This window comes from Dendrobates tinctorius, unplaced genomic scaffold (genome assembly GCF_039654945.1).
Source record: "Dendrobates tinctorius isolate UK_male_01 unplaced genomic scaffold, ASM3965494v1 ptg000086l, whole genome shotgun sequence".
NCBI classification, from domain to species: Eukaryota; Metazoa; Chordata; class Amphibia; order Anura; family Dendrobatidae; genus Dendrobates; species Dendrobates tinctorius.
The window spans coordinates 18,154,725-18,226,813 of NW_027361754.1; the positions used below are offsets into that span (position 1 = coordinate 18,154,725).

The following is a 72,089-nucleotide window of genomic DNA, read 5'->3' on the forward strand; positions in this document are numbered from 1 at the left end:
GTATAGCTGTGAGATTGTGGCAATATGGAATATATCTAAAGTGTCCGGTTTATGACTCCCATTAGTGTGTATATGATGCCTCACTGTTGATATTGGATGTGGGGCATCATTATGCAAATGAGTATATAAGTACACCACCTGATGCCATGTGTGTTCTCTATTTTTAACCTCTTTCTTTGGGACACAGGGCCCTCTTTAGAGCAGATTGGTCTCTGTCTAGCAGCAGAGGTTCCCTTTATTATCGGGTAGAGGTGACCACTAGTGGCTGTAGGGTATACTAGGGCCCCTAGGGATAGTCATCGTTGAGCGGGGGCGCCACAACGTTCCCCCCTAGGATGCCAACCTCCGCGGACAGGTAGACTCAAGCTCAGGATCACATCAGGGATTCCTAGGTGTCACCTTAGAGTGGTATCTGCTTGAACACTTTTCTATTTTTGTTTATTTCTTGTCACTTCGTTGGTGTTTACCACACTTGTGGTTTTTAACTAATAAAGTATCATTTTTAGGGGATATATATATATGAGATTACATTTGACCCTTTCTATTATTGTATGAGAGATCCCTGTAGATACATCCTCGAGGGTTCGATGATGCATGTACAATGGGGATTACCAGTGCAACACATTGTGTGCCCTTGTGTTACAAAGCTCCTGACTTGATTTCTGCAGATTAATAATTCTTGTGGTATAAAAAGATTTCTCCTCTGGACATTGAACTTTTTTTGTGCCGACAGAGAGGGATGCTCCATTGTCGTTTCCAGATGAGGTTGCATCAACTCTGTGTAAAGTGGTCTTTTTACGTTCCTGTCCTGTGAGTTTGTGCTTCATTTAACACACAACAATGTTCTGCTGGCTTTAGAAGCAGCTGATTGACATTGTGTGACGCTATGAAACCTGTCTACAAGCATAGCGAGATTTATCTCTACAAATGACTCTCCAATTTTACTTCCCCTAAACCAGAAGTGTCAAACTCGAGGCCTAGGGGCTGAATCCAACCCGCCATATCATTCTACGTGGTCTGCGAGGTCAAGGTCAGCACTACTCCGACTGGCTAGACGTACAGGGAAACAGATTTTGAGCTGCGGTGCACACTTCAACTTCAAAGATGGCACCTGCCCCCTGTGCTGGCGCAGCCCCATCTACTAAGTACTGGCTGCCTTCTACGTCAACATAGCCAGTGATTAGCAGAGGTGGCAGAGCCAGCACAGAGAGCAGATGCAATCTTTGTGAGTGAACAGAGAAGGCAGTGATCGCAGTCATTGTTCAGAAACGGTGAAAGAGGTTATTGCTCCCAGCACCAATAGTGAAGATTGAGAACACGGTCAGACAGCATAAACAGTGAAGATAGAGTATTCAGTCAGCCAGCCCGGCCCAAGCAGTTAATGCAGTAAGCCAGCACTTTTGAGTGGTTCCATCTTTGAATCAGAGCAGACTCAGCCAGTATATGCACAGGGACAGAAACAGTTCTCTTTGCCCTATTACCCGGGCACGGCTCTCTTGGCCCTCTCATGGCCCATAGCCAGTCCATGCATTTACGTCTGCATGAGCCCTTAAAATTTCAAGTGGCAACCATAACGCTGATGTGGCATGTGGTGAAAATGAGTTTGACACTTCTGCTCTAGACCTAGGTTTCTCCACTTTGAAACTCATCTGTTACGTGGAGGTTCAAACGTGGTTTGTCCAAATCAGCGGTAACTTATGAACATCTTCCTTAGGCTGTGCAAAGCTAAAAGCTTGGTGTCATCTGCAGAAACACAACTAATTCTGTCTTCCATATAATTTAATAAATACATGTGGACCCAGCACTGAACCTTGGGGTCACCACTTATAACCAGACACCATTCAGAGAAGTCATTCACCACCACTCTCTTTTTGTAGACCTTCATTTACCAATTTGGCATATGTGTCAAACATCTTTGCAAAGTCCGAAAACATATCCCCAGATGCACCTCAGTCTAGGTTTTTACTCTCCTCTTCATAAAAACTCAGGTTAGTTTGACAACTTCTGTCCTTAGTAAACCTGGTTTGGCAATCAATTACTATTTTCTGTCACTTGCCCCCATATATAAGGTTGTACTGATCTATAATTATCTGGGAAAGACCGAAAGTTGTCATTCTGATCTCCTGTCCTCTAAGCGCTCAGAACACCCTGCTCCATAGCAGAAAGCCTGAATTATTAATTGGGCATTTTATAGTAAATGTAGAAAAAAACATCATATTGCGTTCAGTCAGTGCAAAAGCCATATCATCTCTGCATCTGTGTGTTACATGTCTTCTTCGCCTAAGTCTGTCTGCTGCCGTTCACTGATAGAGCTTGTTAATTTTGCGCCACAAAGATCCCATGGAAGCCATAAGGAATCTGAACAGAAACTTCTGCTCGACCAATTTCTTTGAAGTTTTTGGCATCTAAAATAAGTAAAAAGGTTGTTTTGTCCTAGAAAGTAACAAGAAAAATGCAAATTGTTAAGGGTTATTTGCAGGAGCGGAGACAAAGTTTCTTAGGTTTCCGTAGGTGCCCTCTGTCCTTGATGTTCGGCACTAAAGGGACTCTGTCAGCACAAAATGACTGTTTAAACCAAACACAGGCGCTCGGTGCTTCACAGCGGGGCCAAACATTTATCAACTCCTTCCCACCTGCTTGTTTTCTCTCACTCTCCACCTAACTTTTATATGATTGATGGCTCTGGCTTCATCAGGCCAGAGAAGGGTGGAGATGGATGGAACCAAGCAGGTGGGCAGGTGTATATAAATGATTGGCCCTGCCATGAAGCACCGAGCGGAAGGACGTGGTTTGAACAATCATTCTGTGCTGACAGAGTCCCTTTAAGTACGGCTGTCAAATGTAGAATTATTTACATCTTTGCACTAAAGGGCTGGCCTAACCTTTCCCACCTTTCCCACACACCCCACCCCAGCAGCAAGCATGGCAGAGGAGTTGGTACTTTCTCCCTCTCCACTCATCTCAGCTGTAGACTTTGCCTCATTCTTCAAACAGAAGATTGATAACATCAGAGAAAGCTTTGGCCTACAACCCCCACAACCCCTATTCCTAACTACTCAGCCCTCCTCCTCCAAAACCAGCTTCTCCACCATTATAGAAGACCAACTTTCCGCCCTACTCTCGAGATCATATCTCACTACCTGTGCACTTGACCCCATCCCACTTCATCCCAAACCTCACCACAGTCATCACCCCAACTCTAACCCATCTCTTCAACCTATCAATAACAACTAGTGTTTTCCCCTCATGCTTCAATCATGCCTCAGTCACACCCATCCTCAAAAAGTCCTCTCTTGACCCATCCCCTGTATCTAGCTATCGCCCCATATGACTTCTACCCTTTGCCTCAAAACTACTGGAACCACATGTCCATTTCGAATTATCCTCCCACATCTCTTCCTGCTCCCTCTTCGACTGCTTACAAGCTGACTTTTGGCTGCATCACTCTACTGAAACTGCCCTAACTAAAGTCACCAATGACCTGCTGACTTCCAAAGCCAAGCAACACTACTCTGTCCTCCTTCTATGTGCTCCTTCTCCTGGACCTGTCCTCTGCCTTTGACACAGTGGACCACTCCCTATTACTACAGACCCTCTCATCTCTTGGCATCACAGACTTGGCCCTATTTTGGATCGCATCATACCTAAAAGACCGTACATTCAGTGTCTCCCACTCACACACCACCTCCTCACCTCGCCCCCTATCTGCCGGAGTTCCACAAAGTTCATTCCTAGGGCCCCTGCTCTTCTCCATTTACACCTTTGGACTGGGACAGCTCATAGAATCTCACAGCTTGCAGTATCACCTCTGTGCTGATGACACACAGATCAACCTCTCTGGACCTGATATCCCCTCCCTACTAACCAAAATCCCACAATGTCTGTCTGCTATTTCATCCTTCCACTGCTAGATTTCTAAAACTTAACATGGACAAAACAGAATTCATCATCTTTCCCCCATCTCACTTGACTCTCCTAGCAAACCTATCCATTAAAGTAAATGGCTGCTCACTCTCCCCAGTCCCACAAGCTCTCTGCCTTGGTGTAATCCTTGACTCTGATCTCTGCTTCAAACCACATATCCAAGCCCTTTCCACCTCCTGCCGACTTCAATTCAAAAGCATCTCCCGGATCTGTACATTCCTCAACCTAGAATCTGCAAAAACTCTAGTGCATGCCCTCATCATCTCCTATCTTGACCACTGCAACCGCCTGCTGTGTGGCCTCCCCTCTAACACTCTTGCGCCACTCCAATCTATCTTAAACTCTGCTGCCCGACTAATCCACCTATCCCCCTGCTATTCCCCGGCCTCTCCTCTCTGTCAATCCCTTCACTGGCTCCCCATTACTCAGAGACTCCATTTCAAAACCCTAACCATGGCATACATAGCCATTCACAACCTGTCCCCTCCATACATCTGTGACCTCGTCTCCCGGTACCTACCAGCAACCTCCGATCCTCACAAGATCTCCTTCTCGACTCCCCTCTTATCTCTTCTTCCCACAATCGCATACAAGATTTTTCCCGCGCATCCCCACTCCTCTGGAACGCTCTACCCCAATATATCAGACTCTCGCCTACCGTGGAAACCTTCAAAAGGAACCTGAAGACCTAGCTCTTTCGACAAGCCTACGACCTGCAATAACCACCGATCCACCAAACCGCTGCACAACTATCTCTACCCTCACCTATTGTATCCTCACCCACCCCTTGTAGATTGTGAGCCCTTGTGGGCAGGGTCCGTTCTCATCCTGTACCAGTCGTGACTTGTATTGTTTAAGATTACTGTACTTGTCTTTTAATAGGTATACCCCTCCTCACATGTAAAGCGCCATGGAATAAATGGCGCTATGATAATAAATAATAATAACCGGACCGTGGAATTACCGTTTTATCAAATTTTAGGGTACTTGCATCCAATTGGGCATACAAACAAATGTAACCATTTCCTAACATAGAAGACAATGCAATGTTCTGTTTGGTGCTCATGTATGGGGCAGACTCGGTAGCCAAAGTCTGGGGTAAACTCGGGAGCCAAGCCTGTGAGGGGGGATTCAGGAGCTCGAGCCTGAGTCAGACTGACTCGGGAGCTGACTCTGCGCCATACCATGCACACAGTGATTTCACCTATATACTGCAATACTGTGGTATTTTAAAACCTGGAGCAAATGATCAGCTGATCGCAGGTTTAAGTTCACCTGAGGGAAATAAAAAATAAAATTCCTTTAATTTTTTTCTATTTAATAGCAAAAATATATTTGGAATTGCTTTGTTCATAAGTCTGTTCTATCAAAATAAAAAAATTACTTATAATAACAGACCAATTATTTGGATCAGAATGTGGTCCGAGTGTCATCCGATTTTCTCATATCTGGAGAAATAAAAAACAAAAATATCTCTGCCTTCTCCTATCCGGCAGACTGTGAAAATCAGGCCACACTCAGATGTCATCCAAGTGCTGTTCGATATTTTCATGGACCCATAGACTTGCATTTCTTATTGTGATCTTCAGATCAAAATCCTGCATGTCTCCAATATTTTCTGCAGTACGAGGGAAAAAAAATCACACATGTAAATGTCCCGATAGAATATCACAGATATGAGTGACATCCGTGAAAAACACAGACAGCGCTCGTGCACCAAAATCAGACGTCTGAACCGAGGCCTAAATTTACGGGTCTTGGACAATGGTGACACAAAACAGTTTTTTTTCTTACAAATTTCTGAAGCATTTTTCACATATTTTAAAAATCTATATATTATTTAAGGTTGGTACCACCGTCCTCAGACTAACCTGTAGAATCACATTGCCAGGTCATTGTTGCCACACAATAAACACTGTAAAAATCAAACCTCAAAAACATTGGTAGTACTGCATCTTTTTCACCATTTCACTGCACTTGTACTGAAAAATGGGAAACAAATGCCATTATATGGTAAAAAGAATGGTATCCTTCAAAACTACAAGTAGTTCCACAAAAAAACAAGGAAAAAGTAAAAAGTTGAGACTCTTGGGAAGAGGGGAGGATAAAAAAGCACGCATGATAGGAGTGTTAGGCCACATACACATTGAGTATTTGGTGAGTTTTTACCCCAGTATTTGTAAGCCAAAACCAGGAGTGGGTGAAAAATGCAGAAGTGGTGCAAATGTTTCTATTATGCTTTTCATCTGACCGCTCCACTCCTGGTTTTGGCGTACAAATACTGGGGTAAAAAAACTAAAAAAATACTCAATGTATGCACATGGCCTTAAGGGGTTAAATACATTCCTGCATTTTGTAGGTTTTGGCTTCCAAACTTTTGCATTGAAAAGTGCTGATTTGTTTTTCAGCACAGATGAAGCAAAAGTTTCCCAACTTGTACTGAGCAACCAGATGCCTGGAGGGCGCTCTAGGCGTAGGCTTACCCCTTGATAAAGGGAGTCTATGGGCACACAAGCACAGATTTTATTTACCTGCTTCATTTATTAGGGAATACATTCGAACTAGATTTGGTGCAAAATGACTCTCAGGAGCGAGCCCAGCTGCCAGGTTTGTAATCTCTACCTGCTGTGCGGGAGCACTGAGCGCTGCCTGCTACCTGCTGGTGTCTGCATGGCTGCTGGCCAGGAACCCTGAAAACTATCTCTGAAGGGAAGGTATCTGTACCTCTTCTATTGATAGGCTGGCACACAGATGCCAGCAGGTAGGAGGTAGCTCCCACACAGCAGCCATTGATCACTGGCCTTTCTGATGGACCAGAGTGGCTCTGCAAATCAGTTCAACAGCACCAATCAAGTCTGTGGGTGTGTGTAAAACATCGGACTGCACTCGATGTCATCCAAGTGTAGAGTGATTTACGCGGACACAAACCATGGAGAAGGTGGAGAAATTATGTTCTCCATCTTCTCTGCAGTTGTGAGAGAATTGGATCCCACTCAGATGACACTCTGATCTAACTTTTACAATTCGATACTCTCGAAAGAGAGAATTATTGCTCGTGTGACCTCAACCTAAGAGCACATTCTGCGTGACATGTGTATGTGCCAAATATGTATACTTGGGTCTCGTGCCTAATAAACTGAACCAGGTATGTACCTACCGGCTGCGGTGAGACTACTACAGAGAGAATCACTCCATCATCCTCGGCACATGAATGTGGGCTGGGGACAAACACCGGCTCCGAGGGGTAGAAGCCGTCTTCCTGCCAAGTCTGTAAGCCAACACCAGATCCAGATAAATTAGAAAAATGAATATTTAAGCTTCCACAATATTACATGATGATCATAAAACTTTATGAAGGGGGCAGGGTATAAAGAATGTAAGAGAATAATGGCTCCGAAGACACCTGGATAGGCTGAAGTGTGCTGTAAAGAAGTCTCCATAGTAAATTTAAGCCCTTATTCCGTTTTTCGTTAAGGAGTTTTATTGATATTTTTCACGGATACACCATGTGCCCATTATGTGCTGAGTTCACAAGTCCCGGTTTCTTTTTTTTGCAAACTGTCGTCGATACAACAATTGCAGAGGTCAAATCGCACACGCAAGTATATGGACACTGATGCCATCCATATACAATCTGTGTCCTGTCTGTTTTTAACATAAAAGAGAGGAAAAACTTTGTAATTTTTTTTCATTTTATCATATGTAGAAAATAGCTGATGGTAAACACTGACCTACTGCTAAAAATATGATCCAAAACACTGAAAATTTGGTCATCTTTTTTTTTTTTTCCATGGAGATTGAATCCCCGGACTAGTGTGAAGTACAGTATTTAGATGTATGGGACATCTTGTTCTCCAGACCTCCATTTTTATGCTTGCGACGCCATTTTGTTGTTTACGAGTTAAATTTTGTAACTTAACTAGGTGAAAGTTCGCAGCTGTTATAAATCGAGACTGTCCCAGTCCCAACAAGATATGAGATATGAAACCCTGAAGAATGTGCTATTGTTCTATTCTCTACGTCACGTAGCTAGGGACATGTTCCGATGTTCTTGCAATACTATTGGCTTATAAAGTGAATGTATTACAATGATGTTATTGGTAGCTGAGTACTTTGCATAATTAAGCAAAATACTATAAAAAGGTGACAGAATAAAGGGGGTTAGTGGTCTGCCTGGATCCTCCCATACAGAGACCCTGTCTCCATGTGGTCATTCCCAGTTGCTAGCAATGCCCTATGAACTAATTTGGAAATCACTGGATCAACCGTGAAGGGTTAATTTAGCCCTCCCTAAATAGCTCCCTCAACACTAGGAGCCGAACACCCACAGATCAGCAGCTATCTACAGTATCTATATTGTATATAGATTAAAAAGTAAAGTTACTGCTTAAGCGCTAAAGTTTGCACTTGTAATGATTATATATTTTGTATCTCTTTAAGAAGCAATGCAGATGACTTTGCCAAATGGAAATGCTTTGGTTGGAAAACTGATAATAAATGTATATTATATACTTACACATGTGCATACAGGCACCCACTGAACATGTCCATGTGTATACACACAGAGCACGCATACTGCACATACACATGTATATACACACACATAGCATATACAGTGTTGGCCAAAAGTATTGACACCCCTGCAATTCTGTCAGATAATCCTCAGTTTCTTCCTGAAAATGATTGCAAACACAAATTCTTTGGTATTATCTTCATTTAATTTGTCTTAAATGAAAAAACACAAAAAGAATTGTCCTAAAGCCAAATTGGATATAATTCCACACCAAACATAAAAAAGAGGGTGGACAAAAGTATTGGCACTGTTCGAAAAATCATGTGAGGCGTCTCTAATTTGTGTAATTAACAGCACCTGTAACTTACCTGTGCCACCTAACAGGTGTTGGCAATAACTAAATCACACTTGCAGCCAGTTGACATGGATTAAAGTTGACTCAACCTCTGTCCTGTGTCCTTGTGTGTACCACATTGAGCATGGAGAAAAGAAAGAAGACCAAAGAACTGTCTGAGGACTTGAGAAACCAAATTGTGAGGAAGCATGAGCAATCTCAAGGCTACAAGTTCATCTCCAAAGACCTGAATGTTCCTGGGTCTACGTGCGCAGTGTCATCAAGAAGTTTAAAGCCCATGGCACTGTGGCTAACCTCCCTAGATGTGAACGGAAAAGAAAAATTGACAAGAGATTTCAACCCAAGATTGTGCAGATGTTGGATAAAGAACCTCGACTAACATCCAAACAAGTTCAAGCTGCCCTGCAGTCCAAGGGTACAACAGTGTCAACCAGTACTATCCGTCGGCGTCTGAATGAAAAGGGACTGTATGGTAGGAGACCCAGGAAGACCCCACTTCTTACTCCGAGACATAAAAAAGTCAGGCTGGAGTTTGCCAAAACTTACCTGAAAAAGCCTAAAACGTTTTGGAAGAATGTTCTCTGGTCAGATGAGACAAAAGTAGAGCTTTTTGGGCAAAGGCATCAACATAGCATTTACAGGAGAAAAAAAGAGGTATTCAAAGAAAAGAACACGGTCCCTACAGTCAAACATGGTGGAGATTCCCTGATGTTTTTGGGTTGCTTTGCTGCCTCTGGCACTGGACTGCTTGACCATGTGCATGACATTATGAAGTCTGAAGACTACCAACAAATTTTGCAGCATAATGTAGGGCCCAGTGTGAGAAAGCTGGGTCTCCCTCAGAGGTCATGGGTCTTCCAGCAGGACAATGACCCAAAACACACTTCAAAAAGCACTAGAAAATGGTTTGAGAGAAAGCACTGGAGACTTCTAAGGTGGCCAGCAATGAGTCCAGACCTGAATCCTATAGAATACCTATGGAGAGATCTAAAAATGGCAGTTTGGAGAAGGCACCCTTCAAATATCAGGGACCTGGAGCAATTTGCCAAAGAAGAATGGTCTAAAATTAAAGCAGAGCATTGTAAGAAACTCATTGATGGTTACCGGAAGCGGTTGGTCGCAGTTATTTTGGCTAAGGGTTGTGCAACCAAGTATTAGGCTGAGGGTGCCAATACTTTTGTCTGGCCCATTTTTGGAGTTTTGTGTGAAATGATCAATGTTTTGCTTTTTGCTTCATTCTCTTTTGTGTTTTTTCATTTAAGACAAATTAAATGAAGATAATAATACCAAAGAATTTGTGTTTGCAATCATTTTCAGGAAGAAACTGAGCATTATCTGACAGTATTGCAGGGGTGTCAATACTTTTGGCCAACACTGTACATACACATGTGTATATATACACACTATACATAAGGTATACATACCAACCTATCTCATCTTCAGTTCTTCTAGGCTCAGTTGAAAAACCTTTGGTGAGACATCATGTCACAGGTGTGTCAGATGCCACAGGCAATCACTCTACATCTGGCTGCAGAAGGTCTCTGTGTTTGGCATTATGGATGCCTTCTTAATCCTTCTGACTCTTGGACCCAGTGCCAACCTCCCACTGGCTCTAATTGACACATCTGGACCAGGGTGTTTATAGACTCTCAGTATGCCTCAGGGAGTCGCCGGTGATATTCACATTTTCCCTTGTGAAGGCTTGGAGCTATAGCAGTCAGATTTTTTCCTCTCTGGTGCTCTTGGAGGATATTTTGTGTTACCGCTCTGGAGTCTGCTCAAGTTAAGTTTCTCCCCGCTTGTTTGTCTTTAGTCTTGCTTTAGTGTACAGTGGGGAGTGACCAGTGCTCATCCTCTCTTCCCTTTTCAGGGTCTATCTCTAGGGATATACAGGGTTTAGGTTTCCTGCTTGGCGATTGGTGTGGAACCAATATAGGGACGGGAGGGGAGGCAGGGTGCTATTAGATTTGCCTAGGAGTTTCCATTCCCACATTCCCCAGCGTTTGGGCTTCTTACCCCTCATCCCTTTGTATTGCACTTAATTTTCCCACACTGTGCGTGACACATCATGATCACAGGATACAACAAAGAGAAAAGACATGCTATAATGGTGATCAACCTGAAAAAATTATAAAATGTATAGTACAAAATGCAAATTTTATTTGGCAAAAGCAGAAAACACACAAAAAATCCATTAAAAACCAAATGCCCAGAAAAAAGGCATGGGTTTTAGCCCCACAGACCCAAGGAAAGTATCACATTCAATACAAATAACAATTTTTTGGCAGCTTTTCTAAAGACAGTAAAGTACTGAAATAATTATTTGCTAGATGTAGCAAAACCTAAATAGAAAAATACAGTGTATAATGCTAGACACAATCCCAGTCGAAAGGCATATAACAATTCAAAGAAGGTCACTAAGTGCTTTAAATAGTGCAAAGATGGACTGGCAGAGTTACAGTTGTGGCCAAAAGTATTGACACCCCTGCAATTCTGTCAGATAATATTCAGTTTCTTCCTGAAAATGATTGCAAACACAAATTCTTTGGTATTATTATCTTCATTTAATTTGTCTTAAATGAAAAAATACAAAAAGAATTGTCCTAAAGCCAAATTGGATATAATTCCACACCAAACATAAAAAAGAGGGTGGACAAAAGTATTGGCACTGTTCGAAAAATCATGTGATGCTTCTCTAATTTGTGTAATTAACAGCACCTGTAACTTACCTGTGGCACCTAACAGGTGTTGGCAATAACTAAATCACACTTGCAGCCAGTTGACATGGATTAAAGTTGACTCAACCTCTGTCCTGTGTCATTGTGTGTACCACATTGAGCATGGAGAAAAGAAAGAAGACCAAAGAACTGTCTGAGGACTTGAGAAACCAAATTGTGAGGAAGCATGAGCAATCTCAAGGCTACAAGCCCGTCTCCAAAGACCTGAATGTTCCTGTGTCTACCGTGCGCAGTGTCATCAAGAAGTTTAACCCCTTCACCCCCAAGGGTGGTTTGCACGTTCATGACCGGGCCAATTTTTACAATTCTGACCACTGTACCTTTATGATGTCATAACTCTGGAACGCTTCCATGGATCCCGGTGATTCTGACATTGTTTTCTCGTGACATATTGTACTTCATGTTAGTGGTAAAATTTCATTCAAATAACTTGCGTTTATTTGTGAAAAAAATGGAAATTTGGCAAAAATTTTGAAAATTTTGCAATTTTCCAACTTTGAATTTTTATGCCCTTAAATCACAGAGATATGGCACACAAAAAACTTGATAACTAACATTTCCCACATGTTTACTTTACATCAGCACAATTTTGGAACCAAAATTTTTTTTTGTTAGGAAGTTATAAGGGTTAAAAGTTGACCAGCGATTTCTCATTTTTACAACACCATTTTATTTTTAGGACCACATCACATTTGAAGCCACTTTGAGGGGTCTATATGATAGAAAATACCCAAAAGTGACACCATTCTAAAAACTGCACCCCTTAAGGTGCTCAAAACCACATTCAAGAAGTTTATTAACCCATTAGGTGCGTCACAGGAATTTTTTTGAATATTTAAAAAGAAATGAACATCTAACTTTTTTTCACAAAAAAAATATTTCAGGTTCAATTTTTTTTATTTTACCAAGGGTAACAGGAGAAATTGGACTGTAAAAGTTATTGTGCAATTTGTCCTGAGTACGCTGATACCTGATTTGTGGGGGGGAACGACTGTTTCGGCGCATGGCAGAGCTCAGAATGGAAGGAGCGCCGTTTGACTTTTTCAATGCAAAATTGGCTGGAATTCAGATCGGACGCCATGTCACGTTTGGAGAGTCCCTGATGTACCTAAACAGTGGAAACCCCCTACAAGTGACCCCATTTTGGAAACTAGACCCCCCAAGGAACTTATCTAGATATGTGGTGAGAACTTTGAATCCACAAGGGCTTTACAGAAGTTTATAACGTACAGCGGTACAATTAAAAAATCATATTTTTTCCACAAAAATGATCTTTTCACCCCAATTTTTATTTTCCCAAAGGTAACAGGACCCTAAAAGTTATTGTGCAATTTGTCCTGAGTATGCTGATACCCCACATGTGGGGGTAAACCACTATTTGGGCGCATGGCAGAGCTCGGAAGGGAAGCAGTGCCATTTGACGTTTTTGGCTGGAATTGAGATCGGACATCATGTCGCGATTGGAAAACCCCTGATGTACCAAAACAGTGGAAACCCCCCACAAATGACACCATTTTTTAAACTAGACCCCCTAAGGAACTTATCTAGATGTGTGGTGAGAACTTTGAACCCCCAAGGGCTTCACAGAAGTTTATAACATAAAGCCGTACAATTAAAAAATCATATTTTTTCCACAAAAATGATCTTTTCACCCTCAATTCTTATTTTTCCAAGGGTAACAGCACCCTAAAAGTTATTGTGCAATTTGTCCTGAATACGCTGATACCCCACATGTGGGGGTAAACTACTATTTGGGCGCATGGCAGAGCTCGGAAGGGAAGCAGCGCCATTTGACGTTTTTGGCTGGAATTGAGATCGGACATCATGTCGCGATTGGAAAACCCCTGATGTACCTAAACAGTGGAAACCCCCCACAAATGACACCATTTTGGAAACTAGACCCCCTAAGGAACTTATCTAGATGTGTGGTGAGAACTTTGAACCCCCAAGGGCTTCACAGAAGTTTATAACATAAAGCCGTACAATTAAAAAACCATATTTTTTCCACAAAAATGATCTTTTCACCCTCAATTCTTATTTTTCCAAGGGTAACAGCACCCTAAAAGTTATTGTGCAATTTGTCCTGAGTACGCTGATACCCCACATGTGGAGGTAAACCACTATTTGGGCGCATGGCAGAGCTCGGAAGGGAAGCAGCGCCATTTGACGTTTTTGGCTGGAATTGAGATCGGACACCATGTTGCGATTGGAAAACCCCTGATGTACCTAAACAGTGGAAACCCCCCACAAATGACACCATTTTGTAAACTAGACCCCCCAAGGAACTTATCTAGATGTGTGGTGAGCACTTTGAACCCCCCCAGTGCTTCACAGAAGTTTATAACGCCCGGGCGTGAAAATAAAAAATTCGTATTTTTTCCACAAACATGATCTTTTAGTCACCATTTTTTTTATTTTCCCAAGGGTAACAGGAGAAATTGGACCCCAAAAGTTGTTGTCCAATTTGTCCTGAGTATGCTGATACCCCATATGTGGGAGAAAACTACTGTATGGGCACACGTCGGGGCTCGGAAGGGAAGTAGTGACGTTTTGGAATGCAGACATTGATGGAATGGTCTGTGGGTGTCATGTTGCCTTTGGAGAGCCCCTAATGTACCTAAACAGTGGAAACCCCCCACAAATGACCCCATTTTGAAAACTAGACCCCTTAAGGAACTTATCTAGATGTGAGGTGAGCACTTTGAACCCCCAAGGGCTTCACAGAAGTTTATAATGCCAGGGCATGAAAATAAAAAAATCGTATTTTTTCCACAAACATGATCAATTAGTCCCCAATTTTTTCATTTTCCCAAGGGTAACAGGATAAATTGGACCCCAAAAGTTGTTGTCCAATTTGTCCTGAGTACGCTGACACCCCATATGTGGGAGAAAACTACTGTATGGACACACGTCAGGGCTCGGAAGGGAAGTAGTAACGTTTTGGAATGCAGACTTTGATGGAATGGTCTGCGGGTGTCATGTTGCCTTTGGAGAGCCCCTAATGTACCTAAACAGTGGAAACACCCCACAAATGACCCCATTTTGGAAACGAGAACCCCTAAGGAACTTATCTAGATGTGTGGTGAGCACTTTGAACCCCCAAGGGCTTCACAGAAGTTTATAATGCCCGGGCATGAAAATAAAAAAATCGTATTTTTTCCACAAACATGATCAATTAGTCCCCAATTTTTTCATTTTCCCAAGGGTAACAGGAGAAATTGGACCCCAAAAGTTGTTGTCCAATTTGTCATGAGTAAGCTGACACCCCATATGTGGGAGAAAACTACTGTATGGACACACGTCGGGGCTCGGAATGGAAGCAGTGACGTTTTGGAATGCAGACTTTGATGGAATGGTCTGCGGGTGTCATGTGCGTTTGGAGAGCCCCTGATGTACCTAAACTATTGAAACTCCCCACAAGTGACCCCATTTTGGACACTAGACCCCCCCACAGAACTTATCTAGATGTGTGGTGAGCACTTTGAACCCCCAAGTGCTTCACAGAAGTTTATAACGCTCGGACGTGAAAATAAAAAAATCATTTTTTTCCACAAAAATGATATTTTTGCCCCCAATTTTTTATTTTCCTAAGGGTAACAGGAGAAATTGGACCCCAAAAATTGTTTTGCAATTTGTCCTGAGTAGGCTGATACCCTACATGTGGGGGTAAAACACTGTTTGGGTGCATGGCAGAGCTTGGAAGGGAAGGAGCACCATATGACTTTTTCAACTCAGAATTGGCTGGAATTGAGATCAGACGCAATGTTGCATTTGGAGAGCCCCTGATGTGCCCAAACAGTGGAAACCCCCAATTCTAACTCCAACCCGAACCCCAACACACCCCTAACCCTAATCTCAGCCCTAACCCTAGCCCTAACCCTAGCCCTAACCCTAACCCTAGCCCTAACCCTAGTCTAACCCTAACCCTAATGGAGAAATGGAAATAAATACATTTTTTTATTTTATTATTTTTCCCTAACTAAGGGGGTGATAACGGGGGGTTTGATTTACTATTTATGGCGGTTTTTATGTTTGGCAGCTGTCGCACGCTAAAAGACGCTTTTTATTGTAAAAATAGTTTTTGCATCACCACATATTGAGAGCTATAATTTTTCCGTATTTTGACCCACCGAGTCATGTGAGGTCTTATTTTTTGCGGGACGAGTTGATGTTTTTATCGGTACCATTTTCGGGCATGTGACATTTTTTGATCGCTTTTTATTCCGATTTTTGGGACGCAGAATGAACAAAAACCAGCGTTTCATGAATTTCTTTTGGGGGAGTGCGTTTACACCGTTCCGCGTGCGGTAAAATTGATAAAGCGGTTTTATTCTTCGGGTCAGTACGGTTACAGCGATACCTCATTTAGGTCTTTTTTTATGTTTTGTCGGTTTTATGCAATGAAAACTATTTTATATAAAAAATAATTATTTTTGTATCGCTTTATTCTGAGAGCTATAACTTTTTTATTTTTTCGCTGATGATGCTGTGTGGTGGCTCGTTTTTTGCGGGACAAGATGACGTTTTCAGCGGTACCATGGATATTTATATGCGTCTTTTTGATCGCACGTTATTACACTTTTTGTTTGGCGGTATGATAATAAATCATTATTTTTTGCTTCGTTTTTTATTTTTATTTTTTAAGGGGTTCGCTAAAGGGGTTAACTAATGGGACAGTTTTATAGGGCGGGTCGTTACGGACGCGGCGATACCTAATATGTGTACTTTTATTGTTTTTTTTTATTTTATTTTCAAAAAATGAATTTTTTTTTACTAATTTATTTGGCGATTTTTTAAAAATTATTTTTACACTTTTTTTTAATTTTTTTTTTACTTTATTACATAGTCCCAGGTGGGACATCACTGTCCTGTGACAGATCGCTGATCTGCCACATCACAGATCACTGTGACAGATCAGCGATCTGTCACAGGCAGTGCCGAAGGCTTCCTCATGCCTGCGCTTTGCAGGCACTGAGGAAGCCAGCTTCCTGCAGGCCCCCGAAGGCCCCCGTCGCCATCGTGGATCCGGGGTCCTGTAGGGAAAGAGCCCCCCGCAGCAGCGCTGCCCATTGCGCTGCCGTGGGGGGCTCAGGGAAGCACGGAGGGAGCCCCCTCCCTGCCGATGCTTCCCTTTAACTCCCGGTACACCGCGATTATGTTTGATCGCGGTGTGCAAGGGGTTAACATGTCGGGGGCGGTCCGTGACCGCCCCTGACACATTGTGCCGGGTGTCAGCTGTGATAATCAGCTGACACCCGGCCGCGATCAGCGGCGCTCACCACGTGGGCGCTGCTGACCGCGGTAGACGTACTATCCCGTCCACGGTCATACGGGCCCGGGTTAAAGCCCATGGCACTGTGGCTAACCTCCCTAGATGTGGACGGAAAAGAAAAATTGACAAGAGATTTCAACGCAAGATTGTGCGGATGTTGGATAAAGAACCTCGACTAACATCCAAACAAGTTCAAGCTGCCCTGCAGTCCGAGGGTACAACAGTGTCAACTCATACTATCCATCGGCATCTGAATGAAAAGGGACTGTATGGTAGGAGACCCAGGAAGACCACACTTCTTACCCCGAGACATAAAAAAGTCAGGCTGGAGTTTGCCAAAACTTACCTGAAAAAGCCTAAAACGTTTTGGAAGAATGTTCTCTGGTCAGATGAGACAAAAGTAGAGCTTTTTGGGCAAAGGCATCAACATAGAGTTTACAGGAGAAAAAAAGAGGCATTCAAAGAAAAGAACACGGTCCCTACAGTCAAAAATGGCGGAGGTTCCCTGATGTTTTGGGGTTGCTTTGCTGCCTCTGGCACTGGACTGCTTGACCGTGTGCATGGCATTATGAAGTCTGAAGACTACCAACAAATTTTGCAGCATAATGTAGGGCCCAGTGTGAGAAAGCTGGGTCTCCCTCAGAGGTCATGGGTCTTCCAGCAGGACAATGACCCAAAACACACTTCAAAAAGCACTAGAAAATGGTTTGAGAGAAAGCACTGGAGACTTCTAAGGTGGCCAGCAATGAGTCCAGACCTGAATCCCATAGAACACCTGTGGAGAGATCTAAAAATGGCAGTTTGGAGAAGGCACCCTTCAAATATCAGGGACCTGGAGCAGTTTGCCAAAGAAGAATGGTCTAAAATTCCAGCAGAGCATTGTAAGAAACTCATTGATGGTTACCGGAAGCGGTTGGTCGCAGTTATTTTGGCTAAAGGTTGTGCAACCAAGTATTAGGTTGTGGGTGCCAATACTTTTGTCTGGCCCTTTTTTGGAGTTTTGTGAGAAATGATCAATGTTTTGCTTTTTGCTTCATTCTCTTTTGTGTTTTTTCATTTAAGACAAATTAAATGAAGATAATAATACCAAAGAATTTGTGTTTGCAATCATTTTCAGGAAGAAACTGAGTATTATCTGACAGAATTCCAGGGGTGTCAATACTTTTGGCCACAACTGTACAATAATTCCCTGCCAAAACAGCCCCACAATCAATTAAAGGGTGTGGCATGGCTAAGGGTTGCATAGTTGATGGGAGGTATTGGGAAGTATGTGTCTCAGAGACGACTTGTCTCTGTAATGTAAGCCCTAAGTAATATCACTATATTGCTAATGTATTGCAAGGATGTGTGATGAGGTCACAGTCACGTGACCAGTCAGCTGCTGGGTTCATGGGTGGGGCTATACCCATATAACGTAGACTGCTCCTGAAACACAGTGTGTGTTCTGGCTCCTGGACTGAGCCTAAAGGACTGAGCATTTGTTATGCATTTTGCCTGAGCTAAAGGCTATTTCTTTTGTGCTCTTTTGTTTTATGATTGTCTCCCGCTGCAACTGAGCGAGTAGAATCCCTACAATTGGAGCTAGACGTGCGGGCAGCATTTCCCAGCAGAGACTTGAGACAGTTGCTGCATGTCCTGGGTCAAGTTTTCAGCGAGGCACCTGAAATAATGGAGGACCTGCTGAAACACCTGGTCCAGTCCCAGTCACAGCAACAGGAGACCAACAGGCTGTTGTTACAGCAGAGCCAGCAAGAGCAACGGCAGCAGTTCCAGCAGAGCCAGCAGGAGCAATGGCAGCAGATGCTATTTCTGGCATCCGCCATCCAGGAGGGCAGGACGAGCGCCCCAACCCCAGGTCTGGCTGATGCCACCCACGTCGGGAAGGCGGTAAGACGCATTACAGAAAATGACCCCTGAGGATGATGTTGAGGCCTTCCTGACGGTATTTGAGAGGGTGGCTGAGAGGGAAAAACTTCAGCCAGAGCAGTGGGCAGAGGTACTGGCCCCATACTTGACGGGGGAGCCCCAGAAGGCGTACTATGACTTGACTGTACAAGACTCCAAGGAGTATCCCAAACTAAAAGCGGAAATTCTTGCAACGTTTGGGGGTGACAATGACTATCAGGGCACAGCGAGTTCACCGCTGGGCCTATCACTGGGACAAACCGCCACACTCCAAAGTGTTCGACCTGTTGCACCTGGTCCAGAAATGGCTGCAGCCAGAGTCGTCTTCCCCTGCACAGATGATAGAGCGAGTGGTGATGGATCGGTTTGTTCATTCCCTGCCGAGACCCCTACAGACTTGGGTTGCCCAGGGTGATCCCCAGAATGCCAATGAACTGGTCGAGAGATACCAGGGGATGGAAAGCTCCTTGGGGAAGCAGCCCATTTCGTATTGGGGGTTCCAACAGGGGGCAGAGTCCCAAAAAGGGGTGGAGCATCCAAGGTCCCCACTGGTGATATTTGCTGGAAGTGCCACGGGCCAGGACATATAGCTGCCTGTTGTCCCCAGACCACTGAGCAGATGGACTGCAGCATGGGACGCCTTAGTTCATACTTGCAGTGTGAACTCGCCATCTAACGAGGGGCCATAAGCGTGTCCCGTAAAGGTGAACGGTCGAGCAGTAATGGCTCTGCTAGACTCCAGGAGCTTGGTGACCTGTTATGAATCAGTCACCGTAGGAGGCAAAAACAGAAATGCTAGCTAAGTCCAGAAAACCAGAGAAGTTGGCAGCTATCGGATTGCAGACCCCTGAACCTATCAACACAACTAGCAGTAGCCGTGGGGGGTTCCTACGATGCCCTAGACCCCTCGATAACAGCCGGAGGAATATATAGCCTAAAGACAGAAAGGGAAATCTAAACTGCCCCAGAGCAGACCACAAAGCAATAGGCAGCCCCCAACATATAATGACGGTGAAGCAAGAAGAAAAAACACTAACACAGACAGAAAGATAGATTGAGCAAAGACGGGGCCCAAGCTAACTAGATAGGAAAGGACAGGAAGGCTACTGTCTGCAATCCATGAAAAACCCTATGAAAATAAGAGCCAACAAACTGACAGTGAAAAAGGCCCTGAAGACGCTAGGCTTCAAAAAGGCTATATCAGTACTCAGGAATATTCTGAAGACAGAGCAACCGGCAAAAGGAGATTCAGCTCACCCCAGTAGGGAATGGCAGAATCCAGAAAAGCAAGGCAAACAAAAACAAAACACAAAAGCTAACAGGCAAAGCAGAAAACTTAGCTTTAGAGGAGCAGGAATCAGACTGGTCTCCTAGAAGTCCACAGAGAAATCACCCGCAGGGCAGAAAGGCGTCGGCAGCCTTATATCCAGTCCGTGACTCCACTCAGCCAGTCATCATCATTAGGCTCAGGTGTCTGATAATCAGGCTCATTACCTTCCTTTACCAGAATAGGGAGTTCACCAGACCTCAGTGACGAAGGGGAAAATGAACTCACAACAGTACCTCCCCCTTGAGGAGGGGTCACCGAACCCTCAACCACGCCACCAGGGCGATCAGGGTGAGCCCGATGAAAGGCACGCACCAATCTTTTGGCATGAATATCAGAGGCAGAGACCCAGGAATTATCCTCCTGACCATAACCCTTCCACTTAACCAAATACTGGAGTCTCCGTCTAGCCAGACGGGAATACAGTATTTTCTCTACCTCATATTCCATTTTACCTTCAACCAATACAGGGTCCGGAGGTGCCACCCCAGGAACAACTGGTTCAACAAACCTCTTCAACAAGGACTTATGGAACACATTATGGATCTTAAATGTGACAGGAAGAGCCAACCGAAAAGAGACCGGATTAATAATCTCCAAAATCTTGTAAGGTCCAATAAATCTAGGCTTAAACTTAGGAGAAGCCACCTTCATAGCAATAATTTTTGATGATAACCACACCATATCACCAATCTTAAACTGGGGACCAATAGTCCTATGTCGATTGGAAAACCGCTGGGCCTTTTCCTGGGAGAGAGAGAACTTATCCACCACTTGGTCCCAGATCTGGTGCATTCTCTCCACCACAGTGTCAACACCTGGGCAGGCAGAAGGCTCCACCTGCCCTGAAGAAAATCGAGGATGAAACCCAAAGTTACAAAAAAAAGGTGACATCAAAGTGTCAGAACTAGCTCTATTATTTAAAGCAAATTCGGCCAAGGGCAAAAATGAAACCCAATCATCCTGATCAGCGGAAATAAAACATCTCAAATACGACTCCAAGGTCTGGTTTGTTCTCTCTGTCTGCCCATTGGTCTGAGGGTGAAAAACAGAGGAGAAGGACAACTGAATTCCCAGCTTGGAACAGAAAGTCCTCCAAAATCTAGACACAAACTGAACTCCTCTGTCAGATACAATGTTCTCAGGAATCCCGTGCAAGCGAACCACCTGTTGCAAAAACAGGGGCACCAACTCAGAGGAAGACGGCAACTTAGGGAGTGGTACAAGATGAACCATCTTAGAGAACCTATCACAAATCACCCAAATAACAGTCATTCTTTGAGAGACCAGCATATCAGAGATGAAATCCATTGAAATATGGGTCCATGGCCTCCTGGGGACCGGCAAAGGCATCAACAACCCACTAGAGTGAGAACAAGATTTAGACCGGGAGCAAGTCCCACAGGACTGCACAAAATTCCTGACATCATAAGACAAGGTGGGCCACCAAAAAGAGCGACTCACCAGATCTCTAGTACCAAAAATACCTGGATGACCAGCCAATGCAGAGCAATGAACTTCAGACATCACTCTCTTCTTCCACTGGTCAGGATCATACAACTTTCCACTGGGACAACGCTCAGGTTTGTCCTCCTGGAACTCTTGCAGAGCAAGTCTCAAATCGGGCGAGATGGCAGAAAGAACTACCCCTTCGCCTAAGATGGTAGCAGGCTTGGTCACCACAGGAGAATCAGCAAAGAAGCTCCTAGAAAGGGCGTCTGCCTTGACATTCTTAGTTCCAGGAAGAAAAGAGACCACAAAATCAAAACGTGTAAAAAACAAGGCCCACCTAGCCTGTCTAGGGTTCAAGCGTTTAGCCGACTCTAGGTAAATCAAATTCTTGTGGTCAGTGAGGACCACAACTTGATGTTTAGCTCCCTCCAACCAATGTCTCCACTCCTCAAATGCCCATTTCATGGCCAACAGTTCCCGATTCCCCACATCATAGTTACGTTCAGATGGAGAGAACTTTCGGGAAAAGAAAGCACAGGGATTCATTTTAGATGTTACAGGATCCTTTTGGGACAAAACAGCTCCTGCACCAATCTCAGAAGCATCCACCTCTACCTGGAACGGGAGTGAGACATCAGGTTGCCGCAAAACCGGGCGGAGGTAAATCTTCGCTTCAGCTCCTGAAAGGAAGCAACAGCCTCCGGAGACCAATTCAACACATCAGCACCCTTCTTAGTCAGATCAGTCAATGGCTTGGCAATACTAGAAAATTTTGCTATAAATTTCCGATAAAAATTAGCAAAACCCAAAAACTTCTGGAGGGCCTTCAAAGAAGTGGGCTGAACCCAATCATAAATGGCCTGTACCTTGGCCGAGTCCATTTCAATAGTTGACGGAGACAAAATAAATTCCAAAAATGAAATCCTCTGTACTCCAAAAAGGCATTTCGATCCTTTGACATACAGGGAATTCTCCCTCAAGATCCGGAACACAGTCCGAATATGTTCCACATGAGAATCCCAATCCTTGGAGAAGATCAAAATATCATCCAGATAGATAATCAAAAATTTATCGACAAAGTCTCGGAAAATATCGTTCATGAAGCACTGGAAGACAGAAGGGGCATTAGTGAGCCCAAAAGGCATCACCAGGTACTCAAAATGTCCCTCTGGAGTATTAAACGCCGTCTTCCATTCATCCCCCTGCTTAATGCGGATAAGGTTATACGCCCCCCTGAGGTCAAGCTTGGTAAACCAGCAAGCACCTCTAACTCTAGAGAATAGATCTGAAATCAGGGGTAACGGATACTGATATTTAATAGTAATTTTGTTGAGGGCACGATAATCAATACAAGGCCTTAAAGAACCATCCTTTTTGGCCACAAAAAAAAAAACGGCACCTAAGGGTGAAGAGGATGGTCTAATATGACCCTTCTCCAACGCCTCCTTAATATAGGATCGCATAGCCTCGTGCTCGGGTACAGATAAATTGAAGAGCCGACCCTTGGGAAATTTACACCCCGGGCTCAGTTCAATTGCACAGTCATAACTCCTATGAGGAGGCAAAGATGCAGACTCATTCTCACTAAATACATCATAAAAGTCCGCCAAATAGTCAGGAACATCATGCGACTGAGGAGAGGTGGAAAAAACCGGAGCCTCACTAAAGGCACACCGACAACCCCAACTCACCACAGACACAGATTTCCAATCCAAAACTGGATTATGAATTTGCAACCAGGGAAACCCCAGAACAACGGCATCATGCAGACCATGCAACACCAAAAATCTGCAATTTTCTTGATGGTCTGGGGCGACCCGCATGACCACCTGGGTCCAGAACTGAGGTTTATTTTTCGCCAAAGGGGTAGCATCAATCCCCCTCAAAGGGATAGGCGTCTGCAGAGGTGTCCTCGGAAATCCACAACGTTTAGCAAAATCCAAGTCCATTAGGTTTAGCGCTGCTCCTGAATCCACAAAAGCCTTGGCGGAAAATGTGGACAGGGAGCAGATCAGAGTAATTGCCAGAAGAAACTTAGGTTGAACACAACCAACAGAAAACGTGTGTGCAAAGTGTTTCTCTCGTTTAGGACAAACAGAAATAATATGCGAGGCATCTCCACAGAAAAAACACAGCTTATTACGCCTTCTGAACTCCTGACGTTGCGCCCTAGACAAAACTCTATCACATTGCATAGGTTCAGACGTCTGTACAACCGGTGGCAACACCTCTCGTGCAATCCTGCGTTCACGTAAACGCCGATCAACCTGAATGGCTAATGACATAGAATCGTCCAGACCAGAGGGAACAGGAAATCCCACCATAGTATCTTTTACGGCTTCTGACAAACCCTTCCGAAAGAGAGCAGCCAAGGCATTATCATTCCAGGTAGTAAGGACCGCCCACTTTCGGAACTTTTGACAGTACAACTCTGCAGAATCTCGACCCTGGTTCAATGCCAACAGGGTCTTTTCAGCCTGATCAATAGCATTAGGTTCGTCATACAACAACCCCAAGGCTTGAAAGAATGCGTTCACATTAGTCAGAATAGGATCATCTGGTTTCAAAGAAAACGCCCAATCCTGGGGATCGCCACGCAGCAAAGAGATGACAATTTTAACCTGCTGCGCGGAGCTCCCTGATGAGTTAGGCTTCAGGGCAAGAAATAATTTACAATTATTTTTGAAACTCAAAAATTTAGATCGATCCCCAAAAAATACATCAGGTGTAGGGATCTTTGGTTCAACAGCATGCGAACGAGCAAGGTAGGCGGAAATTCCCCGCACTTCCGCAGCGAGCTGCTCCACATGATCAGACAATTGCTTTATCTCCATTGAGAGAAAAAAAAATTCCCCCTACGGCCTCAGAGATATAGAGGAAAGAATATACACACTCTTTTTTTTTTTTTTAAACACAATTCTTTCCTGCTATTGAGTACCCTAGGATCTGCGGTAGGGCGGGTGATTCTGTTATGAATGAGTCACCGTAGGAGGCAAAAACAGAAATGCTAGCTAAGTCCAGAAAACCAGAGAAATTGGCAGCTATCGGATTGCAGACCCCTGAACCTATCAACACAACTAGCAGTAGCCGTGGGGGGTTCCTACGATGCCCTAGACCCCTCGATAACAGCCGGAGGACTATATAGCCTAAAGACAGAAAGGGAAATCTAAACTGCCCCAGAGCAGACCCCAAAGCAACAGGCAGCCCCCAACATATAATGACGGTGAAGCAAGATGAAAAAACACTAACACAGACAGAAAGATAGACTGAGCAAAGACGGGGCCCAAGCTAACTAGCTAGGAAAGGACAGGAAGGCTGCTGTCTGCATTCCGTGAAAAACCCTATGAAAATAAGAGCCAACAAACTCACAGTGAAAAAGGCCCTGAAGACGCTAGGCTTCAAAAAGGCTATGTCAGTACTCAGGAATATTCTGAAGACAGAGCAACCGGCAAAAGGAGATTCAGCTCACCCCAGCAGGGAATGGCAGAATCCAGAAAAGCAAGGCAAACAAAAACAAAACACAAAAGCTAACAGGCAAAGCAGAAAACTTAGCTTTCGAGGAGCAGGAATCAGACTGGTCTCCTAGAAGTCCACAGAGAAATCACCCGCAGGGCAGAAGGGCGTCGGCAGCCTTATATCCAGTCCGTGACTCCACTCAGCCAGTCATCATCATTAGGCTCAGATGCCTGATAATCAGGCTCATTACCTTCCTTTACCAGAATAGGGAGTTCACCAGACCTCAGTGACGAAGGGGAAAATGACTCACAACAGTGACCCTTGTACGGGCCAGTTTTCCTCTCAACCTACTCCCGGGTAAAAAGGTTGGCGTTCGGTGCATACATGGCGATGCAAAAGACTACCCTATGGCCAGGGTGAACATTGAAACGGCGCATGGCACCGAGTCCCATGAAGTTGGCGTCGTTCAGGACTTGTTGCATCCCATAATTATAGGCCGGGATTTCTGTCTGTTTTTGGATCTGTGGGGTAAGGGTTCTGAGATTGCTAGCAAGAGCAGAGAACCAATGAACCCTAATAAGGTATCGCCACCACCAGAGGTAGACGGGTTTCCTTTATGTGTCCTTGTTGGGGATGAGGAGGAAGGGTCCCCTGTATCTGACATTCCAGAGTTAGGGGTGGCCAGTGAGAATTTTGGGACTACCCAACATAGGGAACCAACACTAACAGAAGCCTACAACAATGTCACCGTCATTAATGGGGTTGCACAAGAGCTGGGAGTGTACACAAGGTTTCCCTATTTTATGATGAGTGGGGAGTTGTTATACAGGGTCACGAAAATAAGGGAGGAGTTGGTAGAACAGTTAATAGTACCAGGCCCCTATAGACGGAAAGTGTTGAACATGGCCCATTCACACATCTTGGGGGGACACCTGGGGGTGGAAAAAACGCAGGAACGGGTTGTGCAGAGGTTCTATTGGCCTGGATGTCACCGGGAGATACGAAACTATTGCAGGTCCTGCCCGACATGTCAGTTAACTGCCCCCACATCTCACTTCCGGAACCCCTTTGTGCCATTGCCCATTATTGAGGTGTCATTTGAGAGAATTGCCATGGACTTGGTTGGTCCCTTAGTTAAATCAGCCTGGGGCCATTAGTATATATTAGTCATCCTGGACTATGCCACACGCTATCCTGAGACAATTCCCCTGAGAAGCTCCTCCGCAAAGAGTATAACCCGCGAGCTGGTCCATGTGTTTTCCCGGACTGGTTTGCCGAAGGAGATCCTGACCGACCAGGGAACACCATTCATGAGCAAGGTGATGAGGGAGTTGTGCAAGGTTCTGCAGATCTCCCAGTTGAGGACTTCAGTGTACCATCCACAGTCAGATGGCCTTGTTGAGAGATTTAACAAAACACTGAAGAGCATGCTAAGAAAAGCCATAGAGAAAGATGGTAGAGACTGGGATTGTCTCTTGTCTCTTACCGTATCTGCTATTTTCTATCCGTGAAGTTCCCCAGGCTTCCACGGGGTTCTCGCCCTTCGAGCTTTTGTATGGCCGACATTCGCGAGGTCTCCTAGATATAGCCAAGGAAACCTGGGAAGCCGAAGTCACGCCCCACAGAAGCGTCATTGAGCGTGTGGCACTGTTGCAGCAGAGGATTGCGAAGGTGATGCCCATTGTTAAAGAACATCTCCACCAGGCACAAGAGGCTCAGGCCAGGGTCTACAACCGGTCAGCAAGAGAGAGGCAGTTCAGTCCGGGAGACCGAGTTCTTGTGCTAATTCTGACAGTGGAGAGTAAGTTCTTGGCGAAGGGGCAAGGGCCATATGAGGTGGTGGAGAAGCTTGGTGAGGTAAATTATAAAATTCACCAACCCGGAAGACGGAAACCATACCAGGCTTACCATGTCAACCTCCTCAAGCCGTGGCAAGATAGAGAGCCAGTGGTAACTCTGTGTTTACTGGGCAACCTAGAAGGTGAGGTTGGAGCGGTTACCATAGCGGAAATGCTATCGAAGGCCCAGAAACAGCAGTGCCGGGAGTTACTCCAGAGAAACCGGGACCTGTTTTCAGAATTGCCAGAATGCATGAAGGTCGTCGAGCACGAAGTTCTGACCGAGCCACATGTGCAGGTGAAAGTGAAGCCTTATCGAATGCCTGAGGCCCGTAGAAGTAATCTTCAAGGAGGTGCAGCGTATGTTGAAGCTCGGGGTCATTGAGGAATCCAAGAGCGGCTGGTCGAGCCCGATTGTCCTGGTCCCAAAACCTGATGGTGAATGGAGGTTCTGCAACGATTCCCAGAAGCTGAATGAGGTCTCCAAGTTCGACACATATCCCATGCCACGCGTTGATGAGCTCATCGAGAGACTTGGACCTGCCAGGTACATATCCACCTTGGATTTGACAAAGGGATATCTTCTCCATGGCACAGGAAGCCAAGGAGAAGACTGCATTTTCTACACCAGACGGGTGCTTCCAGTATGTCCGGATGCCGTTTGGCCTGCAGGGTGCTCCGGCGACCTTCGAGAGGGCTATGGATAGAATTCTTGCGCCTCATAAGCTATACGCTGCCGCGTACCTGTATGATATTGTCATCTTTACCCCGGACTGGGAGACTCACCTGGAAAAGGTCCAAGCAGTGTATGATGCTCTAAGTGAGGCGGGGTTTATGATAAACCCAAAGAAGTGTGCCTTGGGCAAAGAGGAAACCAAGTACCTGGGATATGTAGTGGGGCGTGGCGAGATCAAACCCCAAATCAATAAAGTGAAGGCAATTCAAACATGGCCGAGACCTCTGTCCAAAAAGCAAGATAAATCCTTCCTGGGGATCGTGGGATATTGCAGAAGGTTCATCCCAAACTTCGCCATGATGGCAGCGCCTCTAACTGATCTTCTAAAGGGGACGAAGTCAGTAATTGTCAGATGGTCCGAAGAGGCAGAGTCAGCCTTCCAAGAGGTGAAAGGGGCTCTGTGTAAGCAACCCGTTCTGGTGGCCCCGGACTTTAAACATGAATTTATCCTTCAGACAGATGCCTCAGATGTCGGGGTAGGTGCAGTCCTTTCCCAGGAGATACGTGGGGAGGAGCATCCTGTTCTTTACCTGAGTAGCAAGTTGTCTTCTTGTGAAAGAAATTACTCAGTTGTAGAGAAGGAGTGTTTGGCCATAAAATGGCCAGTGGATACCTTACGGTACTACCTGGTGAAACGGAAGTTTAGGTTAATATCCGAACATGCCCCACTCAGATGGACGAGGGAAACAAAGGGTAAGAATGCTAGGGTTACCCACTGGTTCTTAGCCCTACAAGACTTCAACTTCCATGTAGAGCATAGAGCCGGGAAGCTACATGGTAATGCCGATACCCTCTCAAAAATCCCTTGTCTAGTAGGTGAAAGTGCCAAGCCCCACGGCTATAGGCAGAGGGCAGAGGGGGGAGGTATGTGGCATGGCTAAGGGTTGCATAGTTGACGGGAGGTATGTGTCTCAGAGACGACTTGTCTCTGTAATGTAAGCCCTAAGTAATATCACTATATTGCTAATGTATTGCAAGGACGTGTGGTGAGGTCAGAGTCACGTGACCAGTCAGCTGCTGGGTTCGTGGGTGTGGCTATACCCATATAACGTAGACTGCTCCTGAAACAGGTTGTTGTATGTGGGAAGGGGAAGTCTCCCGTTTGTGTTTTGGCTCTAGGACTGAGCCTAAAGGACTGGGCATTTGTTATGCATTTTGCCTGAGCTAAAGGCAATTTCTTTTGTGCTCTTTTGTTTTATGGGTTTATGATGCAATAAACACCATGAACTTTAAAGGAACCTGCTTCCTGATTGTCTCCCGCTGCAGCTGAGCAAGTAGAATCCCTACAGGGGGTACATATGAAGAGACGCACAGTCATGATGTCACCAAAGGTCTTTATGTAGTTTTAGCCTTAGAATAGAAACGTTAGGGGTTCAAAACCCCCCCAACGCCGGCTCTGATTGTAACTAGGGTTTAATTTTGGAGTAGGGTTTTTATTTCATACTCCAAAAATCCTGTATAATCATGCTTGGGCTTATTTTTGGGGAAACATGGTATTTGGGCTTTGCAACTGCTCTGATCTCACTGAATACTGGACATCGCTGTAATTGTACTTACCGTACACTGCTTGGTGTTAACATCCACTTTCACAAGGCAGCTTCCTATGATATGCTGGAACCCAAGGCCATAGAAATAGCGATACTTCTTAGTGTTGTACTGGGAATAATTAATGGCAGGAAAGTCTAGGCTTCCGATGTCCTCAAATGTGCGATCATACAGCTGTTCAGGTGAGCACCACAGCTAGAAAACACAGCACACAGGTAAGGTGTACAGCAGACGGGAGACGGAGACTCAGACATATCGCCAGCAGCAGATAACACCCGAGCGTGCTCAGATAGCACCTTATGTGAGCACGCTCACTCATCACAAATGACTACACACCGCTGCAGTCAATCTCTGGTCTCTGTGATAATAGTAGTACTTTCTGTAGCTGACTAGTGATTGGTTGCAGCTGTTATGTGCGTGCGGTCAGCATGTCATGAGTACAAGATGGGACCACTGAAAAGTTGAGTCATTTACCAGAAGAATAGAACTTATTTTGGTATTTAACTTTCCTGCTTTAATGCAATTATTCCAAAACCTTCCCCTTTAAGGGTATGTGCACACGTTGCGGATTCCTGTGTGGATTTTTCCGCGCGGAATCTGCAGGTAAAATGACCTGTGTTATAACTGCGGATTTCTAGTGGATTTATTGCGGATTTCGCCTGCGTTTTTACACCTGCGGATTCCTAGAATGGAATAGGTGTAAAAACGCTGTGGAATCTGCACAAAAAATTTACATGCTGCGGAAAATAAACTGCTGTGTTTCCGCGCGGATTTTTCCGCAGCATGTGCACAACGTTTTTTGTTTACCATAGGATAACATGATACTGTACATCGCATGGAAAACTGCTGTGGATCCGCAGACAAAGCCACAACGTGTGCACATACCCTTACTGTAGATGGCACAAGACGCTGCACTCAGTGATTGGCTGCAGCGCTGCTGATGTGACATTAGCGTTGCAGACAGTAATAGACACTGGTAACCGAAATGGTGACTAGCTTCAATACCATCCACAATCTGTGGTCAAAGGAGGTGCTGTTTTTTTATTTATTTTATTTTTTAACAAATAATGTTGTAAACTACAAAAAAAACTTTATAAAAAAAATGCATCAAAGTAAAAAGTAGAACTTACCTTGCCATCAGCTCTTTTCTCAGCAGTGGCCGTGCTATAGCTGAGGGGATTGATGTTTGTATCATGTGGCGTCTTCGTATTCAGAGGAAGCACAAACCGGAGAGGTAAAGACTTTGGAACTGAATTGTAGACCTGATGAAGTAAAGAAAAGCGAGAACAAAGGATGTAGCTGCAGAGATGTGAAGTGAATGTCTACCCCTGGTCATAAAACGTATCCCATCAGTGAGACTTTCTTTATGTGGAAACTTATAATATTAGTTGTGAGACTTCATAATTGTGCATATTTTTGTCTAAAAATAATCCTTGCAATTGGGTTTAATTTAAAAAATTGCATCGTTTGCCTTCTGTAGCTTCTGAGTTGCACTTGTCATTTGCTGAATGCTGAATGAGTTGACTATCTGTCACTGAGCTCGTTTTGATGGGGAGTTTATCAATCTTTTATCTGAACAGGGTTGTGATTTATGACCACAGACTATATCCTACTTGAGCCAAACTTTAGATGCTTTCATTACTTTGATGAGAGGCGCTCAAAAAAACAACACACAAGAATTGAGAATGAGCTCATCGACCGAATCTCAGTTAACAATTTCTGCAGCCAGAAATGTAGGATAAAAAAGGGCTTGTAAAAGCCAAACTGTGATAAAACTTTTTAATGAAATGGATTAATTTTGGAAATTGTTTCTCTTAAATACACGCAGTTAGGATAAGAAAAAAAATGTTCTGAAGATGTCCACTTAATAGGAAGAGAATAATATTGGTCCCGTCGAGGCATATGTCCGAACCCCACAAAACGGGATTTGGGTGTGTGCACCAACTGGGTCATTGACTATAATGGTGCCGACAGAGTGAACGTGCGCACAGTCGTGCATCATTATCGGGAGTTTACACCTTCTGCAGGTGGACACTTAGGCTTGAGTATAATATGTCTGAGCATCCGTCTCCTATAGGAGTACACACCCGAAAATGATGAATGGCTGAGCACACGTTTACTCTGTCCGCACTTATACATCCGGATGCCATTTTGCGGGGTTCAGACGTAAGCCCTGACGGGACCAGCGAACATGGGACAAAATACCATGTGAAAGCACCCTAAGGCAGTAGTCTGTTATAAACCGTTTACATATTTGGATATATAAGATTTTTTATATATGCACATAGTTTAGATATGTATACATATTAGATATCTATATATAGTTTGTGTGTGCTACATTACTGATAGACGATGTTTAATGATGTGAGATTGCAAGGTCCCTCGCTCACTAATACAATACCTCGTTCAGAGCTTCCCCAGATTTGTGTAGATTTTGCAGCTTGAATATCTTCATAGCCGCTCCATCATCCTGACAGCAGAGATCGAGCACAATGCAGCCTTCATCTTCATATGCATTGATTTGATGAAACACGGCAAATGCCTGAGTGTGAAATTTCACAGAGTGCAGCTAGATGAAAAGGAAACAAAAGAACGAGTCTCATAAGTACATACATGACTATATCAGAAAGCTGTAGTTACTACTAGTGCAGGGTGACAGACATGAACTAAATGTAGAAGACCATGAGCTGATAGTGACACAAATCCTTTTAGTGCATCTACTTTATTATATCCTATCGATCGCACCCAATGAACGCCTTCACAAGTAGAGTTGAACGAATATGTTCGGAATCAGTCTCCGACTCTGAATTTGCCATATTGTTACCTTATTCGTTCCGAATTTGTGTTTGATGATCGGTTCCAAATATATTAGTTCATTTCTACTCCCATTGACTCCAATGATGTCTGGCTTTGTTCGGTGAATATTACAAAAATAATATTCGCCGCCGATCATAATCGGAACCGAATTTTGAAATATTCGCTCAACTCAACTCACTATATCCCATGTGCTGGATACACAGCAGATAAAAGTTGCCCCAAAGGCCCGACCATCTAATGTGTATGGGGCTCTTTCCTGACAGATGATGTTGGCTGAGAAGGATCCACTTGTCTAGAAATTCAGGAATTTGGAAACTGACCGTAAGGTTTAAAAAAAACATATTCTGGTTATAAGAAGTTTCCACCTCTCCACAGTAGAAGGCATGGTATAAACATTGATGCAATGCAATCTTACTACTGAGACCCCCACCAATCATCAGAGTGGGGTATATTTGTATGCCATTAATCCTCTATGGAACCGCCTGATGTAACCGGACACAGCACTTCACTTTCTCCAAAAGTCACACAGAGAATTAGGGCATAACGATCAAGCATATGGAATTTCTCTCCATTATGACAGAGAACAAAAATGGCCACCCATAAGTCAGACCCCAACCCATCTAGAAGTTATCTTGTATCCTGATCAGGGTTGCCACTAGGAATTTTGGGGCCCCATACTGGCAAAATTTTTGGGGTCCCCCTTGAGACTCCGCCCAGGCTCTACCCCAGCCCCGCCTCCACCTTTTGAACTGTCCACAGTCCCACTGCTCTCTCTTGGAAAAACTCCACTTCTCACCAATCACACATTAACAGTTCCCATCACCAGATCACACACATAGCCAGCAGCTCTTGTTCTGGCCAAAAGATTTTTTAAATCCACCACCACAAGGTAGACTCTTTTGGCAGGGCCCTACTCTTCTCTACTCTAACCTATTAAACATTTGTTACTATATCCAATACAATTTATGTATATTTTTATTTATTTTTCAATTTTTAAAATGACCAATAATATCACATCCAAAAGGTACAAACACCACCGCACCATGCCCAGACCACATATTACTACCACATACTGACCTATAATACCACATACAAGGAACAAATGCCGCCACACCATGTCCACACCACATATTACCGCCACATGGTGACTGAATACTATAATACTGATCATTAATAAAAAAAACACAATACTATCACCATTAGTGCCATTATACACATGAGATCTGTACTTAGCATGCAGTGTCTGTGTACAGGAAATACAGTGATCACTGATGACATTATACACAGGAGCTCTGTATATAGTGTCAGTGCACAGGTAATACAGTGATCACCAGTGACATACACAGGTGCTCTGTATATAGTGCCAGTGCACATGTAATACAGTGATCACAAGTGACATTGTAAACAGGAGCTCTGTATACAGTGTATAGTGTCAGTGTACAGGGAACACACTGTCTCACCAATGACGTCTCTAGGTGAAGTCCTTTATCTTCGCTTTTCATCTTTCATCCAGCACAGAACGCCATCTTCCAGCCAGTGTTCGTCTCTGCAGGAAATAACAGTTATCTAGAGCTTTGCTTGCAGAACACATTACTTAATTTTTTCCCAACTTCTACACTACACCAAGATGAAGAAAAAAAAGGCGATAGTGTCGCTCTGCACATTAACAGGACCATCCCCTATTTAAAACAGCATCCTCAAAAAAATAAAATAAATATATCATTGCAGTAATAATATACCTTAATTACCCCCTATGGTAATAATATCCCCATCCTGGCCCCGTGTATCTCATTTCTGGCTCCAGCCATATGTTCTCCCGTCCTGCTCTCATGAGTATCCATTATGCCCCATATGATCTCCCGATCCTGCCCCATCTGTCCCATGATTCTGCCGCTCCATCTGTCTCCATTCTGCCCCATGATCCTGCACCATGTGTCTCCCATCCTGCCCCCTCCTGTGTCACACATTCTGCCCCCGTGTCTCCAATCCTGCCCCCTATGTCCATTCTGCCCCATCTCCATTCTAACTCCGTGCCTCCATTTTGCCCCTTTATCCATTTTGTTCTCCTGTGTCCATTCTGCCCTCCTGTGTCCATTCTGCCCTCCTGTGTCCATTTTGCCCCCCTGTGTCCATTTTGCCCTCCTGTGTCCATTCTGCCCCTGTGCCTCCATTTTGCCTCCTGCATCGTCCATTCTGCCCCCTTGCCTACATTCTGCCCCCCTGTGTCCATTCTGCCCTCCTGTGTCCATTTTCCCCCCTGTGTCCATTCTGTCCTCCTGTGGCCCCCGTGCCTCCATTTTGCCCCCTGTGTCATCCATTCTGCCCCCCGTGTCCATTCTGCCCCCCGGCATGCAGCTTTCAATAGAAAAAAAAACACTTTCTCCATACCTGGCCATGGTCCTGCGGCGAAGGCCCATCAACTCCGTTGTAGCACGCGCACTGCCGGCGACTGACCATGACGTTAGACGCCGTCAAATGCACACTGACGTCAGCTGCCGGCCTCTGTTCAGTAACTGAGCCTGCGTCTCGAACACAGGTTCAGTTATTTGATGGGCAGTGGGGCCTGATCGACAAAAGTGACGGGGCCCGATGTGGGCCCCATACGCCAGTCAGGGCAGTAATGCCCTGATGGCGGCACTGATCCTGTTTATAGATGATAATGTTTGGTTACCACAATTCCCTTTTAAACTGTTTATTTCATTGTAACTCATTATATGTTTAATCAAACTTATATTACAATTCTAAGTTTTTACTGTATTTTTCAATCTATTGTAATATTGTTGGTGTGATTGGTCAGTGTCCCAGTCCTTTAGTAGAGAATGTAAAGCCTTCACCTATCACTAGAGGACATTAAAAAATCATCCAATTTTTTTTATTATAAACGTTCTTCCATTTGGACTCTGAGTCTTCATAGCATAACTTAGCATGTGTCATCAGGTGTCGTATATCTGGGCTCCATCAACTTTAGATTTACCACAGCATCTTGGTGTTTAAAATGCAGTATCCAGCAAACACTCCTTAGCTATATGAACGATAATGAGGACTACATTGGGGTACATACCCCACAGCATTGCACACATTAAGCCTTATGCAATGTGTCTATCGTATAATTTCAAGGAGTTGTCTAAACTCAAGATTGAAGCAATGAAATTTCAAATTTTAATAAATCTGTGATCACGCTCCATTCATGGTCTCTGAACCTGCCGCAGATCTGAGTACTGAGTAACTTAATTTAAAGGTGTTGTTCCAACTCAACAAGGAGTCTGAAATGCCCTGTTGGAAAGGAGCAGTGGCCATGTATGCGTACAGCCACTCTATTCACAGTGTATTTGTTTGCTGTAGACAGCTGCACTTCCTCTCCCTGACAAAAAGGATTGGGGGTTTGGACTGTGCCCATTGTGGTCACTTATCCATTTCCTTAATTACTTCTATGCAGAAATAGCATACATCTTCTATAGGAAAGCTTCATAAAACTGTATTTTTCCATGTAGCCTATGCCTGAAAATTCTGCTATAAGTAGTCTAACTTGTTGCAAGACCACATTCAGGACACTTATCAGATTGTCTGGGGCCTGCACAAGTGAGTCCTTTATAGCTGGCTGGACATGGCTAGCTTCAGTCTCCCTTCGCTTCTCCGATTCTGCCATAGATTGCAGAGTTGGAGATCACACAGTGTGAATAAGAGGCACAACAATTCTGCTAGTTCATGTTGTCATTCAGTGCGCAGCCATAACCATGATGCTCCTCCACCATAATGCTACTTTTGCTATGAAACTTCCCGAAGCAGGCAAGGAGCTGGCAGGTAGGGTGCAGTGCGCTCCTGAAAAATGAATATTTGACAACCAATTTACTGTTGCCACCAAATGTAAGTGACATACACAATGAACTAAGGGAAGCTGGCGTATTGGGCAATGATATTTAGCGTTTAATAGCCATAATTTGTTCCATACCAGTGTGCCAAATGTAGAACTGATTTCAGTTCTAGCAACACTATCACTTTTCTTCAAAGTGGTCTGATTTGTGGAGGATTAATCTTCCTATCCAGAAAATACGTGCAGTAGGCGTAGTAATAAGTGGCTCAGTGATCGTACTCAAAGAGTGGTAATAAAGAGTTTTCACATCAAATTCGAAAAGTGTTTCAAGTGGGGTACCACAAGGCTCTGTTCTGGCCTCAGTGTTGTTCAACATTTTATAAATTATCTAGATAAGGGAACTGAAGGTAAAGTAATCAAATTTGCAGACGATGCAAAGCTATAAGGGATAGCTAAAGCCCCCTTCTCACATAGCGAGATCGCTGGCGATATCGCTAAAGGGTCACCGATTTTGTGACACAACAGCGAGATCACTAGCGATCTCACTACATGTGACATGTTCCTGCAACCGGCCCCCCCGCTGGATATCGTTGATCGCGCTTGAATGTCCTGGGCCATTTTTTCCTTGTTGGCGTCCCGCTGGCGCCGACTAGCAACGCATGGACGCAGGAGGAAGTCGTCATCATCGTTGCGGTGTGACAGGTAAGAGTGACCGCCGACGGGCTGCTGCGTCACTGGTGAGATCTGCCTGTTTGCAGCTCACTAGCGACCATTTAGAGATGCACCAGCGATCCTGACTGGGTCGTATCATTGTCGGGATCGCTGGTACATCGCTAAATGTAATGGGACCCTAAGGGTACCGTTAGACATAACGATGTCCCAGCGATCCCACCCACGATCCGACGTGGATGGGATCGCTGGGACATTGTTAGCTGATCGCTGGTGAGCTGTCACATAGACAGCCCCTTCAGCGATCAGGACCAGCGAGCACGCTGGTTACCAACGTAAACATCAAGTTTCTAAGGGCTGCGGGGCCCTTAGAAACACGATGTTTACCCTAGATACCAGCGTGCACTGCAGGCAGGGTGGAAGGTGGAGGCAGAGCGGCGCACAGACAGACCGGCGTAGCTCTGCTATCTGCTACTCTGGTCTGTGCGCCGCTCTGCCTCCACCTCCCGCCCTGCCTGCAGTGCACGCTGGTATCTAGGGTAAACATCGGGTTTCTAAGGGCCCCGCAGCACTTAGAATCCTGATGTTTACATTGGTAACCAGCGTGCAGCATCGCTCATCGCTGGCTCCCGCTGCCACACGCAGCGATGCGAGCTGGCCAGCGGGAGACCAGCAATGAAAAAATGGCCCAGGACAATCCAGCACGATCAGCGATACCCAGCAGGGGGGCCGATCGCTGCTGGATGTCACACACAGCAATCTTGCTGGAGAGATCGCTGATGTGTCACAAAATCAGCAAACTCGCCAGCGAGATCGCTGTGTGTAACGGGCCCTTAACACTAGAGAAGATAAAGTATTTAGAAAGATCTAGATAAGCTTGAACAATGGGCAGTGACTAATACTGTAGAATAGTATTTAACAGGGAGAAATGCAAGGTTCTACATTTGGGCAAGAAAAATGAAGATTACATCTACAGAATGGGAGAAATAGAATGAAGCAACAGCACATGTGAAAAAGGTGGGTATACTAATAGATCACAGACTTCACATGAGTTAACAGTGTGATGCAGCAGCAAAAAAGGCAAACACAGTTCTAGGATGTATCAAGAGACTATAGAGTCTAGATTATATGAAGTAATTATCCCCCTCTACTTCTCCTTGGTCAGACCTCATCTAAGCACCACATTTTAAAAAAGTCATCAAAAAACTGGAGCAAGATCAGAGAAGAGCTACCATGATGGTGAGCGGACTGCAATCTATGTCCTATGAGAAACAGTTAAAGGATCTGAGAATGTTTAGCTTTCAAGAAAGAAGGCTAAGAGACTTAACAGCGGTCTACAAATATCTGAAGGGCTGTCCCAATGTAGAGGAATCATTCTTATTCTCCTTTGCACATGGAAACACAAGAAGCAATGGAATGAAACTGAAATGGAGAAGACACAGATTAGATATTAGAAAAAAAACTTTTGACAGTTTAGGTGATCAAAGAGTTGAACGGGCTGCCATGAGACGTGGAGAGTTCTCCTTTAATGCAAGTCTTCAAACGGAGTCTGGACAGACATCTGTCTAAGATGGTTTAGTGAATCCTGCATTGAGGTCCCATCCAACTCCAACATTCTAGGATTCTATAGTTTTTTGCAGGACCGCCATCAGAGCATTACTACCCTTACTGGTGTATGGGGCCCAGTGAGCAGAAGCAAAGAAGGTGGCCTGGACTCAGTTCGAGCCCCCCTCTTTTGCTTCTGCTCATCCGGCCCTAGGGACAGGGGTGGGTTGCCGCGCACATGTCAACGGCAAAGGAAACTTTCCTGGAGCTGCATGGTTTTCAACAGAATGGCAGCACATGCAGTTTGGAGCTCCTTCTGCCTCTTCTGTGACATCATTGCGTCGGCACAAGTAAAAGCTGGACACCAGAATTGGAGCTGCAGGGGACTGTATGAGAGGTAAGTATGAAAAAGTTTTCTTTTTTAATAAAATGAATTAAATGTGGGGGGAGCAAATAATTATGAATTGAGAATTGGACATAGGAAACAGAAAATCATTATGAATTGAGCCTGGGGGTGGGATAAAGCAAGTGATGATGACTTGAGGGTGGGGTGAGAGGGAGATCGAATGATTATCAGTTGAGGGTGGGGGTTAGCAAATGACGAATTGAGGGGGGTCCTTTTACTTTCAGGGTGGCACTATGTCACTTTTTTTCTTCATCTGGTGTAGTGGAGAATTTTGGGTAAAATTGGGGAATGTGCTCTGGAAGTGGAGCTCTAGATAACTTATTCTCTGCAGAGAAGCCCTGGCTGGAAGAAGCTGCGCTGGATGAAGAAAAGTAAAGATGAAGGACTTCAACTAGAAATGTAACTGGTGAGTCAGTGTGCTACCTGTACATTGACATCATATACTATATACTTTATACAGAGCTCCTTTGGATAACAACACTGGTGATCACAGTATTACCTGCACACTATACACAGAGCTCCTGTGTATAATGTCACCGGTGATCACTGTATTACCTGTATACTGACACTATACACTGCTTACTATGTACAGTGCTTCTGTATATAATGGCACTTATGTTAATACTAGCTGAAGAGCCCGGCGCTGCCCGGGCATAGTAACTAACTGTTAATAATTATAATTATCCTCCATCCCACAGTCCCGTGCCCATATACCCATCATACATATCCTCCATCCCATAGTCGAGTGCCCATATACCCATCGCACATCCTCCATCCCATAGTCCCATGCCCATATACCCATCATACCAATTCTCCATCCCATAGTCCCATGCCCATATACCCATCATACATATTCGCCATCCCATAGTCGAGTGCCCATATACCCATCGCACATCCTTCATCTCATAGTCCCATGCCCATATACCCATCACACATATTCTCCATCCCATAGTCCCGTGCCCATATACCCATCATACATATCCGCCATCCCATAGTACCGTGCCCATATACCCGTCATACATATCCTCTATCCCATAGTCTAGTGCCCATATACCCATCACACATCCTCCATCCCATAGTCCAGTGCCCAAATACCCATCACACATCCTCCATCCCATAGTCAACCATTATGACATCATAATGAGCGGCGGGGCTTGCAACCTATGATGACATCAGCGTTGCCATGGCAACCATTATGACATCATAATGAGGGGCGGGGCTTGATACACACACACTTTTTCCCCAATATATAGATAGGGGCAAAATTGTTTGGTGAATTGTAACATGCAGGGTTAAAATTTCGCCTCACAACATAGCTTAGGACACTCTCGGGGTCCTGACGTGTGACTGTGCCAAATTTTGTGGCTGTAGCTGCGACGGTGCGGATGCCTATCCTGGACATACACACACATACATACATACACACCACCCACATTGAGCTTTATATATTAGACTAGCTGTAGAGCCCGGCGCTGCCCGGGCATAGTAACTAACTGTGGTTAGTTATAGCAAATTATAATTATCCTCCATCCCATAGTCCCATGACCATATACCCATCATACATATTCGCCATCCCATAGTCAAGTGCCCATATACCCATCACACATCCTTCATCTCATTGTCCCATGCCCATATACCCGTCATACATATCCTCCATCCCATAGTCCAGTGCCCATATACCCATCACACATCCTCCATCCCATAGTCAACCATTATGACATCATAATGAGTGGCGGGGCTTGCAACCTATGATGACATCAGCGTCGAATGAGGGGCAGAGCTTGATACACACACACTTTTTCCCCCACTATGTAGATAGGGGCAAAATTGTTTGGTGAATTGAAACGCGCGGGGTTAAAATTTTGCCTCACAACATAGCTTAGGACGCTCTTGGGGTCCAGACGTGTGACTGTGTCAAATTTTGTGACTGTAGCTGCGACGGTGCGGATGCCAATCCCGGACACACACACACACACACACACACACACATACATACATACACACATTGAGCTTTATATATTAGATTAGCATTATGGTTTTTAGTAATGAACAGTATTGTAGTATTCGGTCACTATGTGCTGGTAGTATGTGATATTGTCATGCTGTGGTGATATTTCTCCCTTGTTTGTGGTATTATTCGGTAACTATATGGTGGTAATATGTGGTCCGGCCATGCTGTGGCGGTATTTGTGCATTGTATGTGGCATTATTCAGTCACTATGTGATGATAATATAAGCTCTGGTCATGGTGTGACAGTATTTGTTCCTTGTATGTGGATATTATTGATCATTTTAAAAAATGTTTGCGACTCATTCCCGTAAAGAAAAGTAAATAAAATTATACATAAAAAGAGTATTGGGTATTTTAACAAATTTTTAGTAGACTAGACTAGAATAGGGCCTCGCCAGAAGAGTCTGCTTTGTCGTGGTGGCGCTTAAAAAATCTTTTGACCAAATCAAAAGCTGCTGGTTATGTATGTGATATGGTGTTAGATGGGAACTGATAATATCTGATTGGTGAGGACGTGGTACAGAAGTTGATTTTTTTCCAAGAGTGGACGGTGGGACAGTGGGAGGTTCCAGAGGTTGAGGTGGAGCTTGGGTGGAGCCTAGCCAGAGTTTCAAGGGGGCCTGAACATGGTACCAGTATGAGGCCCTTAAATTCTTGGTGGCAGCCCTAGTCTTACCTTGCCTGTGTGTTTATTTGCCACATGAAAAATGGTGTCATATCTGGGATCCCAACTAAAGCAGTCAATTATAGATGATCCGGTCATGTTGCTCATCCATATTTTCAGCACATTGATCTTGACCGATTGTTCTATGAACACAATGTAGTTTTCTGTCATTCCTGGGCGAAAACAGGAAATAAAAAAGGAAATTCTTTGCTTGTGTGTACTTGGTGTACTTTGTTTACTTACATTTCTTGACAATCACTTCTCTTTCTGTCTGGATATCCACCATTGATGACATGTTGCTACTTGCACTACAATAGTCACAGATCACTCTCTAGGACATACCTTCTATATGCTCAATGTTCTAGGAAGCAGAACCAGACCTGACAACAATTTAATCACGGTGAAGTTTGCCAAATGCCAATATCTGTCTGCTTCATTTACATCAATCTTTGTACTTTCCTATACTCACCAAAGCTGTGGTAGTAGGAGGGATGGAAATTGTCACTTGCTGGTATAGAACAAATAATCTGTGCTCCATGCAGTGCATCTTCATTCTCTGATTCCTGAGCAGGCACCTTAATAATGTTATAGAACGTTCCTGCAAGTCATAAACGAATCAAAAATCATGCAATCTATCATATGGATTTCATGCAAAAGGGATTAACTTTACAATGGTAAACTACTCTTAGAATTTTAGTACAAATGTTTACTCTTTGGGCGTTTTTTTGCCTCTAATTTCATGAGCATCATTCGAGGAGTGGGTCCTAAGACCACAAATGATTCAAAACCTAGGTATAGCCTCTGTGTGCATGGCTAGGGGTGTTTTGAGTGATCAGTGGGCGTCTTGGGACCCGGACTAGTTTAGCCACACATCTATTCCGTTAGTGGCCTTTTAGGTCTACACTGTTTCCTGTAGCCCATGTATGACTCGTCACTTTAGAATTTCTTTAGCTACAGTGTGCAATGAAGAAGTGGACTTAAACTGTACAGCCAACTATTGGGAGTAGCAATCCAAATAGTCAGCAACGAGCCTTTCCATATGACAGGATAAAAAAAAGTCTATTTGCAGATACAGTTTGGGGGTTTTTGACACTCATCAGTGCAAAGCAGGAGGTTCGATTTGGCGGGAAGAGCTCTGACAGGTGGTTAAAGAGAGAACATTTCTCCTTGTGGAGACTTATAGACCATGCAATGCTTGCCACTCTCCACAAGGAAAAATATTCTCCCTTATAGATCCCTGTCAGATGCCTCTTACCCAGTCAAACTTGACACTAATGATTGTTAAACACTCCAAAACATGTGTCTGGTTAGCTTTCTTTAACCTTAAGTCATGCAACAAGGCTCATTAAAGGGTTGATATTGACTTTTACGACAGCTACATTCAAAAGGTGGCACTAGACATCCAGTCCGCCTCCTCTCTATAGAGGATATTTGCATATTAAATTTCCAGAGGAGCATTGCATGGCCTACAAGTCTCCTTACATAGGCTGAGCACTCTCCATAAGGAGAAATGTTCCCTCTTAGACCCTCCAGATATAGTAGGTAATTATGAAGGTTGAAAAATATAAGTATAGCTATAACAGTAATCTTTTCAAAGTTGTTGAAGAGAAAAGCAACACCATGGCCAATAATGACAATAGAAAAAGGCAGTGGACAACGGCGACCACTGAATTAATAAGATTATTCTAACATAGGCCACTTTAGGACAATGAATGTATGTAATTGAAGATTAAAGACAGCTCGGGGTCTCTACCGTGGCATGGAAATGTAAAACTTACAGGATGATAAAAACGTTGTCAGTTATAAGGGAATTATGGAAATGCCTAAATGTACTCATACATGGCAGATAGTTTTGCAACGGTTCCATAATTTGTTCTATTATTTTAACATTTACCCTGCTTGCCATAAGAATTGCCCATGTTGTATGCAGTCCCATCAGGGTCATAATGAGGATGAGCTGTTGCCCCATTCACAGCAATATATTTACTCCAGTCAATCTGCAAGGAGATGTTATCCAGTTAGTGAAGTGCTTTTCTTCTTCCAAAAACTCGAAAGGGAAGATGACAAGTTAGGCTCCCGGCTTCTGAACTTTAGATAACTTTTATGCAATGTATATCTCATGAAAAGTATTAAATCTCTTGTTGCATAAGAGCATATTGCATAAATCCTTCCAACCGCCACGTATTACAGTATTCTAAGTCCCTACTTTTTTATTTCATGTAAAGGGGATTTACGCTCTTAAGTAGACGCTAGATCCATAAAGCTTCTCTGTGTAAACAGGAAAGATTATTATAGTTCATACAATTTCAGCAGAATGGAAAACAATGGCTTTTCTTTCAAGTAAGAGGCAAACAAAACTGAAAATGAACAGTCCAAATAATAGCACGGGCTCACCCGTTTAAATACCAGTCCTGCACTAACAGCCTCTGGCAAAGGCATATACAAAGTCTTTCCACCTCTACACACAGACCCTGAATAAGGCAGGTGAACTACCTTAAATAGGCCGTTCAAAGGCCTGGAACTAGAGGTATGAAACATACAGGCCCACCCAGCTCTTCTGATCATTTCCAAAATCAGGACCCATTTAAAAAAAAAAAAACCTTAGCACTATTCATTCTGGAGCCTGCTTCTCTGGGTCCTGCATCACCGAGGCTAGTCACATCCGTGATACATACCCCCCTGTCCAGGACTTGTCTGGCTGCAACCTTACAGTAGAGAGAAACATAAAAAGTTATGCCCCATTAAACTGGATGCCATAATTTCCTCTCAAAGTATTCTTGCACAGAATATCTTCATTATTGGACATGAACTTTTAGGCTGTGTGCCCACATAGCATTAATTAAGCGTTTCCGCGGCGTTTTTAAACGCGCGATTCTGCCGCGGAAATGTTTAAGAAAAGCATTCCATTCAATCATATTTGAAAATGCACATGTTGTGCCAATGGTGCGTTTTTTTTACCGCTGTGGAAACGCAGCATGTTCATTAATTTTGCGGAATCGCCCGCGATTCCGCATACCATCAATTGTATTGGCAAAAACACTTAGGAAAACGCATGCTAAAACGCTTGACAAATGCTTAAAAAAGCGCATCAAAAACCGCATGCGTTTTCCCGGGAGCAGGGTGTGCGATTCTGCTCAGGAATATTCTGCTTCAGAATCGCTACGTGGGCACATATCCTTACTCTCAATCAAAATAACGGGCACTGCAATATTGGATATGTCATAAATACATTGACAACTGTAGTTTTTGAATCGCTGATAAAGGGGTTTTATGTGACTAAAAAAATGTTGATTTTTCCATGTATATTATTACAACTGTCTATGGGTTGTGTCTGGTATTGCAGCTCAGTTTTCCTTGCTTTTATAAAAGAATTTATAAAAGTAAAAAACTAAAATCAGTCATATCCTTAGAATCTGCCTTTTACTCCTGCACTGCCGCCCCAATGTTTTTTGACAGACCAAAAGTAATGATGTCACTACCCCATGATACGTCTTCTGAGGACATGGACTTACTGTAGGGTCTGGTTACTGATGGCCGGGATGTCATCACCTCCAGTCCAGTAGAGACTAGTGGTGAGCGAGTATACTCGCTACTCGAGATTTCCAGAGCATTCTCGGGTGATCACCGATTTGGATGTGCTCGGAGATTTAGTTTCTGTCCTCGTAGCTGCATGATTTGTGGCTGCTAGACAGCCTGAATACATGTGGGGATTACCTGTTTGTTAGGAAATCCACACATGTATTCAGGCTGTGTAGCAGCTGCAAATCATGCAGCTACGGCAACAGAAACTAAATCTCCGAGCACATCCAAATACTTGGAGATCACCCGAGCATGCTCTGGAAATTTCGAGTAACAAGTATACTCGCTCATCACTAGTAGAATGGGCTTTTTTCTTCTTCCATATAAGCATGGCCAAGATCTGCAGAAAAACCCTTTAAGCGTGACTCATGATATTATACTGGCAACATGAAATGTTGGAAAGAAAAATCACCTTTCCTGCAGTTTCCAGCGTTGCTAGATCCACCTTATAGAATATGTTGGTTTCTGTGCTGACACAATAATCTTTCTTGTATTTCATAAAGTTCACGCTCCCGTTGTCGGTCGGTTCTAAGGACAGTAAATAAAGATAATACATGATACAAAAAAATGCACATTTCCAAACATAAAGCCAACCAGCCAAACAATCGAGGGTTAATTTTTTTTTTTCTTAATTAAGTTTTTGTATTTGTCAATCTTCTTTATTCTTTGTCATTATGACTTTGTGTAGCTGAATGGTTAGATTGGGCTTCCATGACACTCCGTAAAATGGTTGTCCACTGCCAGAAACAGTTTGACCCCACTTAAAAGATAGGGGATAATTTGCAGATCCCTTGAAATCCAACTTCTGGGATCGAGATCATGGGATCCAAGAACAGCTCTGCAGAAGGTGGGGAGAAGGTGCGTATGCTTGGTGCTTGGCTTCCACCCATCTCTTTGGCAGTTCCATAGACAATCGGGATAGCAAAAGCTGAGCATAAGCACCTCTGCAGTTAGGAAGAGGCTTTTGTCATGATCATGGGGGTTCCCTTCACTAAGACCCCCAGCAATCAGTAAGTTGTCTTCTATCCTGTTTGCAGGGTATAACATTATGGGGGGGGCTAATAATTGAAATAAAATTTATTTTTATAGGGGCAGGTAAAATCGCTTACGAATAAAAATCGCTTACGTTCCTCCAATGTTGGCACTGTGTCACTCAGGGTTCACATGACATTGTCACATCACCGCTGCAGTCAATCAACGGCCACAGGTTGGCTGCAGCCTTCGCTATATTATCAATCTTAGATGTCCAGAAAACCCTTTTTGAGAGTTGAACCAAAGGAAATGGATGTAGCCTAAGGAAATGGGGCTGTTTCTTTTTTTTGAGGGGGGAAGGGAAATTTATTGTTGAAACTGGATGTAACTAAAGACAAACTTAGGTTCCTTTCTCTTTCATGTGTGAAACAGGATCAGATGGATAATTTGTGCAATAAATAGTTATTTAATATCTATGGGAACAGTCCCAAAAGGTTGGTGTAATAATCAGAAGTGGCAAAACTTCTGAAAACAAAAACCCGAGGGCATTTATTCTCGATGTTTACCTGCGGTGCCATGTTTGCTACATTCGGCTTCATGTTTTGTTATGCACATTTTTATACTTATTGTATGTTTCCCTTTTCTACAGCTTGAAAAGTGCGGCATTAGTAGTTTAATAGTTTGAGGGGAATTTTTTCTATACAGTTTATGAACAGGTATTTTTTTATATTATTTTATTAGGTCAAATAACACCATTTTTTTCACAAAGTTAAACACAAACGTTGATCCAAAAGCAAGGAAAAACGTAAAGTATAGGCCTCCATACATGTTAGATAAAAGATGTCCAAGACAGTCCATTTTGGCAGGATCATCCGACCATCTAGTGTGTATGGGGGGGCCTACTAACCCTTCCCCTGAAAGTTGATGTCAATGGGAGAGAAACTCTCTTTCTCTACAATACAGGGGATGGAGCCAAAGCTCACAAACTTTTGCAACTTGTGATATCAAGAAATTAGTGCAGAGGGACGATAATTTCTATGCACAGTGTTTGCCTGAATTTTTTATTTATTTATTTTTTAAATTTTGGGCTTCAAATGATGTGAATAATTGCCTGATGGGGAAGGAACTGTTGTGCGTGACTGAGAAGGAACTGTTGTGCCTGGCGGAGAAGGATCTGTTGTGCCTGGCGGAGAAGGGACTGTTTTGCTTGACTGTGAAGGGGCTGTTTTGCCTGGCGGGGAAGGGATTGGTTTGCCTGGCAGAGAAGGGACTTTTTTGCCTGACCGGGAAGGGACTGTTGTGTCTCAAGAGAGGAGGTGGTTAATGTTGTGTCTAATTTTGTTTAAGTGGTTACTGTTGTGCTTTACCGAACTGTTGTGCCTTGTGGGGAAGGGACTGTTGGGTTTGCGATGACTATTGGTTTGGTTTGGTGGTTGGTTACCACTAAGGATGGTTAGCATTGTATCTAGGTAGTTACTGTTGTAGTCGTCAGAGTGACTATCGTGTATGCGGTTAGTATTTAAGGTACTTACTTGGCATTTCAAACATAGCTACAAAGCGCTGAAACATGCTCTTGCAGGGGTCCGGCATGGCCACAGTGCCAAGTTCAGAAACCACAATCCTGTTTTCACTTTTGTTTGCCTTGTAGGACTCGCTTTGAAGAAACTTACTCATGTAAGTTACATTTCCCTTCTCAATTGTGAATTTGTGCATAAGAGCCATCCCATCGAACCAGAGGTTAAATCTGCCAAAAAAAGTGATCATCAAATCTACACCAAATACAATATTAATAATCTGTACAATGTTATTGTAGTTCAGACTTAAAGAATTCTCACTATTAACATTGGGCAAGAATTATTAACAGCGTTGTGAAGTTAGACTTTTTTTAATCCAATGCAGTTTAGAGCCATGAGTGTCGCCTAAAACGAGATCGGACATGCAGAAACGGCTTCAACTTTCTATAGGCTCTGTTTCAGAGATGCGTTATGTGGGTTCCGCATCTCTCTGCGGTTATGCCATAAATGTACAGGATGCTCAGCCCCTTCACCTCATTTACCAGGGAGTAAATCAAATTCCATGTGATAACAAAAATGATTGATCCACTCAACCAATAATTATCACAGTAAAGCTGGGAAGATACTAACGCAATAAACTACCATATTTCTGGGCCATTGGCCCATTTTGATTGATGAAGGCTCTCGGACAAGCACTGGATTTATTGAGTGGCAGTCAATTAGTTTGAATTCAATTAATTTTTAGCTAAACTAACAGCCTCATGGAAATATACGAAACTGTTACTTTGAGTCAGAAGACCAACGATTGACAAAGCATGGTGGTGAGAGCATGGACCGTGTAAGGTCAGTTTTTCTGGTATGTTTGTGATCAGGTATTTAGGTGGAGAGATCATATATACACACGTGGTCAAAATTGTTGGTACCCCTCATTTAATGACAGAAAAGCCCACAATGGTGACAGAAATAACTTGAATCTGACAAAAGTAAAAATAAATAAAAAATCTATAAAACTTAACAAATGAAAGTCAGACTTTGCTTTTCAACCTTGTTTCCACAGATTTTTTTTTTAAATAAAACTCATGAAATAGGCCTGGACAAAAATGATGGTACCCTTAACTTAATATTTTTGTTGCAAGACCTTTTGAGGCATTCACTGCAATCAAACGATTCCTGTAACTGTCAATGAGACTTCTGAGTTTTCTCGTGTTTGAAGGTTGCCTTTTCCAGATGGCATGTTTCAGCTCTTTCCAAAGATGCTCAATAGGATTTAGGTTAGGGCTCATAGAAGGCCATTTCAGAATAGTCCAATGTGAAGCAGGCCCATCTGGCGACCAACTATCCTAGGTGTAGTTCCCTGACAGTGTCCTCCTTGGTCGTCACCCATGAAGTCAACTTTGGCTCATACAACGACGGATGGTGCGATCTGACACTGATGTTTCTTGAGCTTGAAGTTCACCTTTATTCTGTTTATAAGTTTTTCTGGGCTCTTTTGTTATCATTCATATTATCCATCTCTTTGAATTAGGACAAAAGCCAAATCGGACACTATTTGCAGATAAGGGTTGAAGGCGGAAACTCGTTTGGGGGGTTGTACTTGTAGATTCTGTGCTAGTATTAGCACAGAGTTAGGCAGAACGAGGAGAAGACAGCACAGATATATTGTGAGCTATAACTTCACACTGCTAAATATGTAGACCATTGGTACTGGCATCACTGCTGAGGAAGCTGCAGGGTGGATGACATTGCAATGACAGCCAGCAGCTGCTGTAAGTCAGGTAAGGGTTTGCAGGACTGGATTGGGGCCACTGGGTATCCCACGTTGAAGCGTCTATGAACCGGCACTAACTTGAACAACTGGTCTGCGAAATTGGTTGGTGCCTTCCCCGGCCTAGCCCTAACTCCAGAAGCAAGCATAAAATCATTGCTGGATGTTACAGAGAGTAGGGCTGGATTTTGTTTCTCGAACTCAGGGTGTACCCACTGAGGCTGCCAAGAACACAGCCTGTACCCCCTTAGGCAGTCAAGTGTACCGCAGGTTGAGAAAGCCTGGCTGAGAACATGGAGTTCAGCTAATCCCAAGAAACAAGTGAGGAAATATGTAAATTTACACATGATGTGGGAAAGAGAAAGCTCAGAAAATATGAAGGCTAACCACAATATTCCAGGTGGCATAGCCACTGTCTAGTAGGGGATTGTGAACTTTTTCATAACGACAGATGAGTCTTATCAGGAAGGGAGTGAATAATCCTGAGACTTCAGGAGTTATTAAAAAGGGCAATTTGTGCTGAATTTGGAAAATACTTGTTATATTCGTTGTATTGAGCCATTTACATTGTTCTTTGGTTTCATTGCAAACAGCAGAAAGTTTCAAAATTTTGCAAAGAAACCAAATTTTCTGTAGATATGAGGTGGGTAGAGGGATAATTAATGGCTTCTTTAGGCATCTGGTTAATCGTTATTACTCTCACTTGTCATTTCCAAACTCATATTGGCCCGGTCCATTGCGAAGCAGACTGCCAGTGATCCAGCCTGGGACCGTCCCGGTAATCCTGGTGGGGACGGGCTGCGGCGTCTCTTCCACGGTCTGGAATAATGGTGCGATACTTTCCTTCTGTTCTCCTGTGAAAGCACACAACTGATCTGTCTCTTTATTAAAGAAATAATTGAGACCTATTGACGAGAAAAGGAAACATTTATTAGGTTTATCACCCGGTACCTGATGTAGGATCAGGAGAGGGAGCGAAAGTCGCATGTTTACACCACGGTATTACAACTATATCCTGCCGATATCTGCACGGCCCATACTGTAATGGTTTCCACTAAGGGCAGAAGCAATCCTATATTTAAAGTGAAAGCAGCTTGTGTAATATCATGATATTTTCTGATGACAACTTGAAATTTGCATCCACAGACAAATTTTACTTCTTGTGTTTCCTGCATTCATTTTCCATACTCCTTACATCTTACGAAACCTGTTGGACATTTGTATCTGGCCTCAATTTCCTTTCCTATCTATCGGCCTCCCTTGTGCATCCTCTTTAATATCAAATCAACAAAAACAAAAGTCGCCATTACTGGGATCTGGAATCTCCTGTATTGGGTGCCTCTAGGGCACACATTTCAAATGCTGGCCTTCAGGGTGAGTATATTTGTCTCACGACACTATTCCCCCCACCTGGCATTGCACTTTCAACTGTATCGTCATCATGGATGGCCCCCTCAGTAGCCCCCACACTGTTTCATGGCTCCTAAGTAGCCCTCACTCTATATAATGGCACCTTAAGTAGCCACCACACAGCCATGGCCCCCTGAGTAGCCCTCTCTGTATTATGGCCCCCTCAGTAGCCCCCACTCTGTATCATAGGCCAGTCAGTAGCCCTCACCCTGTATCATAGCCCCCTCAGTAGCCCTCATTCTATATAATGGCCCCTTCAGTAGCCCTCGCTCTGTATCATGGCCCCTTCAGTAGTCTTCCTGCTCTGTAGCAAAGTTTAACTGTATCAGCGCTCAGCGGACACTGATACAGTTAAAAGTAGCATAGCTTCAGGTGGGCCCCTCAGAGTGGCTATGCTACTGGATGATAAGGAAAACATCATGAATCGTAGACATTTTTTTAATAAATATCATGGTTGGCTGCAACTTTGTCCAAGCTTTTAATCTAGGGCAAAAAAAATATCCATTTCCTCATCGTTCTATTTCGCATTAGTGATGAATTATGATCCTGTTTGTTTAATCCCTTTATGACACCTTGAATGTACAGGTACGTCCAAGGTCATGTCCCAGCATTTGCTGCGGGCTCTGGTGCTGAGCCCGCATCTTTGCCTGCACATGAGAGTTGATTTGATCAACCCACAGCTATTAACAAGTTAAATGCCACTATCAATCTCTTAAGAGCGGCATTTAACACCCGCTAACTGGAAGCGTGTCACAACCACCCGTTATGTGCTCATGGGTTGTCGATGGGGTGTCAGCTGGGGGTTTGCAGAAGACCCCAGTGCCTGTCATGGTGACCTTCCTATGAACCTCGCCCATGGCTGGCCTTCATAGATCATGATTTATGCTACACATAGGGCTGAAGCACAGTTACGTATAGCCCAGACGATCGGAGCTTCAAGTCTCTTAAGCAAGTAAAAAAAAATAATGCTTTAAAAAATATTTAAAAAATTTAAAAATAATAAAAGTTCAAATCAACCCATTCAAAATAAAACAATTAAAACATACGCATATTTGATATCACTGTGTTTATAAACGTCCAATCTATCAAGATATAAAGTAATTTGATAGGTAAACGGCGTAGTGAGAAAAAAAATCGAAATGCCAGAATTTTACATGTTTTTGGTAGCCGCAACATTGCAATAAAATGCAATAACAGGTGATCAAAACGTCATATCTACACCAAAATGGTATCAATAAAAACGTCAGTTCGGGGCACAAAAAATAAGCCCTCATCCAACCCCAGATTACGAAAATGTCAGCATTTTTTTTTCTTACAAACTTTGGATTTTTTTTCAACACTAAAATAAAAACTAACCTTTTACATGTTTGGTATATACCAAACTCATAGTGACCTAAGAAATAATAATGGCCGGTCAGTTTTACCATATAGTGAACATAGCAACTAAAAAAAAATAAAACAATTGTGGAACTGCACTTTCTTTGCAATTTCACCGCACTTGGAATTTTTTTTTCCTGTTTTCTGGTACACTATATGGTAAAATCAATGGTGTTATTAAAAAGTACAACTCATCCTGCAGAAAACAAGCCCTCATACAGGCATATTGACGGGAAAATAGAAGAATTATGGCTCTGGGAGTAAGGAGAGCAAAAAACGAAAACGCAAAAACAAAGTGAATGCTTTGGAACAGAAATTAAATCCCAGGACCATGAATTGCGCCCACACTAAAGATGTGGCTGTCAGCAGTCAACACTTAGTTCAGTGGCATTTCTAATCGAGCATTGCTGGAATCACATGTATCACTAAGGGTGAGACGCTGGCAAATAAAATAATATCCTAAAGACGAGAGGTAAAATACTGAACGTAGATTAGAACGTAGCTCAGACTCATGTTTGTCACCTGTAACAGTGGTCGGCCGGTGATCATTTTATTGCCACATACGGTAAATATTTGCTAGGTTCATTCTTTTGCATATATGATTTTTAAAAGGACCAGACACTGGATAAAAAAGAGACAACTTTGCATCTAGCGTTTGCACCAATGCATAACTTGATCATCGGATGATATATCTGAATCCAGCCAGTGTGGTGACATTTTATCTTACCTTTAATCATTTATATCAACGTATCTCTATTACTCAACATGTCTCCACATAGTGGAAGGGAAACTGCTGCATCATCCAGTGCTATCTGCATCTTACCTGGTATTCTGTACAGGGCAGAGAGTATAAAATCCATTGATGGCGGAGGCTGTGCTGCCTTCTGTGTAAGATCCTGATCTCTTCCGGTTGTAATGCACGGGATGCGGTAGACTGAGAGATAATTACATTCTTGGCCATCAGCAGACTCCTCTGTACGTCTACAGCTTGATACTGACAAGCTCGTCACATGACGAGCACATCAGAATAAAAGCCCGGGCTGGCACTGACGTGCATTGTGCAACCTCATTGTCTTAGGTTGTAACATGCAGGTCCCTGTGCTGCAGCTTTATGGGAGGAAATTCTAGAACTGGGAACAATCCCGATGCTAAAATGTATCAGTCATCGGAGAAGAGAATTCATCATGCTGCACAGTAATTAATGTCAATTCGGAAAGGAAAAGGAAATTATGCTTAAAACAGGCACATCCCAAACAAGAAAATCAATATCTTTATTATTTATTGAGATTCAAATACACAAAAAAAAATCAAATAATACATAAAAGTTAAAATCTATTAAAAACCTGCACAAAACCATAGAAATAAGTCTAGGGTCAAATAAAAGACAATAGACCCCCCCCACATGGAGTTTTGGTAGCTATCCAGAAACAAACCCCCTGGGACTCCAGAAAAACATGTGAACAAATATAAAACAATCGGTAATGAGAAAATAGCACCACAACAAAAATCACACGAACAGTGCCAATTACAAAAATATATAATAACACATTAAATAAATAACAGTCCAAGGGAGAAAGTTAGAGGATTAAAGAAGTTGTCCATTACTTGAACTATTCCTTCTTATACCCCTCGCTTGGCCCTGATAAAATAATAAAGCCTATACTCCCCTCATGTGTCGGCACCATTCCCAAGCTTTCAGCACTAGAGGTCCCGAGGCTCCCGTGCTGTTGTTGAGGCACATGAACCCGGCATCCAATCAGCATTGGTGTCACTGTCCCCGCCTTTTGTTGAATTGGGCAAGACTTCCTCTTCATGTTCGATTTGTCCAAAGGCGGGGACGGTGACGATAGCCCTGATTGGGCGCCAGGCTCACATGTCACAACAACCACACGGGAGCCCCAGGAGAGCGAGTGCTGGAACAGGAGGTGAGCATAAGCTTTATTATTATATGGGGGCAAGTAATGTGTTTTAATTCGGCCACACTAGAAGGTTTCCGAGCATGAACCGCCTTTTTAAGGACATGCCACAGCATCTCAATCAAATTAAGGTCAGAAATTTGACTAGGCCACTCCAAAGTCTTAAATTTGTTGTTCTTAAGCCATTCAGAGGTGGACTTGCTGGTGTGTTTTGTATTATTGTCTGGCTGCATAACCCAAGTGTAATTCAGCTTGAGGTCATGAACCGATGGCCAGACATTCTCCTTCAGGATTATTTGGTACACAGCGGAATTCATGGTTCCATTTACCACTGCAAGTCTTCCAGTTCCTGAAGCAGCAAAACAGCCCCAGACCATCACACTACCACATTTTACTGTTGGTACGATGTTCCTTTTCTGAAATGCTGTGTTACTTCTACGCTAGATGTAATGGAACATACACCTTCCAAAAAGTTCAACTTTTGTCTCAACAGTCCAAAGCGTATTCTCCCAAAATTTTGGGATCATCAAGATGTTTTCTGGCAAAACAGAGATGAAGCTTTAAGTTCTTATTGCTCAGCATTGGTTTTTCTCTTGGAACTCTGCCATGCAGGATATTACCTAGTCTCTTTCTTATGTTGGAGTCATGAACACTGACCTTAACTGAGGCAAATGAGGCCTGCAATTCTTTGGATGTTGTTGTGGGGTCTTTTGTGACCTCTTGGATGAGTCGTTGCTGCACTCTTGGGGTAATTTTGGTCGGCTGGCGACTCCTGGGAAGGTTCACCAATGTTCCATGTTTTTGCCATTTGTGGTTAATGGCTCTCACTGTGGTTCGCTGGAGTCCGAAAGCTTTAGAAATGGCGTTATAGCCTTTTCCAGACTGACAGATCTCAATTACTTTGTTTCTCATTTGTTCCAGAATTTCTTTGGATCGTGGCATGATGTCTAGCTTTTGAGGATCTTTTGGTCTACTTTACTTTTTCAGGCATGTCCTATTTTTAAGTAACTTCTTGATTGAGTACAGGTGTGGTATTAATCAGGTCTGGATGTGGCTAGGGAATTTGAACTCCGCTTCCCAAAGATGTGATAAACCACAGTTAATTTATGCTTTAAGGGGTGGGGGGAAAACACTTTTTCACACAGCACCCTGTAGGTTTGGACTTCTTCTCTTTAATAATAAAGCCTTTCATTTAAAAACTGCATTTTGGGATTACTTTTATTATCTTTGCTAATATTTACATTTGTTCGGTGATCTGAAATATTTAATTGTGACAAACATGAAAAAGAATAGGAAATCAGGAAGGGGCAAACACTTTTTCACATAACTGTATACATACAGAGCAGTTGACATAAGTATAGAACACGTCACCAATTCCTTGCCTCTCCCTATATTGTCTGTGAACCAGACGTATCATAAGATGTTAACCCCTTTAAAGTGGTTTTCTCAGTCCTCCATAAGATACTGTGTGTTATAAATGGCTGATAAATGTAGGTTTATGGCATCTGCTTTCATAGACTTACATTATACTGTCCTCATACACGTTAGCAGGGTGTGCAATGAGACATGTAGCTAAACCCCCTGTCTTCTTTAAGAAAAAGAGGCTGTAAAATTGTAACCTTCTTTTATTGATTGCAGATGTGACAGGAAAGGGTGAAACTATAGGATGCAATAACAGGAGCATTTCAGAATATATAACTGGTTATTTTCACTAGAAGGTTGAAACAAAAGCGCAATAGGGTCTTATCCGGGTAAAATGTTCAATTACTGAATGTATTAAACTCACCTTCTCAAAGATAAAATAAAGCTTGTATAGTAAGTCAGCCTGCTGCACGTCCAACGGTCCACAGCGGAACCGCACCACAGTTCAATAAGGAATAAATTCTTGGACTTTGAGTGCGCTGCCAGACGGATTCAATAACCACACAAGGTTAAAAAAGTTAACCCTTTAATCCCTACGCGTTTCGAAGCATAACACTTCTTCTTCAGGGGTTGATACATGACTACAGAGAGCTGTCATCACATTTATACATACAGGATTCAAATTTGGCGCCCTCAGAGACACGAGGAGCGCCACAAAGGTCAAAGATCAAAGTGATTCAAGCGTCAAGAGTTCATAAAGGTTAAACATTCCCTAATTAAAAATAAATCTTTATTATGTTTTACAGATAAAAGAAAAAGAAGAAAAGAAAAAGGATGATAAAAAATAAATAAAGAATAAACGAAAAAAATATATATATATGTAAAATGAACCCACGACGTGATGAAAAAGAAAAAAAGGGATCAAAGTCCAGCGAACACACCGCTACACCAAGGAGAGTGTTTGAATTAAAAGAGAATTTATAATCCGACCATTAGTATGAGTCTCCAACATAGATATTTATAAAAGTGAATGTATATGTATGATTAAAAATACGCTAATGAAATTGATGTGAAAAAAATGAATAAAGATAAAAATAAAAAATAAAAAATATATAAAAATAAAATTAAAATGTGTCACTAGTTATTTTATTTCAAATTCCATGAGAAATCCGTGGCGTGAGTTGGTAGACAAATAAAAAAAAGGAAAAAAGAAGAAAAAAGAAAAAACCACAAATGGAAGAAACCAAGATCGCATACCGCTGAAGAAATGTTAAAAAATATTATATATATTAAAAAGAAGTCACCCATAACAAGAACTAATTATTATAGAAAATCTATATGCATGAAAAAAATATTTTTTAAACAGAAAAACGCATAATTAATTTCATTTCAGCAGTCTATTCGAGATGCGAGGTTCCAATAACACGAACTAGACAAACAGAAAAAAATTGTAGGAAACGAAAAAATGCAAAATAATGACCAAAAAACCAAGGGAAAATTAACACCTTAGTTTCCAGAACAATGTCACATTATATGGAATATGAACGAAAACAATACATGAAAGGTAAAAATTACGTCAAAACGCATGCATGAATGGATAAAAATATTATTAGATAAAAATATTATTATTATTATTAATATGAAAAAACGTGTAATAGATAAAATTATTTGAAGGATATATACACCCGTATTACCATGATAAATGAAAGACTATAGTATGTATAGGTAAGATTAACCCACTAAGTGGGTGTAAAAAATGTGCAAGAAAAAAAAATATATATATATATATACATAATATATATATATACATAAAAAAGAGAGAAATTATTTATTATTATAAACATATGAAAAAAATCTATGTGAAGAAAGAAAAAATAACGGAAATGTGTGGGAATTAACCCTTCACCCCCAAATGAAAGAAAGGGGAAAAGACCACGTGTGTGAAACGTGTAGGAGAGGAATACACACCAAAATCACAGTGTGTGAAGAGACATAAAATCAAAAATTAATTGGTATAATGAAAACATATAAAATATATGAAACCTATAAAAATACAATAAAAACTCATAAATATACCTGATTAAAAAAGACAATAGGTAGATTAATAAATTAGTGGACATTAGGGATAACAAAGAAAATATCAAAGAAACACTTCAGAAATTTCATTTAACCCATTAGGTTTCAGAGTGTTCAACCTATAAATCCAGAAGATTTCTTTCCTGTTGAGTTGTCCTATCCTATCAGGATGGTTAAAGGGAATCTGCTCGATGGGACTAATTTTTAATCCCTGAGGGTTTTTATCATGTTTTAATGAGAAATGTCTAGACAGACCATGCAAAAGAAAGCCCTTTTTAATATTATGTCTATGGGAGTTCATTCTAAGATGTAACGGTTGTGTGGTTCTCCCCACATATTGTCTCCCACAGTCACACTCAATTAGATAAATGACATATTCAGAAGTGCAGTTAAGGAAATCACGGATAGGAAAAGATTCATCTGTAGTAGTGGATCTAAAATATTTCATTCTATGTGTAATATTGCTGCAACAAGCACAATTTTTCTTTCCACAACGAAAAATACCCCTAGGTGTATTATTGGTAATCACTCGGGTTTCTGTCTTATTTCTTAAACGACTGGGGGCTACAAAATTTTTAATATTAGGAGCCCTCCTAAAAGTAATCATTGGATTATTAGGGAGAATTTTTTGCAGAAGTGAATCATTGAGTAAAATGTGCCAGTTTTTACAGAGAACTCTCCTGATTTCCTTGTTCTCTAGGCAATATTGGGTTATAAAATTAGTAGTGTATTTATTCTTATCTATTTCGACTTCTTTTTTTCTTCCGTTAATCAAGAAGTTCTGAGACATATTAAGACATCTATTATAGGCATTTGTTACTAATTTCTCAGGATAATTCTTCTTATTAAATCTGTTCATCAGGATTTTTGCTTGATCTTTATAATCCCCTACATCTGAACAATTTTTTCTAATCCTTCTATATTGATTATCAGGAATGTTCCTGAGCCACTTTCCATAGTGACCACTATTGAAAGGAATATAGCTGTTAGTATCAACGTTCTTAAAAAATGTTTTTGTTGCAATAGAATTATCTTTAATAAAAATAGTTAAATCTAAAAAGTTAATTTCATTACTGTCAATTGTTGAGGAAAAAGACAAACCCCAATTATTCATGTTGAGATCATGAATAAAATTATGAATATCATCATTGCTGTTATCCCATATAAAAAGGAGGTCATCAATGAATCTTTTATATAGGATTATATTGCTATACCATTTGGATTTAAAAATATGGGACTCCTCAAAAATACCCATGAAAATATTAGCATAGGTTGGTGCGACCTTAGAGCCCATCGCAGTCCCCAGCTGTTGATGATATAGACTACCCTCAAAAGTAAAAAAATTATTTTTTAAAATAAATTCCATGCCTTTTAAAATAAAGTTTTTTTGTGCCTTGTTAAGTCTCCTATCACTTATTAAAACTTTGTTAAAACAAGCCAACCCCAAAGTATGCGAAATATTGGAATAAAGTGACGATACGTCCATACTTAAAAATATAAAATTTGGTTTCCATTCGATATCATGAAGATATTGTATTAAATCAGTTGAGTCCCTGATGAAACTTTTCAGTGATGGGATATGTGTAACCATGATTCTATCTATAAAGTGAGACAGGTTACTAGTAACTGAGTCTATACCCGATATAATGGGTCTCCCCGGTGGATTTACTAAATTCTTGTGGATCTTAGGTAAATGATAAAAAAATTGTGTGCGGGTCCGTACAAATTTTAAAAATCTATATTCATTATTATTAAAGATATTGTTATCTTTTCCTTCCTGAATTAGTTTATCATAATTGATTTTAACACTAGGGATGGTTTCAAATGAAGTTTTCTTATAGTACCTGGGATCAGATAAAATTCTATGAGCTTCATTACAATAGTCTGACCTATTCTGCACAACTATACCACCACCTTTATCCGCTGAGCGAATTACTATATCGGGATTAGTTTTTAAGGATTCTAAGGCCGATTTTTCAGTTTTAGTTAAATTGGGTTTGGTTTTTACAGATTTTAATTCCTTAAATTCTTTCTGCACAATAGCGTTAAAGACATCCAGGTGATGACCTCTACTTTCAATCGGATAAAACTTAGTCTTAACCGGTACATCTAAATGAAACCCATCAGGATCTATAGTGTCATTATTAGATGAGTCTATATTAATGCTTTTTTGAACAGGAATAGATTCCTTTATTAAAAAATGCCTTTTCAGTGTCAATTTCCGGATAAAAACTTGCAAATCAAGAAAAAGGTTAAAATCATTAATTTTATGTGTTGGACAAAATGTTAGTCCCTTAGATAGGACACTAGTTTCATCTTTGGTTAAAACATAGGAAGATAAATTAAAAATGTTATTACTGCCATCATCCAAATTTACATCACTTTTAGTCTTAATTAAATTTTTACTTTCCCTTTCTTTTTTTCTCCCCCCTCTGGTTCCTCTATAGGATTTTTTCTTTTCCCGTTTTTTGGTGAAAAGAATTTTTTTATTTCTGTATTTTTCAAAATTCGGGGTAAAAAAGGAACCGTAGCATTGTTGTCTAAATTGGTATTATCAATCAGAACAGTTTCATTAGTTGGAGTGCTAGATATATCATTATCATAAATCGAAAAATCAAAGAGGGATTTTTGTGTGCACTCTGGAAATTCGATAAGAGCAGGTGATGGGATGACTACAGGGATGGGTGTAATAATCTTAGTTTTACCAATGATAGGATTTGCGGAATCAATGAGATTTTTACTCCCATTGAATCCTTTCATTTGTTCCTTGATACTATCTAATTGTTTTATAGCATTGATTAGAGGTGCTGTCATCTTCGTAATTTTTAACTGAGGTGATTTTAAAAGAACATTACCCACATTTCCTCCATTAAATTGCTCTTGTGCTGGGATAAGTCCATTATCCTTCATAGTCTGTAATTTGGTACTAGGGCAAGTCATACCAACTTTATCAAAAACGTCAGTTTCTTCTTTTTCTTTTATCTGTAAAACATAATAAAGATTTATTTTTAATTAGGGAATGTTTAACCTTTATGAACTCTTGACGCTTGAATCACTTTGATCTTTGACCTTTGTGGCGCTCCTCGTGTCTCTGAGGGCGCCAAATTTGAATCCTGTATGTATAAATGTGATGACAGCTCTCTGTAGTCATGTATCAACCCCTGAAGAAGAAGTGTTATGCTTCGAAACGCGTAGGGATTAAAGGGTTAACTTTTTTAACCTTGTGTGGTTATTGAATCCGTCTGGCAGCGCACTCAAAGTCCAAGAATTTATTCCTTATTGAACTGTGGTGCGGTTCCGCTGTGGACCGTTGGACGTGCAGCAGGCTGACTTACTATACAAGCTTTATTTTATCTTTGAGAAGGTGAGTTTAATACATTCAGTAATTGAACATTTTACCCGGATAAGACCCTATTGCGCTTTTGTTTCAACCTTCTAGTGAAAATAACCTTGAATTTCTCTGGCGGTTCCTGGAAAGTTCGGCCGGTGTTTTGGTTGATTAAGCAGCAGAGGGTTCGTTTCAGTGAAAAAGGATGGAATATTTCCAAAACAGGCTTTCATCAAGGGAACGGTTAATCCTACAGACTATCGGGAATATTGGATATACAGCTCATAATGAGGAAACTACGGAGGTCTTTAAGGATGAAGAGACTAATGTATTCCGGAAAATCTTCACGAACTTGAAAGAGGCTATGAAAGAAGAACTACACTATAATCTGGATGCACGTTTTTTATCTATCTATTTGGAGGAGAACATTTGCCCACGGGGGCTAAGGTTAGTTTTTGATTCTCCATTTCCCATGGACTCAGATTTTACGGAAGAATGGGATAAGAGTCTGGACATATGTATGCATAGAATGATACTATTACTATACAAAAAGAGATCTAAGCTTGCTGAACTAGCGGCAGATAAGGTGTTGAATTTCTCTAAAGAACTGATCCCATTTTTTAAACACCCGGAATATAAAAAAATTAATTCAAATGTAATAACGCATGTGATGCAGGTTGAACATGAGACCATTTTAAAAAAATCTAAGAAATTGCAAAGGGATAGAGAGGACTACAGGATTTTTAATGACAATAAAACTAAAACTAAGAATAAAAATATAGTGGGTAAAGGGAACACAAATCAAACTGATACTGTGGTTAGTAGTGGCAATGAATCAAATACATGTGGCAACAAAAAAGATTCTGACGTTTTTGATAAAGTTGGTATGACTTGCCCTAGTACCAAATTACAGACTATGAAGGATAATGGACTTATCCCAGCACAAGAGCAATTTAATGGAGGAAATGTGGGTAATGTTCTTTTAAAATCACCTCAGTTAAAAATTACGAAGATGACAGCACCTCTAATCAATGCTATAAAACAATTAGATAGTATCAAGGAACAAATGAAAGGATTCAATGGGAGTAAAAATCTCATTGATTCCGCAAATCCTATCATTGGTAAAACTAAGATTATTACACCCATCCCTGTAGTCATCCCATCACCTGCTCTTATCGAATTTCCAGAGTGCACACAAAAATCCCTCTTTGATTTTTCGATTTATGATAATGATATATCTAGCACTCCAACTAATGAAACTGTTCTGATTGATAATACCAATTTAGACAACAATGCTACGGTTCCTTTTTTACCCCGAATTTTGAAAAATACAGAAATAAAAAAATTCTTTTCACCAAAAAACGGGAAAAGAAAAAATCCTATAGAGGAACCAGAGGGGGGAGAAAAAAAGAAAGGGAAAGTAAAAATTTAATTAAGACTAAAAGTGATGTAAATTTGGATGATGGCAGTAATAACATTTTTAATTTATCTTCCTATGTTTTAACCAAAGATGAAACTAGTGTCCTATCTAAGGGACTAACATTTTGTCCAACACATAAAATTAATGATTTTAACCTTTTTCTTGATTTGCAAGTTTTTATCCGGAAATTGACACTGAAAAGGCATTTTTTAATAAAGGAATCTATTCCTGTTCAAAAAAGCATTAATATAGACTCATCTAATAATGACACTATAGATCCTGATGGGTTTCATTTAGATGTACCGGTTAAGACTAAGTTTTATCCGATTGAAAGTAGAGGTCATCACCTGGATGTCTTTAACGCTATTGTGCAGAAAGAATTTAAGGAATTAAAATCTGTAAAAACCAAACCCAATTTAACTAAAACTGAAAAATCGGCCTTAGAATCCTTAAAAACGAATCCCGATATAGTAATTCGCTCAGCGGATAAAGGTGGTGGTATAGTTGTGCAGAATAGGTCAGACTATTGTAATGAAGCTCATAGAATTTTATCTGATCCCAGGTACTATAAGAAAACTTCATTTGAAACCATCCCTAGTGTTAAAATCAATTATGATAAACTAATTCAGGAAGGAAAAGATAACAATATCTTTAATAATAATGAATATAGATTTTTAAAATTTGTACGGACCCGCACACAATTTTTTTATCATTTACCTAAGATCCACAAGAATTTAGTAAATCCACCGGGGAGACCCATTATATCGGGTATAGACTCAGTTACTAGTAACCTGTCTCACTTTATAGATAGAATCATGGTTACACATATCCCATCACTGAAAAGTTTCATCAGGGACTCAACTGATTTAATACAATATCTTCATGATATCGAATGGAAACCAAATTTTATATTTTTAAGTATGGACGTATCGTCACTTTATTCCAATATTTCGCATACTTTGGGGTTGGCTTGTTTTAACAAAGTTTTAATAAGTGATAGGAGACTTAACAAGGCACAAAAAAACTTTATTTTAAAAGGCATGGAATTTATTTTAAAAAATAATTTTTTTACTTTTGAGGGTAGTCTATATCATCAACAGCTGGGGACTGCGATGGGCTCTAAGGTCGCACCAACCTATGCTAATATTTTCATGGGTATTTTTGAGGAGTCCCATATTTTTAAATCCAAATGGTATAGCAATATAATCCTATATAAAAGATTCATTGATGACCTCCTTTTTATATGGGATAACAGCAATGATGATATTCATAATTTTATTCATGATCTCAACATGAATAATTGGGGTTTGTCTTTTTCCTCAACAATTGACAGTAATGAAATTAACTTTTTAGATTTAACTATTTTTATTAAAGATAATTCTATTGCAACAAAAACATTTTTTAAGAACGTTGATACTAACAGCTATATTCCTTTCAATAGTGGTCACTATGGAAAGTGGCTCAGGAACATTCCTGATAATCAATATAGAAGGATTAGAAAAAATTGTTCAGATGTAGGGGATTATAAAGATCAAGCAAAAATCCTGATGAACAGATTTAATAAGAAGAATTATCCTGAGAAATTAGTAACAAATGCCTATAATAGATGTCTTAATATGTCTCAGAACTTCTTGATTAACGGAAGAAAAAAAGAAGTCGAAATAGATAAGAATAAATACACTACTAATTTTATAACCCAATATTGCCTAGAGAACAAGGAAATCAGGAGAGTTCTCTGTAAAAACTGGCACATTTTACTCAATGATTCACTTCTGCAAAAAATTCTCCCTAATAATCCAATGATTACTTTTAGGAGGGCTCCTAATATTAAAAATTTTGTAGCCCCCAGTCGTTTAAGAAATAAGACAGAAACCCGAGTGATTACCAATAATACACCTAGGGGTATTTTTCGTTGTGGAAAGAAAAATTGTGCTTGTTGCAGCAATATTACACATAGAATGAAATATTTTAGATCCACTACTACAGATGAATCTTTTCCTATCCGTGATTTCCTTAACTGCACTTCTGAATATGTCATTTATCTAATTGAGTGTGACTGTGGGAGACAATATGTGGGGAGAACCACACAACCGTTACATCTTAGAATGAACTCCCATAGACATAATATTAAAAAGGGCTTTCTTTTGCATGGTCTGTCTAGACATTTCTCATTAAAACATGATAAAAACCCTCAGGGATTAAAAATTAGTCCCATCGAGCAGATTCCCTTTAACCATCCTGATAGGATAGGACAACTCAACAGGAAAGAAATCTTCTGGATTTATAGGTTGAACACTCTGAAACCTAATGGGTTAAATGAAATTTCTGAAGTGTTTCTTTGATATTTTCTTTGTTATCCCTAATGTCCACTAATTTATTAATCTACCTATTGTCTTTTTTAATCAGGTATATTTATGAGTTTTTATTGTATTTTTATAGGTTTCATATATTTTATATGTTTTCATTATACCAATTAATTTTTGATTTTATGTCTCTTCACACACTGTGATTTTGGTGTGTATTCCTCTCCTACACGTTTCACACACGTGGTCTTTTCCCCTTTCTTTCATTTGGGGGTGAAGGGTTAATTCCCACACATTTCCGTTATTTTTTCTTTCTTCACATAGATTTTTTTCATATGTTTATAATAATAAATAATTTCTCTCTTTTTTATGTATATATATATATTATGTATATATATATATATTTTTTTTTCTTGCACATTTTTTACACCCACTTAGTGGGTTAATCTTACCTATACATACTATAGTCTTTCATTTATCATGGTAATACGGGTGTATATATCCTTCAAATAATTTTATCTATTACACGTTTTTTCATATTAATAATAATAATAATATTTTTATCTAATAATATTTTTATCCATTCATGCATGCGTTTTGACGTAATTTTTACCTTTCATGTATTGTTTTCGTTCATATTCCATATAATGTGACATTGTTCTGGAAACTAAGGTGTTAATTTTCCCTTGGTTTTTTGGTCATTATTTTGCATTTTTTCGTTTCCTACAATTTTTTTCTGTTTGTCTAGTTCGTGTTATTGGAACCTCGCATCTCGAATAGACTGCTGAAATGAAATTAATTATGCGTTTTTCTGTTTAAAAAATATTTTTTTCATGCATATAGATTTTCTATAATAATTAGTTCTTGTTATGGGTGACTTCTTTTTAATATATATAATATTTTTTAACATTTCTTCAGCGGTATGCGATCTTGGTTTCTTCCATTTGTGGTTTTTTCTTTTTTCTTCTTTTTTCCTTTTTTTTATTTGTCTACCAACTCACGCCACGGATTTCTCATGGAATTTGAAATAAAATAACTAGTGACACATTTTAATTTTATTTTTATATATTTTTTATTTTTATCTTTATTCATTTTTTTCACATCAATTTCATTAGCGTATTTTTAATCATACATATACATTCACTTTTATAAATATCTATGTTGGAGACTCATACTAATGGTCGGATTATAAATTCTCTTTTAATTCAAACACTCTCCTTGGTGTAGCGGTGTGTTCGCTGGACTTTGATCCCTTTTTTTCTTTTTCATCACGTCGTGGGTTCATTTTACATATATATATATTTTTTTCGTTTATTCTTTATTTATTTTTTATCATCCTTTTTCTTTTCTTCTTTTTCTTTTATCTGTAAAACATAATAAAGATTTATTTTTAATTAGGGAATGTTTAACCTTTATGAACTCTTGACGCTTGAATCACTTTGATCTTTGACCTTTGTGGCGCTCCTCGTGTCTCTGAGGGCGCCAAATTTGAATCCTGTATGTATAAATGTGATGACAGCTCTCTGTAGTCATGTATCAACCCCTGAAGAAGAAGTGTTATGCTTCGAAACGCGTAGGGATTAAAGGGTTAACTTTTTTAACCTTGTGTGGTTATTGAATCCGTCTGGCAGCGCACTCAAAGTCCAAGAATTTATTCCTTATTGAACAGAATATATAACTGCACAGAGTATAAAATACAGATAGTCTGCAATACACAGTAACATGAGGTAATACATAGGTACCATGAGGTAATACATAGGTTCCATGAGGTAATACATAGGTACCATGAGGTAATACATAGCTGATGATTACCTATTTAATACAACAAACGTTATAAAGACAGGATTATAACACCTAGATAGTGCTTACCAACTATGCTTAGAGCAGGCTGTTTAAGAAGCATGAAGAACACGAATGGTGTAGTTTCTCCTAAGACACATGGAGGAATAATGGCTGCTTTTCCCCTCACAGTGTAATAAACAAGACTAAGATGTAACAGGAACAATCCCACAATACATTGCAAATTAAACTAGAATCTATGCATTAAACGACCAGCAGGTGGTGCTGTTACCTTACAGTATGAAATATATGGAGTTATAAACACAAAAATACAATGTCTGTAATAATCGAAGACATAAAAAATGACTAGACCTTCTAGACAGCACTTATATGGCTGGACAGAACACTCCCCACTTGACGTCAGTCGACGTCAATATTGTGTTTATTGGACGAGAACAGCAGAACGAGTTCCCCTACTGGCGCCTGAGGAACAATTTGGTCTCGCCTTGTTTTCCTATTTTTACTTCCACCTTACGTACGATTCCATCCTTACTTGGGAATGTCTGGGTAATGAGACCTAATGGCCATTCATTTCTTCGAGACTGACAGTCTTTCAATAGTACTATATCGCCAGGCTGGAGGTTAGGCTTGCTGGTTTGCCACTTTCTCCTCTGTTGCAGAGTAGGCAGGTACTGTTTTTTCCACTTGTCCCAAAAGGCATTGGAGAGACTCTGTACTTGTCTCCATCAACTCCTGTAACGGTCTTTAACATTAAATTCTCCAGGTGGAGAGCAATTAGGGTCGGTCTTCTGCGTAAGCAGCAGGGCTGGTGTGAGAACAGTTGGGTCATCAGGATCACTAGGAATTGGAGTCAACGGTCTGGTGTTTATGATGGCTGACACTTCGGCCATGAATGTTGTCAAGCTTTCATGTGTCAGTCTTGCAGATCCTTCCTGTAAGAAGATTGAATCGAGGATTCTCCTCGCGACACCTATCATTCTCTCCCATACACCTCCCATATGTGAAGAATGTGGTGGGTTAAAAGTCCAAGTACACCCATGTACACTTAGGTATTTTTCTACGTCCTTCAAATCCAAGTTGGAAGAGAGTTGCAGTTCTCTTGCTGCTCCGAAAAAGTTCGTGCCTCGGTCTGAACAAATATGTTTGACGGGTTCTCTAATGGCAATGAAACGCCGGAGAGCATTTATGAAGCATGAAGTGTCCATAGATTCAATTACCGCTATGTGGACGGCTCTAATGGATAGACAAGTGAATATAATCGCCCATCATTTCCCGTTTGCGTGGCTTCCTCTGGTTTTTCGGACAAGCACAGACCAAGGACCAAACACATCTAGACCGATGTTGGTGAAAGGTGGATCTGTGCTAAATCGGTCATATGGAAGATCTGCCATCTTCAGAATCTGTGACATACCACAGTTTCTTGCAAGTAACACAGTTAAAGATGAATTTGCACACACAACTCTTAGCTCCAACTATCCACAGACCAGATGTTCTTAAGGCTCCCTCTGTGAACAGACGACCTTGGTGTTTTGTCCGCTCGTGATAATGTTGAACAGGCAGAGTAGCCATGTGATGTTGTCCAGGAACTATCACGGGATGTTTCTTTGCAGAACCTATTTTTGCCTCTTTAAGGCATCCTCCTATTCTTAAGAGACCGCCTCCATCCATGACTGGGTCGAGTTTCCTCAGAACACTATCTTTTGGTATTGGTCTTTGATTGGTTACACAGTGGATTTCTTTGACGTAGTTTTCCCGTTGTACAGCTCGGATAATTATATTCTTTGACTGCTCTAGATCGAGAGCTGTGTGGACATGTTTACAATGATGCCAACCTGTGCAGCTCTCCTTTTTTGTTGGTGAGGTTGTCGTGTATGACTGAGCTATGTGGGTCAGGCAGGCAATGGCACGAACAAGCGAATTCCAAGTAGAGAACCTACTGAATCGCTGGGATCCCAGGTGGCGTTTCAAAGTTTCCGTATGTAATGCAGACACTTGAGGGCGAATTTCAACGTCAGCATGTGGATTTACTAGTTCAAACTTGGCCGTTTCTGTCATGTTGGGCAATGGTCTACACAAAAACTCAAGGCCTGTAAACCAAATCGTGTCTTTGAGGCGATTGGAAGCAACAAATCTGGTAGCCTGGTCCGCAGGGTTGAGATATGTAGGCACATATTTCCATTGTTCAGGTGAGGTAGACCTTCGAATTCTGAGCACTCTGTTGCTAACATAGACATAGAAGCGTCTCACTTCATTATGGATGTACCCAAGTACTATCCTGCTGTCAGTGTAGAACTCAAAGTCTTTAATTTCTAGATTCATTTCCATAGCAACGAGTTCTGCCAACTTGACTGCTAACACAGCGGCACAAAGTTCCAGACGTGGTACGGTGTGTTCACGGAGCGACGTTAGTTTTGCTCTGCTCATGACAAACCCTACATGGCATTGTTGACTAGTGTCTATCGTCTTCAAATAAACTACCGCAGCAATCGCTTTGATTGAAGCATCGGAGAACACACAAAGGGTTTGTGTCTCTATCTCGGTTCTAGGTACAGACACATACGAGCGTGTTATATGAAGACTTGATAAGGCTGTGAGGGAATTTCTCCAGGCTATCCACTTGGTTTTCTCTTTTTTGGGAAGAGGAGTATCCCAGTTCGTCACCTCTCTGGTGAACTCTCTTAACATAGCCTTGCCTTCGATGACTACAGGTGCTACAATCCCCAGTGGGTCATACAAACTGCTTATGGTAGACAGTACTCATCTGCGATTGTGATTGTTCTTGATGCCCTGATGAAGTGGCTGGTTTATGCCACGAAACGGGTAGGCAAATTAAAGTTAAAGATCTTTTTATATTGATCGTGGTGCGTTTTTTCTGGTCAGTGCGGTTTACTGACCTGGCTCTTTTTTCCGTTCTGGATTTGTTGTGTTCCTCTTTTTCAAAGAAGCAATGGAACATCTGTTGGATGTCTGCTGTGAATGCAATAGAGTCTCTACGAAAACAGAGAAGCACTCCTAAAAGTTTGTTGTTCAGATTCAGGCCTGATAACAAGACATCATTCAATGAAACACCTTCATACTTAGCACTCGAATCAAATACTACTCTGATTTGGCCTGGCTTTTTCGGGTGATACACTCCAAAGAGGCAGGTACCAGCGTTCTTCAGAGTCTTGAAGTGTAGGTGCTAACTCTGCATGACCGTTTTTAAATATTTTCTCCATGAAGGTAAAGAAATGATCTTTCGTCTCTGGCTTATTATGGAAGCTGTGCCTGAGGGAGACAAATAGTTTGTAAACTTGTCCTCTGTTGCTAGGCAAGCGTTGTCTTTGAGGCTTGAAGGGTAGAGGTGCAATCCAGCTCTTCGTTTTGTCCTGCACCATTCCTTGCTCCATCATCTCTAGGAAAAGTCTATCTTCAAATGACATTGCTATACGATTATCTTCTTTGGTCTTGTGGAAGACCGTACACCCAAGGTGATCTTGGTCGCAATTCTGAATGCAATCATCATTGGCACGACTCGCTAAGATACTTGGTGCTGAAGTACTGTGTAGCAACTCCTTTATGAAGTAGTGATTTTCACATGGTTGAAGGAGAGATGGACATCCATTCTCGAGAGTCCTGCTAAACATGTTAACCACTGTCTGCTTGTGTGCACCTCCTAAACAGACCTCTCCTACAATGACCCACCCAAGGTCGAGTCTGAGCATATGGAGCATTGTGCGAGCCATTGATCTGTTGTCTAACCATGTGAACTTGTAAAATATCTCTCCCTAGGAGCAAGATTATTTGAGCCTCTGGGTCAAGGTTAGTAATCAGGCGTTCTATACGCTTCAGATGAGGATGATATGATGCCACTTCAGGTGTAGGTATCTCTGACCTGTTGTCAGGAATCTGGTTACATTCCAATATGGTTGGTAAGGGCACATGCATTTGGCCATCTACAGACTCGACTACGCAGCTTGTTGCTCTCCTACCAGCTGTCTCTACTATACCGGCACAAGTTTTCAAAGAGTAGGGGGCACTGGGTCCTCTGACGTTAAAGCTATCAAAGGCAGACTTGGCTAATGACCTGTTACTCTGATCATCTAAAATCGCGTACACTTTGATGGCTTTGTCCCTTTCGTTTGCCGGGTAGACTGTCACTAGGGAAATTTTAGAGCAGGACTTGCCTCCTATGAGATTTCCACAAACTTCTGTACACTTAGAAGTAATGGCTGGAGTGTCAGTATTTGAGTCATTCAGCTCCCCGCTATGCTCTTGGGGCAAAGCATCCGATGGTGGTCCAGGGTGTAGAACAGAGTTATGTTCGGTGCTGTCACATTCGGTACACCTTGCACTAACCTCACAGTCCCTGGCGAAGTGGGATGTTGAAGAGCAGCATTTGTAGCAGATGTGGTTCTCCTTAAGGAAGGCCTTCCTTTCTTCCAATGACTTTTCTCTGAAAGCTCTATATTAAGGAATGTCGCTTCTTGTGTAAGGGACACTGCCTGCTTGGGTCTTTGGATTTGTCTTCTCCTTGACCGGAGCTGAACTTTTTGCGAACTGAACCTGTGGAAGAATTGTTAGTTTTGTGGACCTCTACAGTTGTTCTACGAGGTTTACTAACAGAGTTATTGGCACATGACAGCATGAAATCAAAGCTAGGATCATTTCTAATTTTTGCTTGTTCTGAGACAAAATCTACAAACACATTGAATGGAGGAAATGGTACATTGTAAGTCTGTTTATACCTAGAACCATATGTAACCCATTTGTCTTGCAGGTTATATGGGAGTTTTTGAACTATGGGGTTCACACCTCTAGCAGTGTCGAGATATGTCAACCCCACAAGATCTCCTTCTGCTTTTGCTACACACAATGCCATTAACAATTCATTTAATTCTCTGAGCTTTGAATAATCCTTGTTCGCTATTCTAAGAAAGTCCTCTATTCTTTTAAACAAGGCACTTTCTATAACCTCTACTGAGCCATAGCATTCAAGTCTATTCCAAATTCTTTTGAGGCCGACATCTGGATAATTTACATTAATGTCTCTGATTCTCTTTGTGTGTTTGGCAGACTCACTTCCTAGCCATATTACCAAGAGATCCACTTCTTCACTACATGATAGACCTATGTCTCTTATGGTATTTTTGAAGGAGACTCGCCAAGCCCTGTAGTTTTCAGCGCGATCGCTGAACTTTACAAGTCCCTTAGTGACCAACTCACATCGAGCAAGGAACTTGGCAAAGACCATCGTGGCTTGATTGGCACTGATGCCGGCTGATGGAGTGTTGTCAGAGTACATGTGTGCTGTGCGATCATACCTGTTAGAAGTCTCTGGTTTGGTCCAACTGCTGTAGTACCTTTCTGAAGCGAAGGGATTCTCTTTAAGCCGGGACAGATTCCAGATCTTCTGTTCTGGAGAAAGATTATTCTAGTCAGTATCATCCCAATGTGTATTTCCTTGCTTTTGGTAGGGAGACTGATAGTTGGCTTTCTGGGGGTCCGAATTATCTGGTTGGCTTGACTTGTTGACAAAATGCTCTGTCTTCGCCTGTGGGTCTGGATCGTCATTTGAGTTGGAATGCTGATGGACGTACTCTGCAGTACGCTGCAATGGATCGTGAGTAACTTGTTGTAGGCCTAGCACACTGCTGCGTCTGCTGTGTTCGTCGTCAGAATATACGGCAGCTTCTAAGGCTTCTGCTTCTGCTATGGCAGCTGCTGTTTCTTTTTCAATAGCAAATTTCTGTAATGTTGCTTCAAGGCGCGCTTTCTCTGCATCCATGCATGCTTGTTGTAGTTTCAATTCTATCTCTTGCTCAGCAAACGTGCTTCTTGCTTTTGCCGCTTCAGCTTTTGCGCGGGCAATAGCGGCGGCATTGCTGACGGATGATGTCTTGGAGGAACCAACTCGTGATCTCGTCTTGAAAGAGGATGCTCGTCCTTGAGACATGATTCAACAGTTAGGCGACCGCTGTGATATCCCTTTGTCGGCTCTGCGTGGATAATGGCGGGCTCGGTATGGTCTAATTATTCGGTCCGACCGTTAGGAGGTTGCTGCAATATCCGTATGCAATAACCGTATGCTTGGATAATGACGGGCTCTGTAACGTCAGCTCATCTGAGCTTGTTCTCAGCAGTTGTTTCACTATACTGTCCTCATACACGTTAGCAGGGTGTGCAATGAGACATGTAGCTAAACCCCCTGTCTTCTTTAAGAAAAAGAGGCTGTAAAATTGTAACCTTCTTTTATGGATTGCAGATGTGACACGAAAGGGTGAAACTATATGATGCAATAACA

At 41.8% G+C, this 72,089-nt stretch overlaps 1 protein-coding gene across 4 annotated transcripts; it reads right to left on the reverse strand.

The window, feature by feature from the left end:
- Positions 1 to 1,761: 1,761 nt before the first annotated feature.
- LOC141097731 (carotenoid-cleaving dioxygenase, mitochondrial-like) lies at positions 1,762 to 52,659 on the reverse strand. 4 transcript variants are annotated; one of them, XM_073585106.1, is made up of 12 exons: positions 52,425 to 52,657; positions 49,518 to 49,668; positions 47,068 to 47,279; positions 44,976 to 45,091; positions 42,879 to 42,981; positions 41,454 to 41,582; positions 40,997 to 41,157; positions 31,463 to 31,630; positions 30,192 to 30,323; positions 29,074 to 29,256; positions 7,082 to 7,192; positions 1,762 to 2,433 (listed from the first exon to the last, which is right to left on the reverse strand). In XM_073585106.1, the coding sequence occupies exons 1-12, from the start codon at positions 52,459 to 52,461 to the stop codon at positions 2,317 to 2,319; spliced, it is 1,620 nt and encodes a 539-aa protein (XP_073441207.1). In that variant the 5' UTR covers positions 52,462 to 52,657; the 3' UTR covers positions 1,762 to 2,316. The 4 variants fall into 4 exon arrangements, with proteins under 4 accessions (XP_073441207.1, XP_073441206.1, XP_073441209.1 ...); XM_073585105.1 differs by having other exon boundaries at positions 49,518 to 49,719; XM_073585107.1 differs by lacking the exon at positions 1,762 to 2,433 and adding an exon at positions 5,260 to 5,542 and having other exon boundaries at positions 49,518 to 49,719; positions 52,425 to 52,659.
- Between the last annotated feature and the right edge of the window lie 19,430 nt (positions 52,660 to 72,089).

Coding starts and splice junctions, on each gene's coding strand:
- LOC141097731 (XM_073585105.1), bottom strand. CDS start 52,461: ATGGATTTTATACTCTCTGCCCTGTACAGAATACCAG. Junction 45,092..47,067: donor AGCTATGTTTGAAATGCCAA/GTAAGTACCTTA, acceptor TACTGTCCTTAG/AACCGACCGACAACGGGAGC. Junction 29,257..30,191: donor AGAAAAGAGCTGATGGCAAG/GTAAGTTCTACT, acceptor TGTGTTTTCTAG/CTGTGGTGCTCACCTGAACA.